The sequence below is a fragment of the Zea mays genome, chromosome 1, assembly GCF_902167145.1.
Source record: "Zea mays cultivar B73 chromosome 1, Zm-B73-REFERENCE-NAM-5.0, whole genome shotgun sequence".
Taxonomy (NCBI): Eukaryota; Viridiplantae; Streptophyta; class Magnoliopsida; order Poales; family Poaceae; genus Zea; species Zea mays.
Window position 1 is genome coordinate 238,387,276 of NC_050096.1, and position 70,834 is coordinate 238,458,109.

Sequence of the window (70,834 nt, forward strand, 5' to 3'; positions counted from 1 at the left end):
GGCGAGCTCGCGCCGGCCCCGCCCCGACCCCGGCCTCGGCCGCCCTGCCCCGCCTTGGCCACGCCCGGCCCCGGCGCGCCTCGCTCCGGCGAGCCCGCCCCTCGCCGCGCCCCGGCTGCCCCGGCCCGGCCGCCCCGTGCCCCGGCTCGGCCGTCCCCGCCGCGCCCGCGCCCGGCTCGGCCGTGCCCGCCTCGGCCCCGTGCCGTCCCGGCCCCGCCCGTGCTTCGCCCCGCCCGTGCGCCGTGCTCGCCCGCTCGCCCGCTCGCCCCGCCATGCCTTGCTCGCGTCGTGACGGCCCCGGCGTGGCCTCCAGCTCAGCCCAGCGTGCCTTTAGCGCGCGGCTTTGAGCTCGGCTAGCGCTCGGCCCCGACGTGCGCATGGCTAGTTCGTGGCGTGTGCGTGCGGTCTCGCGCGCGTGCTCGCGTAGTGCGCGTGCCTTGGCACGACCCGTTGTGCCCCGTCTACCCCCAGACGCCCCGTCTACCCCCCCCCCCCTCGTGTCCTATGCGCGCTAATCCCGTTGTTCATATTAATAAGATAGGGGTCTCAATTTGGAAATTGGTTACGTCAGTTAATTTGTATAGCTAATCATCTATCTCATTCAATGATAATCTACTAAAATTGGTCACATTTACATTAGTGCATGTAGCTAATTCTTTTGTTAAGACCAATTGGAATTAGAACACGTGACGTCTAGTTATTCATCAACCCATAGTGCGTCTCGGGCTTAAGCTCTAACCCTCGCGAGACCTTTTCTCATTTCTTTCCAATCATGGTAAGTTCATTATCGCATGTAATATTCTATGCATATTTACTTCATTTGTTCTCTTGTATGGTGTACTGTTTGTTCCCTAATTTGAATGGATGGATGTATGTATGCTTGCAATCGCATAGAGAACGATCCGGTCGAAGAGCCCGAGGAACTCGCAGGAGAAGCCCCTGAGCAGCAGTCGGTTGGTGGAGGCAAGTGTCCCTTGACCTATCTCTGTCCTATACATTCTTTAATTCACCTCCCGCATTACACATTTATACTTAAGGATTGACTAGCTTTTGTTATCCATGTCCTTGTTTACCTATTTGGGTTGGATTATTATTGTCTAGCTTTATGCTATTGCTTAACTCTAATCAATGAACATGATGAGATTATCTATGATACGCTGTTTTCCCTTCTCTTATTATGATGTTGTACTTGTGGTCTTCAAGGGGGCTCGAGCGGTTTCTCGAGTGCCTCTCCGTAAGGACCTGTTCTATGGATGACCGCCCGGGAAAACAGTGCAACCATGAGGGTGGAATGGGATGCCCTTAGCTGAATAATTAGAGGATCCGGGGTGTAGTTCACTTAGCCGTCGTGCCGTCAATGGGGCTCGGTGTATGTGGCTCGCTCTGCCAAGTTTGGGTTCGCCCCTTGGGGAGGAGTGCGGTGCATTTAGGAAACCTAACGGGTGGCTACAGCCCCGGGGAATCTTTGTAAAGGCTACGTAGTGATGCCCTGCTAGGCCACCTAGGTAGTGGTCAATGGGGAGTAGCTCTCTCCGGGCAGAATGGGAATCACGGCTTGTGGGTAAAGTGCACAACCTCTGCAGAGTGTTTGAAAACTGATATATCAGCCGTGCTCGCGGTTATGAGCGGCCAAGGGAGCTCCAGTGACTAGTGGTACTTGATCAGAGACATTATGGTACAGGTGGCTATGAGATCGATGGTTTTGATTATGACTATGGTGCTGGTAAGTGGTATTCTTTCCGTTTGGAAAGGGTACATCGGGCTAATAACTTGGGTTAATGCTAAAACCTGGCTTTCTATTAGTAAATAATAATCTGACCAACTAAAAGCAATTGCTTGACTTATCCCCACATAAAGCTAGTCCACTACAGCCAAACATGATACTTGCTGAGTATGTTGATGTGTACTCACCCTTGCTCTACACACCAAACCCCCCCATCCCCAGGTTGTCAGCATTGCAACCACTGCTCGGGCGAAGATGAAGCTGTGGAAGGAGACTTTCAGGAGTTCCAAGACTACGACGAGTTCTAGGTGTGGGTTAGCGGCAACCCCCAGTCGACTGCCTGTGAAGGCCGCGGTTATCTACGTTTCGTTTTCGCACTTTGATTTATTGTAAGGACTATATGGACGTCTCAGACGTATGATGTAATCGACTATTATTTCCCTTTTTAATACTATTTGAGCACTGTGTGATGATGTCCATGTTATGTAACTGCTGTGTACGTGAATAACTGATCCTGACACGTACATGGTTCGCATTCGGTTTGCCTTCTAAAACCGGGTGTGACACCTATTCACCCCCCTCTAGGCGACTTTCAAGTGCTATCATGGCTCTGGCTTTGGTAATTAGCTCTATATGCTTAGTGCCTAGCAACCTTACCTGAAATATGGGCAAGAGGGCGAGCGGTAGGTGCTGGCAGCCCACGTTAACATGGGGTCTTATTCTTGGCTAAGGTACCTCACCCAGGGGGCCACCACCATCGTCTTTAGAAACCTTAGCGGGTTGCTTCGTATTAAGTGTATTTTGTGAAAGCCTCATAATGGATCCCTAGCCATTCACCTCGGCGATGTTTAAGGGTCCGATCAACCCGGGCTAGATGGGATACATGGCTTGTGGGTAAAGTTGTACCACCTCTACAGAGTGTAAAACTGATATATCAGCTGTGCTCCCGGTTATGAGCGACCTGGACTCCTCACATGATAATTGAACTTGAAGATGGAATTAAATTGAGATCCGATGATCTGCTAATAATTTGCTTAAGTGGTTTCACTTAAGTGTTTTTGGTATATTCATATTCCTTTGTTTACATGGGATATTTGGGATTCACACTTATTAGTAAGACAGGTGTTGTTAATAAAATGTTGACCAACTAAAATGCTTACTGCTCAACCTTAGCCTCACCTTGTTATACATGCATTAGTTTTTCCCCCACTTGCTGAGCCCCGACCATAAGTGAGCTCACCCTTGCTAATATTTTGATCAGAGGGTAATGATGGAGACTTTGATGGAGATTTTATCGACGACGATGATTTCTAAGTCTAACGATGCGCCGGTCATCTTCCTGTGGGAGATTGCCCAGTTGTTTATTTCCGCTTTACTTTGATGTGATACTTGTTAAAGATACAATGTTTCAGATGATGTAATAAAGTATTATACTCTCTTTACGCCTTTATTGCATTGTCTTTTGATATATTACACTTGTGACGTCAACATATGTGTGGAAATGGACCCTGACACACATATGGTATGCGCTCGGTTCTACCCCCTGGAACCGGGTGTGACAGAAGTGGTATCAAAGCTATGCTGACCCTAGGTCGTTAGAATAGTTAGAAATGGAAAGCCTAGTTGTTCAAAACTTGCTAATTTCATTCCTATAAATTCCTTTATCAGTCTTACCTCTTTGAAATTCAACTGAGTTGACACTTCTCTTGTAGATGGTTCACACTCTCCAAACTACCCGCATCAACACCAGCTACGCCCCTCAGCCCCGGCAGATCCCGGTCTACCCAGTGGTAGTCGAGGAAGTTCCGACGGATCTCCCTCCCATTCGAGTGGAGAATGTAGTCATCCTGGAGGACAGCTCAGAGGAACAGCTGCCGACGCCCACCCCGTTGGCAGAATCCCTGGCCTTCGCAGCTGGGTCATCGATGTCAGCACCGTCTGCACCCGCCTTCCAAGCACTTGCACCCTGAGGCGACGATCCCGACGACTCCAGAGACGACGATGACAAGGATGACGACGACAAAGAAGGTGGAGACGAACACGTCAACGAGGAAGCTAACTACGCCCAGCAGGACAACTTCATGGGGTTTGGTCCTGTTGTCGAACATTACACATCAATGTTCGAGACGGGGCACTTCCCCAACCTGCTGCAAGAGGTGCTGCACGCGCTAGGCACCTATGTCCGCCCTCTGTACGAGACGAGGCAAGTGAGCGAGCCTCCCCGGGCTTGCTATTACATCACTCGCATCCACGTTAGGGTGATGGATGCAGGTGACAGGGGATTCAGGACTCTGTCTGCTCACGAGTCCCTGACACCACTGTCCACCTACGCTGCCTCGGTCAGCGATGCTGCCCGTCGGACCCTGTGGTCGCTCAGCCACACCTACCGGCAGCAGCTGCAGAACACGAGGTTCAGGCATCTTCCTCAACGTCTGAGTGGAGGAAGCCAGACCAACATCGTCCCAGGAGAAGCTGGTGAGGATCGCCTCAACACCCTAGCTGGTGTAGTGGCCGGTCTCAACACCGACCTAGACAGTGCCACCCTGGATCTCTACAGGGTGCACTTGGAGCTGGAGAATGCCCACGCCAGGATTGCAGCCCTGGAAGCCCAACTGCAAGGACTGGATCCGCCCGAAGCACAGGACCCCGCCATGGCGTTGTCTCCTCCCCGTAAGAGGCTGCGCTATGGAGAGCCCGGATCCATCACTAGGCTGCTTTAGGAGTTTGAGTCATGATGTAATAAGTTATACTTCACGTTAGACGATGATACTCTCTTTAAGTTATCATATTAATAAATACCAACCATGTGATGGTGATTGATTGAAATGTTTGATTTGGATCTTTGGTTGAGTGCAATGGTCTTATGGAATGATGGCCATAAGAACATATAAAAATTTTAAAACTTAAGTCATTTCCCCTCTAGAATCTTTCTACTCTTCTCTTCTCTAAGATGTTCACTCTCTAACCAATCAGATGGTGAACCCACGTCAAGGACCTAACAACCAGAACCAGCGTGGTCAACAAGTACCACCACCACCACCGAATCCCAACATGGAGCAGTTCATTACCGCCTAGATGTAGATTCTGCAAGGAATCACTGCGGCTGTTCAACAAATTCAGCAGAACCAGCAGAATCAGCAACATCAGCAGCAACAACAGTATGCACCCCCGGCCAGAGATAAGCACCGGGATTTCATGAGTCATCACCCGCCGACATTTTCTCATGCGGTTGATCCTCTGGATGCCGATGACTGGCTAAAGGTCATTGGAAAGAAGCTGGACATCACCCAGTGCAACAACCGGGAGAAGGTCTTGTACGCCTCGGGAAGACTTGAGGGAGCTGCGTCCGACTGGTGGGAGGCCTTCACAGCGGCACATCCCAACGCAGATACCATAACCTGGCAGGAGTTCCAAGAGAACTTCCGCGCTCATCACATTCCATCGGGAATCATGAAGTTGAAAAAGAAGGAGTTCCTTTCCCTTACTCAAGGGAATATGTCTGTCAGCGAGTATCGTGATCGCTTCACTCAGCTTTCACGTTATGCCCCTGAAGAAGTGGACACTGATGAGAAGCGCCAAGAGCGTTTCCTGGAAGGACTAATTGGACCTCTGAACTATCAACTTCAGAGTCACACTTTTCCCAACTTCCAGACACTGCTGAACAAGGCAATTGGCCTTGAGAGTAAAAGAAAGGAGCTATCTGACCACAAAAGGAAGTTTCAAGGTCAGTCAAGCAGGAACACTCGCCCTAATAACGCTCAAGGTTTGCAGTTTTGCTCTGGAAATCAAGGCGGAAGCAATTATCAAGTGCAACGCTTTGGACAGCAAGGCCAGAGAAATAATCAGAGTCAAAACCAGCAAAGGAGCAACTCTCAGACCAACCAGAGGTCTGGTGGAAATTCACAAAACCGTCAAGGTGGCGCCAGTAACACGCAGGCCAGAAACAACGCACCTGTCCAACCCAATGGATGTTTCAAGTGCGGTGAGCTAGGCCACTATGCCAACAACTGCCCAAGGCGCAACCAGCAGACACCCCAGAAAAGCAATAATCAGAGGAATGACCAGAACACCCCCGCTCGTGGATCTGCTCGGAACAAGACTCCTCAGAACCAGAGTAGAGGACGGGTCAATCATGTCACCGCAGAATCAGTGCCTGAGGATGCCGACATAGTGTATGGTATGTTCCTTGTTAACTCCATACCTGCATCAGTTTTATTTGACTCTGGAGCATCTCATTCGTTTATAACTGAGTCATTTGTGGAAAAACATAACATACCCAAGTACCCTCTTAAGAAGATATTACACATTAGTTCATCGGGAGGTGACATGAAGGCCACACACTCATGCCCCCATGTTAATATCAAGATTCAAGGAATAAATTTTTCAGTCAACCCAGTGGTCCTAGGATCCAACGGTATTGATGTGATTCTTGGATGCAACTGGTTGAAAAGTTGTGATGGAGTGATACAGTGTGCCAATGGAACAATTACGTTGACAAGTCCTCAAGGTGAAAGAATCCAAGTTAACATGGACAAGTCAATAGATGAAAAAGGGAAAACAGTGATCAATCACTTGGAAGAAAATCCCTTGGAAAATATTAAAGTAGTGTGCGAATACCCAGACGTATTTCCGGAGGAATTACCAGGTATGCCACCTAACCGTGATATAAAGTTTTCTATTGAATTATTACCCGGAACCGCACCTATCTCGAAAAGACCATATAGAATGAATGTCAAAGATTTAGTAGAACTGAAGAAACAAATAGAAGAATTACTAGAAAAAGGTTTCATTCGCCCAAGTTCATCCCCTTGGGGAGCCCCAATGCTATTTGTGAACAAGAAGGATGGTTCGAGGAGAATGTGCGTTGATTATAGAAGTTTGAATGAAGTAACCATCAAGAATAAATACCCATTACCTCGGATTGAAGATTTATTTGATCAAATGAAGGGAGCTAAGATATTCTCGAAGATAGATCTGAAATCGGGATATCATCAGTTAAAGATTCGAGCAGAAGATGTACCGAAGACAGCCTTCACGACGAGATATGGATTATATGAGTTTTTGGTCATGTCGTTTGGACTGACTAATGCACCAGCATACTTTATGAACTTGATGAATAAAGTATTCATGGAATATCTGGATCAGTTTGTGGTCGTATTCATTGACGACATACTGATATATTCTTCGAATGAAGAAACACACGAAGATCATCTAAGGCTAGTCCTACAAAAGCTTCGTGACAACCAGCTATACGCAAAGTTCTCGAAGTGTGATTTTTGGTTGAAGGAAGTTGCTTTCTTAGGGCATATCGTTACCGATGGTGGAATTAAAGTGGACCCAGGAAAGATAAGTGAGATACTGGATTGGAAGCAACCAAAGGATGCGTCCAAGATCAGAAGTTTTCTTGGATTGGCAGGATACTATAGAAGATTTATTGAAGGTTTTTCCAAGTTAGTGAAACCTCTTACCTCTCTACTCGAGAAAGGTAAAGAGTTCAAATGGGATGAAGCTTGCTAGAATTGTTTTGAAGAACTCAAGAAGAGGTTAACCACTGCACCAATGTTGGTAATGCCAGACATCCACAAGGGATTTGATGTGTATTGCGATGCATCACACCTTGGACTTGGATGTGTGCTAATGCAAGAAGGAAAGGTGATTGCTTATGCTTCAAGACAGCTGAGAAAGCATGAGAAGAATTATCCTACGCATGATTTGGAACTAGCTGCCGTAGTGCATGCTTTGAAGATTTGGAGGCACTATATGATTGGAAACAAGTGCAAAATCTTCACGGATCACAAAAGCTTGAAATACATATTCACTCAGAAAGAACTCAACCTCAGACAGAGAAGATGGCTTGAGTTGATTAAGGACTATGATTTGGAAATACAATATCACCCCGGAAAAGCAAATGTAGTAGCTGATGCTTTGAGCCGTAAGGGTCAAGTGAACAACATCACTACTCATTTGATGTCACAAGAATTGTGTTGGGAAATGGAACAACTTAACCTTGGTATGCTTTATAATGTAGAAGCAACGGTGATGGAAGTTGAATCTACTTTGGAAGAGGAGATTCGTAAAGGACAAGAGTCTGATGAGAAAATTAAGGAAATTAAGACACAAATTAGTTTGGGTAAAGCCCCAGATTTCATAGAAGATGATCAAGGCACAGTATGGTTTAAGAAGAGAATCTGTGTACCCGAAATCGAACACCTGCACCAACTTATTTTGAGAGAAGCCCATGATTCAGCTTACTCTATTCACCCTGGTAGTACAAAGATGTACCAGGATCTTAAGGAAAAGTATTGGTGGTACGGATTGAAAAGAGATGTTGCTACTCATGTTGCATTATGTGACGTGTGTCAGCGAGTTAAAGCCGAACACCAAAGACCAGCAGGATTGCTACAACCTCTCAAGGTACCGGAATGGAAATGGGAAGAAATCAGTATGGATTTCATAGTTGGACTACCCCGTACTCGGGATGGCTATGATTCAATATGGGTCATAGTAGACAGGTTAACTAAAGTAGCACACTTTATACCTGTGAAGACAACTTACTCGGGAGCCCAGTTAGCAGAGTTATACATGTCGAGGATTGTTTGTCTGCATGGGGTACCGAAGAAGATCGTATCAGATCGAGGAACCCAATTTACCTCATGCTTTTGGAAAAGACTTCATGAGTCCATGGATACCAAGCTAAATTTTAGTTCAGCTTATCATCCGCAGACGGATGGGCAAACAGAAAGGACAAACCAAGTGTTAGAAGATATGCTAAGAGCTTGCGCTCTAAAGCATGGTAGAAGCTGGGATAAAAGTTTGCCTTATGCAGAATTCTCGTATAACAACAGTTATCAGGCAAGTCTAAAAATGGCACCATTTGAAGCACTATATGGACGGAAGTGTAGAACACCGCTTTATTGGAATCAGACTTGTCGGCGTTTCGAACCCGGGGGGTCCCTGGACCGACGAGTAAATTGTCGTCGTGTGCCCCAGCCCAGATGGGTCGACGCGAGACGAAGCGCGAAGGGGGGAAGAAGCCGGAGGGAGACAGGCGTAAAAGGGGTAACCCACGGCCTTCGTGTTTGTCCCGCGCCCAGGTCGGGTGCGCTTGCAGTAGGGGGTTACAAGCGTCCACGCGGGAGAGAGCGAGAGGCTTACGCGAGCGCCGTCTTGTCCTTCCCCGCGCGGCCAACCCTCTCTAAGAGGGCCCTGGACCTTCCTTTTATAGGCGTAAGGAGAGGGTCCAGGTGTACAATGGGGGGTGTAGGAGTGTGCTAACGTGTCTAGCAGAGAAGAGCTAGCGCCCTAAGTACATGCCGTCGTGGCAGTCGGAGAGGTCTTGGCGCCCTGTTCGTGTGATGTCGTGGCAGTCGGAGCAGCGCTGGAGCCTGGCGGAAGGACAGCTGTCGGGGCTGTCGAGTCCTTGCTGACGTCTCCTTGCTTCCGTAAGGGGACTGAGAGCCGCCGTCGTCATGGGGCATGCGGGGCGCCATCATTACTTGTTTACCGGGGCGAGCCAGATGGGACGCCGGTCTTGTTCCCCGTAGCCAGAGTTAGCTAGGGGTAGGGTAATGATGGCTCCTCCTGTGGCGTGGTCGGTTGGAGCCCTGGGTAGGGCGAGGCGGAGGCTCCTCCGAGGTCGAGGTTGAGTCTGTCTTCCGAGGTCGAGGTCGAGTCCGAGCCCTGGGTCGGGCGAGGCGGAGTTCATCGTCTTCCAGGGCTGAGCCCGAGTCCGAGCCCTGATTCGGGCGAGGCGGAGTTCGTCGTCTTCCGGGGCTGAGCTCGAGTCCGAGCCCTGGGTCGGGCGAGGCGGAGTACGTCGTCTTCCGGGGCTGAGCCCGAGTCCGAGCCCTGGGTTGGGCGAGGCGGAGTCCGTCGTCTTCCGGGGCTAAGCCCGAGTCCGAGCCCTGGGTCGGGCGAGGCGGAGTCCGTCGTCTTCCGGGGCTGAGCCCGAGTCCGAGCCCTGGGTCGGGCGAGGCGGAGCTTCCTATGGCGCTCGAGGCCGGACTTGGCTGCTGTCAGCCTCACTCTGTCGAGTGGCACAGCAGTCGGAGCGGCGCAGGCGGCGCTGTCCTTTTGTCAGGCCGATCAGTGGAGCGGCGAAGTGACTGCGGTCACTTCGGCTCTGTTGACTGAAGGGCGCGCATCAGGATAAAGGTGTCAGGCCACCTTTGCATTAAATGCTCCTGCGATACGGTCGGTCGGCGTGGCGATCGGGCCAAGGTTGCTTCTTGGCGAAGACTGGGCCTCGGGCGAGCCGAAGGTGTGTCCATTGCTTGAGGGGGCCCTCGGGCAAGACGTGAATCCTCCGGAGTCGGCTGCCCTTGCCCGAGGCTGGGCTCGGGCGAGGCGAGATCGTGTCCCTTGAGTGGACCGAACCTTGGCTTAATTGTACCCCGTCAGGCCTTTGCAGCTTTGTGCTGACGAGGGTTACCAGCTGAGATTAGGAGTCTTGGGGGTACCCCTAATTATGGTCCCCGACAGTAGCCCCCGAGCCTCGAAGGGAGTGTTAATACTCGCTTGGAGGCTTTTGTCGCACTTTTTTGCAAGGGGACCGGCTTTTCTCGGTTGCGTTTTGTTCCAGTGGGTGCACGCGAGCGCACCCACTGGGTGTAGCCCCTGAGGCCTCGGAGGAGTGGTTTGACTCCTTCGAGGTCTTAATGTGTTTCGCGATGCTTCGGCCGGTCTGGTTGTTCCCTCATGCGAGCTGTCCGTAGCCCGGGTGCACGGTCGGGTCCCAAGTTCTCGGGCTGGTATGTTGACGCTGTCAACGGTTTGGCCGGAGCTGGGTTTGCGAGAGCAGCCCCCGAGCCTCCGCACAGAGCGAGAGGATGGTCAAGGACAAACTCGACTTCTTTACATACGCCCCTGCGTCGCCTTTCCGCAAGGAGGAGGGGGGAGAAGCGCCATGTTGCCCTTGGAGGGCGCCGAACATGGTGTCTCCAGTGAGCTGCTGACGGGTAATCCGAGTGGACGCCCGTGCCCCATTTGTTAGGGGTCGGCTAGAGGCCCGGAGGCGCGCTCCAAAAGTACCTGCGGGTGATCTGTCGGACCCGGTCCCCTTTTGACGGGGTCCGAGGGCTCGATGCCTCCCTCTGATGGGATTCCGTTACAAGATCGTTCCCGCTGGTCTCGGAAATGTCCTAGGGTACCTCGGGAGCGTAGCCTGAGCCTTGGTTATGTATCGAACGTACCCAGGGTCATCCCTCGCTCGGCGTCTGAGGCGGCTGTGAACCCTTCGAGGGCCAGCCTACGAACCCCTGATCAGTAGTGGGCGCGGAGCCCGAGTGGCCTGAGGCGGCCGTTGAACCCTTCCGAGGGGCCGGCCTTCGAACCTCTGACCAGTAGTGGGCGCGGAGCCTGAGCGCTCTGAGGCGGCTGTTGAACCCCTCCGAGGGGCCAGCCTCCGGACCTCTGATCAGTAAGGGGGGCTCGGGGCCCGTTTCCTTCGCGGAGAAGGATCCCTTTCGGGGTATCCCCCTTTCCTGGTCCCTGTTGTAAGAGAGAGAAAGAGGAAAAGGAAAAGGATACGAAATCGAATGACGTGGCGCACCTTTTTTGACGCGGTCATTATGGCGAAGGCGAAGCGTTGCCCGCTTCTCTCGCCAAAGGTGCCGCCTGTCCTACCGCAGAGTTAATGCGACGGGACGAGTGGTTCACGGGGCAGCCGTTGCGCGCGTGCGAGCCGTTCGAGGAACGGAACACGGGCGCGCCGTCTTCACGCCGTGAGAGAGGGTTCCCTTGCTGTCCCTAGATGGGACGTGAGCTTGGCTGACGACATGACCGCTGCTTCCGCCCGCCTGCCACCGCCATTACTGCCGGCCCATTTTTGGCCGTATCGATCGTCGCGCCTCCTCCCGCGGCTGACTGACCCGTGATCGATGCGCCTGACTGGCACTATTGGGTCATACGCAGGGTTGCCTCGAGTCGTGGTACTGGTTCCGCAGTCGAGGAGGCACGGTAGTGGCGCGAGTGGCGGTGCAGTTGCTCGCACGTAGCAACCGGCGCGCCGGTTGCATGACGTGTGGGCCTGGGCCTCCATGCTGGGTGCGTTGGAGTCGAAGGGGTGCGCCCACTTGGCGCGGTTGCATGCCGCCTGCATGGCTGTCCGCCCTTTCACCCGCTGGTCTGGGCGAAAGTGGAGGAATGCTTGTAACCGCTAGGTAGTTGCGCGCACCGCGCGCAGCGGTTTGGCTTCTTCTGCCCTGGGCCAGCTTGCATGACGCGTGGGACCCAGCCCCGTGTCGTAGGGGGAGGACCTTGGAGCGTGTTGGAGAAGACTCAGCCCGCGATGGCTGAGGACGCAAGTGGGGAGAGTTGCCTTTAAAAGGAGGGTGACCCCCTTGAAAGGCAACCATGTCTTCGTGCTTCCTTATGCATCGCGTCTTTCCACCTTCCGAGCCCCCGGATGGGGAACACTCGCAATCCTTCCGCCTTGTCATTGGAGGAACGCAACTTTGCGGAAGTTGGTACCTTTCAGCCATCGTTCGGCTTCAAGGATTTTCATCAGGCAGCCCGGCCGCATCCCCTCGCCGGTGGTCACCCAAGACGGTGACCACCAGCCCCTAGGTGGGGAGAAGCAAGCCAGGCTGCGACCTCTGCCCCTCCCTCAGCTTCAAGGATGTTCATCATCAGTGCTGGGGAGGGGAGTGCGCCGAGTTGGGGCCGGTCTCCGCGCGAGCAGCGGCCCGCTCCTTCCCTCAGCGATCGGGGGGAAGGGCGTTCGTCGTTCGTGGCGCTGGCAGCTGCCGCGTGTCCGGCTCTCCGGCCCGAGCGGCTTCGGCGCCGCTTCCGGTGCCACCTTCCGCCGCGGTAGCCGGAAGAGGTTTCTTCACCGACGAGATAGTCGGTGCCGCCCGCGGACTGACCTCCAACTCTACAGCCTTCTGCTCATCCTCGCCTCTCGAGTGAGGACGTGGGCGAGGGCCTTATGGCAGCAGCATCCGCCCTGAGGTCATCGCTGCTACTGTTCGGCTCCTCGGAGCAGAAGTCGTCGTCGCCGCTGTTGGAGCGGGCGGCGGCGAGCCATCCGTCGGCCTTCTGTTGCTCCGCAGGCCCTCCAATCGTGTGGGGTTGTTCGTACCTGCGGAGGCAGAACCGGAGTTCCGTTTGTAATGGCACCTTGAGTGCTGGTGTCTGTTCATTGTGGCTGTCGGGGCCTGAACATGTATGTATTTTTGGCACGGAGCCGTGTTTTTTCCTCATTTCGAGCACTAAGACTCGCCTGTCGGCTATCTGAACCGCTTCACCAAGTGTGAGTTGCCTCGTGCAAAGGTGACGAGTGAGGTATCCGTATCCCGGAGGCGTAGGAATCCCTCGGCTCGGTCGGCCTTGCCGCCCGAGGCTTCTCTTGCTTAGTTAAAGGAACCCCTCGGCCGCCCTTCGATGAGCCGAAGCCGGAGGTAGCGGTGTCAGCATGGACAGAGGCAGAGTTGGCTCGAAAAGAAGTTTTGGTCGGCCGGAGCCTGGCCGGGTCGTCCGCTGGCGGGACCGACGCCGGAGTTGAGTTGCCGAGGCCACGAGCCGGGTTGATGTCCTCGGGGGACAGCTGGCTGAGATTTCGAGGTGGCCGGCCGAGCCGTCTGCTCGAGCCGGATTCCTGGAGAAGACCCTGGCGGCGATGGCCCGGGCATGGTGCTGATGTCGTCCTTCGGAGTGGAGATCCCCCGACCGCGTCGTCGTCCGAGGCTAGGTCGGACCTCGCCGAAGGTGTAGTTGACGCTGAGGGTGCTACTGCTCCCTTCAACTGTCAAGGTCCGAGCCTGCAGGATCGGGTTATCTTGTAGTGTGCGTATGTTTTCTGCGGCCACCGAGGCCCAAACATACTGTCGTCGTGTTGTAAAGCTGCGTTTCTTTTCCTCTTGTTTCGAGTATCTGGACTTATTTGTCGGTAACAGAATTGTTTGTGTGAGCGAGAGTTACTTTTCACGGAAGGTGATGAGTGAGGTATCCGTATCCCGGAGGCGTAGGAATCCCTCGGCTTGGTCAGCCTTGCCGCTTACGTGTACTCTTACTCGTCCGTAGGATTCTGCTATCGATGTAGCCGAGAAGGCCCGAAAAATCATTTCGGCAGAGGAGTTTTCGAGCGTGAAGACTTGTTCGGTCCGCGGAATCACTTATTCGATCGTGAGTTACTTATCGCAGAAGGTGATGAGTGAGGTATCCGTATCCCGGAGGCGTAGGAATCCCTCGGCTCGGTCAGCCTTGACTGCTTACGTGTACTCCGTCGTTTTCGGGATCCTGCTTTCAAAGTAGTCGAAAAGCACGAAAGACATTCTGGCAGAAAAGATCTTTTTCCGAGGAAAATTTTGACGCAGAGGGGGTTTCCCCCTTCTAGCCCCCGAGGGAGGGTCGGGCTTTGCCGAGGCAAGGCTGACCCTTCCTTGATGACTAGACTTTGTGTGTGAGCGAGGTGTTTGAACGACTTGAAAGCATCTTAAGGGTAGAAGCGATGTAGCTATCGGATGTTCCAAGCGTTGCTGTAGACCTCGCCCTGACTGTTGGCCAGCTTGTACGTTCCGGGCTTCAGAACCTTGGCGACGATGAACGGCCCTTCCCAGGGGGGTGTGAGCTTGTGCCGCCCTCGGGTGTCTTGTCGCAGCCGAAGCACCAGGTCGCCCACCTGGAGGTCTCGGGATCGAACCTCTCGGGCGTGGTAGCGTCACAGGGACTGCTGGTACCGCGCCAAGTGTAGTAAGGCCATGTCCCGAGCCTCTTCCAGCTGGTCCAGCAAGTCTTCTCGGTTAGCTCAATTGCTTTGGTCGTCGTAGGCCCTCGTCCTCGGGGAACCATATTCTAAGTCTGTGGGCAGGATGGCCTCGGCCCCATAGACTAGAAAAAACGGTGTGAAGCCCGTGTCCAGACCACCGAGGGGAGTTCCTTCATCCATCGCTTGTCGAACTTGTTGAGGTCGTTGTAGATCCGAGGCTTGAGCCCTTGTAGAATCATGCCGTTGGCACGCTCTACTTGCCCATTCGTCATGGGGTGAGCCACGGCGGCCCAGTCCACCCGGATGTGGTGATCCTCGTAGAAGTCTAGGAACTTTCTGCCGGTGAACTGGGTGCCGTTGTCGGTGATGATGGAGTTCGGGACCCCAAAGCGATGGATGATGTTGGTGAAGAACGCCACCGCCTGTTCGGACCTGATGTTGTTTAGGGGTCGGACCTCGATCCACTTGGAGAATTTGTCGATGGCGACCAGCAGGTGCGTGTAGCCCCCGGGTGCCTTCTGCAAGGGGCCGACGAGGTCCAGACCCCACACAGCAAACGGCCAGGTGATGGGTATGGTCTGCAGAGCCTGTGCGGGCAAGTGTGTCTGCCTCGCATAGAACTGACACCCTTCGCAGGTGCGGACAATTCTAGTGGCGTCGGCCACCGCTGTCGGCCAGTAGAAACCTTGTCGGAAAGCGTTTCAAACAAGGGCTCGAGGCGCTGCGTGATGACCGCAAGCCCCCGAGTGTATTTCTTGCAAGAGCTCCTGGCCTTCGACGATGGATATGCATCGCTGGAGGATGCCTGAGGGGCTGCGGTGGTAGAGCTCCTTCCCGTCCCCCAGCAACACGAACGACTTGGCGCGCCGCGCCAACCGCCGAGCTTCGGCTCGGTCGAGGGGTAGCTCTCCTCGGTGGAGATATTGCAGGTACAGGGTCTGCCAGTTTCGATTGGGCGTGACCCCGCTCCGCTCCTCCTCGACGCGCAGTGCCTCACCTTCGGGGGCCGAGGGTGCCTCGAGCTGAGCCGAGGGTGCCTCGGGCTAGGCCGAGGGTGCCTCGGGCTCGGGCGCGTCGTCGGTCTTGACAGAGGGTTGATGCAGGTCTCGGGAGAAGACGTCTGGGGGAACCGTTGTTCGCCCCGAAGCTATCTTAGCTAGCTCGTCCGCAGTCTCGTTGTAGCGTCGGGCGATGTGGTTGAGCTCGAGCCCGTAGAACTTGTCTTCCAGGCGCCAAACCTCATCGCAGTAGGCTTCCATCTTCAGGTCGCGGCAGTGGGAGTTCTTCATGACTTGGTCGATGACGAGCTGCGAGTCACCGCGAGCGTCGAGGCGTCGGACCCCCAGCTCGATGGCGATGCGCAATCCGTTGACCAGAGCCTCGTACTCGGCCACATTGTTGGACGCCGGGAAGTGGAGGCGTAGCACGTAGTGTAGGTGCTTCCCGAGGGGCGAGATGAAGAGCAGGCCCGCGCCTGCCCCTGTCTTCATCAGCGACCCGTCGAAAAACATGGTCCAGAGTTCCGGTTGGATCGGAACTGTTGGGAGTTGGGTATCGACCCATTCGGCCACAAAGTCCGCCAAGACTTGGGACTTGATGGCCTTCCGAGGGGCGAACGAGATTGTCTCGCCCATGATTTCCACCGCCCACTTTGCAATCCTACCCGAGGCCTCTCGGCATTGGATGATCTCCCCTAGGGGGAAGGATGACACCACAGTCACCAGATGAGACTCAAAGTAGTGTCGCAACTTCCGCCGCGTCAGGATCACCGCGTACAGCAGCTTCTGAATTTGTGGGTAGCAGATCTTGGTCTCGGACAGTACCTCACTGATGAAGTAGACTGGCCTCTGGACGGGCAATGCATGCCCCTCTTCTCGTCTCTCAACCACGATCGCGGCGCTAACCACCTGAGTGGTAGCGGTGACGTAGATTAAGAGGGCTTCTCCGGCAACGGGGGGCACCAAGATGGGCACGTTCGTAAGGAGCGCTTTCAGGTTCCCGAGGGCCTCCTCGGCCTCCGGGGTCCATGTGAAGCACTCGACCTTTCTTAAGAGGCGGTACAGAGGCAGGCCTCTTTCGCCGAGGCGCGATATGAAACGGCTCAGAGCCGCAAGGCATCCCGTGACCCTCTGTACGCCTTTCAAGTCCTTGATGGGCCCCATGCTGGTGATGGCCGCGATCTTCTCCAGGTTGGCCTCGATGCCCCGCTCGGAGACGATGAACCCCAAGAGCATGCCTCGGGGGACCCCGAAGACACACTTCTCGGGATTGAGCTTTACGCCTTTCGCCTTGAGACACCGGAATGTCATTTCAAGGTCAGAAAGGAGGTCAGAGGCTTTCCTCGTCTTGACTACGATGTCATCGACGTAGGCCTCGACCGTTCGACCAATGTGTTCGCCGAACACGTGGTTCATGCACCTTTGGTATGTCGCAAACGCATTCCTCAAACCGAACGGCATGGTAACATAGCAATACATGCCGAAGGGTGTGATGAACGAAGTTGCGAGCTGGTCAGACTCTTTCATCCTGATTTGGTGATACCCTGAGTAGGCATCGAGGAAAGACAGGGTTTCGCACCCAGCAGTGGAATCCACGATTTGATCGATGCGAGGTAGAGGGTAGGGAACTTTCGGACATGCTTTGTTTAGACCAGTGTAGTCTACACACATCCGCCATTTCCCTCCTTTCTTTCTCACAAGCACAGGGTTGGCAAGCCATTCGGGATGGAATACCTCTTTGATGAACCCTGCCGCCATTAGCTTGTGGATCTCCTCGCCTATGGCTCTGCACTTTTCTTCGTCGAATCGGCGTAGAGGCTACTTCACGGGTCGGGCTCTAGCTCGGATATCCAGCGAGTGCTCGGCGACATCCCTCGGTATGCCGGGCATGTCCGAGGGACTCCACGCGAAAACGTTGGCGTTTGCGCGGAGAAAGTCGACGAGCACTGCTTCCTATTTGGGATCGAGCTCAAAGCCGATCCGGATCTGCTTGGAGGCGTCGTTGCTGGGGTCGAGAGGGACGGATTTAACCGTCTCTACTGGCTCGAAGTTGCCGGCGTGGCGCTTCACGTCTGGCGCCTCCTTGAAGAGGCTCTCCAGGTCGGTGATGAGGGCCTCGGATTCGGCGAGGGCCTCGGCGTACTCCACGCACTCCACGTCGCATTCGTACGCGTGTCGGTACGTGGGGCCGACGGTGATGACCCCGTTGGGGCCCGACATCTTGAGCTTGAGGTAGGTGTAGTTGGGGATGGCCATGAACTTGGCGTAGCATGGCCTCCCCAGTACTGCGTGGTAGGTTCCTCGAAACCCGACCACCTCGAACGTGAGGGTCTCCCTTCGGAAGTTGGAGGGTGTCCCAAAGCAGACGAGTAGATCGAGTTGTCCGAGGGGTTGGACACGCTTCCCGGGGATGATCCCGTGAAAAGGCGCAGCGCCTGCCCGGACCGAGGACAGATCGATCCGCAGGAGCTCGAGGGTCTCGGCGTAGATGATGTTGAGTCTGCTGCCTCCGTCCATGAGGACCTTGGTGAGCCTGACATTGCCGATGACGGGGTCGACAACGAGCGGGTATTTCCCCGGGCTCGACACGCGGTCGGGGTGGTCGTCCTAGTCGAAGGTGATGGGCTTATCAGACCAGTCTAGGTAGACTGGCGCCGCCACCTTTACCGAGCAGACCTCCCGACGCTCTTGCTTGTGGTGCCGAGCCAAGGCGTTCGCCACTCACCCACCGTAGATCATGTAGCAGTCGTGGACCTCGGGGAACTCTCCTGCCTTGTGATCTTCCTTCTTATCGTCGTCGTGAGCCCTGCCACCCTCCGCGGGTGGCCCGGCCTTGTGAAAGTGGCGCCGAAGCATGGCGCACTCCTCAAGGGTGTGCTTGACGGGCCCCTGATGATAGGGGCACGACTCCTTGAGCATCTTGTCGAAGCGATTGGCGCCCCCGGGAGGTTTCCGAGGGTTCTTGTACTCAGCAGCGGCGACAAGGTCCGTGTCGGCGGCGTTGCGTTTCGCTTGCGACTTCTTCTTGCCTTTCTTCTTGGTGCCGCGCTGAGTTGACACCTCGGGGACATCTTCCGGTGGGTGGCCCTGGGGCTGCTTGTCCTTCCGGAAGATGGCATCAACCGCCTCCTGGCCAGAGGCGAACTTGGTGGCGATGTCCATCAGCTCGCTCGCCCTGGTGGGGGTCTTGCGACCCAGCTTGCTCACCAGGTCGCGACAGGTGGTGCCGGCGAGGAACGCGTCGATGACATCCGAGTCGGTGACGTTGGGCAGCTCGGTGCGCTGCTTCGAGAATCGCCGGATGTAGTCCCAGAGAGACTCTCCCGGCTGCTGGCGGCAGCTTTGGAGATCCCAGGAGTTCCCAGGGCGCACGTACGTGCCCTGGAAGTTGCCGGCGAAGGCTTGGACTAGGTCGTCCCAGTTGGAGATCTGCCCCGGAGGCAGGTGCTCCAGCCAGGCTCGAGCAGTATCGGAGAGGAACAGGGGGAGGTTGCGGATGATGAGGTTGTGATCGTCCGTTCCACCCAGGTGGCAGGCCAGCCGGTAGTCCGCGAGCCACAGTTCCGGCCTCGTCTCCCCCGAGTACTTTGTGATAGTAGTCGGGGTTCGGAACTGGGTCGGGAACGGCGCCCGTCGTATGGCCCGGCTGAAAGCCTGCGGATCGAGAGGTTCGGGCGAGGGACTCCAATCCTCCCCGCTGTCGTAGCGTCCCCCACGCCTGGGGTGGTAGCCTCGGCGCACCCTCTCGTCGAGGTGGGTTTGACGGTTGCGGTGAGGGTGTTCGTTGCCGAGGCGACTCGGGGCCGCAGGCGCTGTGTTGCGCGTGCGCCCGGTGTGGACCGAGGCTTCTCGCATGAATCGGGAAGTCGCGACACGATGTTCCGAGGGGTACCCCTGCCTTCGGGAGGCAGAGCTTTCGGCCCGTCGGACCGCGGCATCCTCTAGGAGATTCTTGAGCTCTCCCTGGATACGTCGCCCCTCGGTGTTTGATGGCTCCGGCATCGCGCGGAGAAGTATCGCCGCTGCAGCCAGGTTCTGGCCGACCCCACTGGAAACCGGTGGCGGCCTTACCCTGACATCGTCGGCGATGCGGTGCTTGATGCCCTGGGGTAGATGACGTGCTTCTCCGGCCGGCGGTTGGCCTGCCCATTCCTTCCCGATGTCCCGGCGGAACGGCTCAAGCGTTCCTGCTCCCTCGTCGAGCCTGGCCTGCATCTCGCGGATTTGCTCGAGCTGTGGGTCATGACCCCCCGCCGGGACGGGGACCACAACTAGCTCCCGAAGGATGTCAACGCGAGGCGCAGTCCTAGGGGGATCACCGTTTTCCGGCATACCAATATGGTTGCCTTCGCCGGGACCCCCTAGATCGACGTGGAAACATTCACGACTTGGGCCGCAGTCATCGTCGCCGAAGCTACGGCTACCGTCGGAACAATCGGAGAGGCAGTAGTCGCATGCGGTCATAAAGTCCCGCATGGCACTGGGGTTGCCAAGTCTAGAGAAATCCCAACAAAAGTCGGGCTCGTCATCTTCCTCGGAACCCGAGGGCCCATAGGTCGAGATGGCCGTCAGCCGGTCCCAGGGTGACCGCATACGATACCCCGGAGGGTTTGGACTTGCCTCTATGAAAGCGTCCACCGAAGCGGAGTTGCTTGGTGGGTCGAGGCTGAATCCAAAAGGCACGAGATGGGAATCGGTCGATACCTCTTGGTCGACGGGCGGTGACGAAGTCACGTCAGGGGTAGACTGCACCGTCGTCTCAGGTACGAGGGTGACACCCAGCAAGTCTTTCGCGAGCGTGCTGGCGTCGTCCGTCCGCTTGGAGTTGGCGTGTTGCGGGGAAACGACACTCGTCTTCGTCTCAGACGCGAGGTCGATGCCCGACATGTCCCTCGTCGGGGCGCCGGCGCCGTCGACTCGCTCGACAGCCGACGAGGTGCCGCCTCGTGCTTGGCCTTGGTTGCCCCGCCTCCTCCTCCGTCGGCGGGGGAGGGGACGGGACAAGCCCGGATGTTGTTCTTCTGCTACGTGGGGAAGACGTCGTCGATTCTGCCGCCGGCGGGCGGGTTGTCGGTCGCCATTGTCGCTGTCGCGCGGCGGGGGAAGGAGTATCATGTCGTAGCTGCCGTCGAGGGACATGAACTCAAGACTCTCGAAACGGAGCACCGTCCCGGGCTGGAAAGGTTGCTGGAAACTGCCCATATGGAGCTTGACGGGAAGCTGTTCGTCAACACGCAGCAGGCCCCTACCTGGCACGCCAACTATCGGCGTTTCGAACCCGGGGGGTCCTTGGACCGACGAGTAAATTGTCGCCGCGTGCCCCAGCCCAGATGGGTCGGCGCGAGACGGAGCGCGAAGGGGGGAATAAGCCGGAGGGAGATAGGCATAAAAGGGGAAACCCATGGCCTTCATGTTTGTCCCGCGCCCAGGTCGGGTGCGCTTGCAGTAGGGGGTTACAAGCGTCCACGCGGGAGGAAGCGAGAGGCTTACGCGAGCGCCGTCCCGTCCTTCCCCGCGCGGCCAACCCTCTCTAAGAGGGCCCTGGACCTTCCTTTTATAGGCGTAAGGAGAGGGTCCAGGTGTACAATGGGGGTGTAGCAGTGTGCTAACGTGTCTAGCAGAGAAGAGCTAGCGCCCTAAGTACATGCCGTCGTGGCAGCCGGAGAGGTCTTGGCGCCCTATTCGTGTGATGTCGTGGCAGTCGGAGGAGCGCTGGAGCCTGGCGGAAGGACAACTGTCGGGGCTGTCGAGTCCTTGCTGACGTCTCCTTGCTTCCGTAAGGGGGCTGAGAGCCACCGTCGTCATGGGGCATTCGGGGCGCCATCATTACTTGTTTACCGGGGCGAGCCAGATGGGACGCCGGTCTTGTTCCCCGTAGCCAGAGTTAGCTAGGGGTAGGGTAATGATGGCTCCTCCTGTGGCGTGGTCGGTCCGAGCCCTGGGTAGGGCGAGGTGGAGGCTCCTCCGAGGTCGAGGTTGAGTCTGTCTTCCGAGGTCGAGTCCGAGCCCTGGGTCGGGCGAGGCGGAGTTCGTCGTCTTCTGGGGCTGAGCCCGAGTCCGAGCCCTGGGTCGAACGAGGCGGAGTTCGTCGTCTTCCGGGGCTGAGCCCGAGTCCGAGCCCTTGGTCGGGCGAGGCGGAGTCCGTCGTCTTCCGGGGCTGAGCCTGAGTCCGAGCCCTGGGTCGGGCGAGGCGGAGCTTCCTATGGCGCTCGAGGCCGAACTTGGCTGCTGTCAGCCTCACTCTGTCGAGTGGCACAGCAGTCGAAGCGGCGCAGGCGGCGCTGTCCTTTTGTCAGGCCGGTCAGTGGAGCGGCGAAGTGACTGCGGTCACTTCGGCTCTGTTGACTGAAGGGCGCGCGTCATGATAAAGGTGTCAGGCCACCTTTGCATTAAATGCTCCTGCGATACGGTCGGTCGGCGTGGCGATCGGGCCAAGGTTACTTCTTGGCGAAGACTGGTCCTCGTGCGAGCCGAAAGTGTGTCCGTTGCTTGAGGGGGCCCTCGGGCGAGACGTGAATCCTCCGGGGTCGGCTGCCCTTGCCCGAGGCTGGGCTCGGGCGAGGCGAGATCGTGTCCCTTGAGTGGACCGAACCTTGGCTTAATCGTACCCCATCAGGCCTTTGCAGCTTTGTGCTGACGGGGGGTTACCAGCTGAGATTAGGAGTCTTGGGGGTACCCCTAATTATGGTCCCCGACAAGACTGGAGAAAGTAAAGTATTTGGCCCAGAAATTCTCCAAGAGGCGGAAAAACAAGTGCAGATTATCAGAGAAAACTTGAAGATAGCACAGTCAAGACAGAAAAGCTATGCTGATAATAGAAGAAGAGAGTTGATGTTTGAAGTAGGAGACTTTGTCTACCTTAAAGTTTCACCGATGAGAGGAATGAAAAGGTTTAAGGTTAAGGGAAAATTATCTCCTCGCTATATTGGCCCATTCAAGATTTTGGAAAGAAAAGGTGAAGTAGCCTACCAGTTAGAGCTACCCGATAGATTATCGGATGTGCATGACGTATTTCACGTATCACAACTCAAGAAGTGCTTAAGAGTACCAGAGGAACAGCTACCCATGGAAGAACTGAATGTTAATGAGGATTTGACTTATTCGGAGTATCCAGTTAGAATTTTGGAAACATCTCGTAGGATTACTCGGAGTAAAGTTATTAACATGTGCAAGGTTCAGTGGAGTCATCATTCGGAAGATGAGGCCACTTGGGAAAGAGAAGATGAACTCAGAGCAGAATTTCCCCAGTTATTCTCGGAAGTTTCTTAATCTCGAGGACGAGATTCTTTTTAAGAGGGGTAGGTTTGTAACACCACAAAATCCATCAACTAAAAATAATAAAATTAGTAAAATATGGTAATCATAATTTTACTTTTAAGTGTTTTTTTAGTTATTTGCATGTTGATCATTTTCTTTGTATGGGCTTGATTGATCGGATGATTGTTATTAACTTTCTTTTAAAAAGAAATCCTAGTAATTAAAATAATAATTGAGTAATATAGTAATTATTAGTCCAAAAAAACAAGTATTTTATTTATAAATATTTTTGGTGAATTTTTATGATTTTTCGAGCTCTTTAAAACTGCATCTCAGAATTAGGAAAAAAAACTAAATCCTAACTAGCCGGCCCACTAGGAGCCCATGCCCCAACCCTAACCCTGTAGCCGCGCGCGCTCCCTGGCAGAAGGCAGCAGCCGCCGCCGCTCTCACTCCCTCTCTCCTCTGTCTTCTCTCTCTCTCTCTCCTCTCATCTCCCTCATCTCTCTGCTCTTTCTCTCACGTGCGCGTGCACAGGAGATCGAGCCAGCCGCTGCCGCGACACCGAGCCCGAGCGGCTGAGCGCCCGGCCCCACCCCGCGCATGACCCCAGCTGCTCAGCGGCCGAGCCCGACTGCCGCTGCTCGCCGCGCCGAGCGTGCATCCAGCCGCGCGCGAGCGCCTGCATCCGCCGAGCCGCGCCCTCCAGCCGCGCGAGCGACCCGCCAAGACGTTGCCGAGCCCTACGCCATCCCAACGCCGACGCCGTGTTACTGCCTGCGCGCGTTACTTCCTCGTGTTATGGAGCTTTAATCCCTCCGTTTCTCCTCCCTCATTCCTCACACCATTGATGCCGAGACGAAACTGCAACGCCATCAATGGCCAGTGATGACGCCGATGCCCTCTTTCTCTCCCTGGTAGACTCTTTCTCTCCCTCCTGCTCCCTATAAAAGGCAGCAGAGACCCTCTCCTTTCTCCTGCCTACCCAAGCTCATTCCATCTCTCTAGCTCACCAGTACACTGCTCGACGTTGCCGTTCGTCGCCGGAGCCCGTGGAGTTCGCCGGAGTGTGCCGTTCGTCGCCGGAGTTCGCCGGAGCCACGTATTCGCCGTCCGTAGTCGAGCCCCTGCTTTTCTTCATCCGGCCGAACCCCGTCGATCCATCCCCGTCACACGCGCGAACCTAAGGTTGAAGATGACCCAAATTTATTTTGTGTATTTTATAAAAGTACTTTTTGGTTTGATTCATGAGTTGTATATTTTATTTGTTGTAATATGAACACGTGTGATGCGCAATTTATGTGTATATGCGTTATGAAATTGTTTGGTAGATTCATGCGATTATTAGCACCGTGTTATGTCATGTTAGTCGTGGCGTTGAATTTTGGATTAGAGAAATATGACAACATTTAGTAGTCACACGTTGGCGATAAAAATGCTAGATAGGAATTTTTGTAGTTAAATTTGGTCACGATAAATTTTAGAAACTATTTGGAGAATTATAGGTGCATTTTAAATGGATTTAGAAAATGGTATGGATGACATATGAATAATATAGGATTTTTAGATGATTTATCTAATTATTTTATTAGCATTTTCTTTTTAGAAAGAAAAGAGAAAATATCACCAGTAGTGTGGTAAATAGATTTTTGCTAGTTAAATAATCTTGTTCGCAAATTGAGCACTTAGATTTTTAGAGTAAGCAAAATACTAGTTTATGTCAAAATATCCTGACTTGTGTTATAGAAAGTCCAATTAGCAATTGATGTAGATTTTTAGAATATTAATATTAATAGATTCATTTTTTTAGCCATACTCAATTTGAGTTAGAAATAAAAATGATGAAAGCTATTAATTTATTATTAGTATTAAAGACGATAATTATTTTCATTGATAATGTTAAATTATATTAATATTAGTTAAAATTATATTTATTGCACCCGCTCATAAATTCACCATTAGGACTCACATTAATAGCTATAATTGAATTAATAAGTATTTACGCGATTAGTACGTAATTAAGATGTGATTAGTGCGACGTGTTAATGTGCATGTAATGGTGTATGTTTATGAAATGGTGCATGTTTATTTATTGGTTTATGTTTTATTTTTGTATGTGCGCTATGCGACTCTATTAGAAGTCGATTGTGCGGTAGGCGATTCGAATACGTTCGAGGACGACCCGCAAGACGCTTTTGAGCAAGACAAGTGGATTCTCCCTCTGCATATTCTGTTTGTACCTATTCATTGCATATAATAATGTTTATTTTTTTATATATATTGCATAACTTGATGGGATAGCCTAATTAAGGATTTCCTAGATTTACTACCTGTATTACTTGTTTAACCTGGGGAAATAATTAAGTTGTGCAAGATTTATGCTACCGCTCAACTTAATGGTTCCTAATGTCACTCATTAATTGGTTTTAATGTTCCAAAAATGTTAATTGGCAATTATGACATTAACCCGATGGTTAAGATAACATTATTACAAATTAATTGGAACATGGAGTGACCACCCAGTATAACAGTGCAACCACGAGTGCTATCATGGCTCTGGCTTTGGTAATTAGCTCTATATGCTTAGTGCCTAGCAACCTTACCTGAAATATGGGCAAGAGGGGGAGCGGTAGGTGCTGGCAGCCCACGTTAACATGGGGTCGTATTCTTGGCTAAGGTACCTCACCCAGGGGCCACCACCATCGTCTTTAGAAACCTTAGCGGATTGCTTCGTATTAAGTGTATTTTGTGAAAAGCCTCATAATGGATCCCTAGCCATTCACCTCGGCAGTGTTTAAGGGTCCGATCAACCCGGGCTAGATGGGATACATGGCTTGTGGGTAAAGTTGTACCACCTCTGCAGAGTGTAAAACTGATATATCAGCCGTGCTCCCGGTTATGAGCGACCTGGACTCCTCACATGATAATTGAACTTGAAGATGTAATTAAATTGAGATCTGATGATCTGCTAATAATTTGCTTAAGTGGTTTCACTTAAGTGTTTTTGATATATTCATATTCCTTTGTTTACATGGGATATTTGGGATTCACACTTATTAGTAAGACAGATGTTGTTAATAAAATGTTGACCAACTAAAATGCTTACTGCTCAACCTTAGCCTCACCTTGTTATACCTGTATTAGTTTTTCCCCCACTTGCTGAGCCCCGACCATAAATGAGCTCACCCTTGCTAATATTTTGATCAGAGGGTGATGCTGGAGACTTTGATGGAGATTTTATCGACGACGATGATTTCTAAGTCTAACGATGCGCCGGTCATCTTCCTGTGGAAGATTGTCCAGTTGTTTATTTCCGCTTTACTTTGATGTGATACTTGTTAAAGATACAATGTTTCAGATGATGTAATAAAGTATTATACTCTCTTTACGCCTTTATTACATTGTCTTTTGATATATTACACTTGTGACGTCAACATATGCGTGGAAATGGATCCTGACACACATATGGTATGCGCTCGGTTCTACCCTGAAACCGGGTGTCACAGCCACGCCCTTGCACTTACACGATGACGACCTCTGTAAGTAGGGCGGTGGTGGCCAACCAACCAGTAGTAGGACGAGACGTGCTCTCGAAGCTCTGATTAGACGAGGAGGAGGAGAAGGCGACTTTCACGCTATGCTCAAGAAAAGACGGGCCGGGGTGGGTATGCGCTGATCAGTATCATCCTATTAACGCACTGTGAACCATTTATTAAACTTGATTAAAGGCACCGCTCGGACCGTTACGCGCACCGATACTTGTTTGGCGGGTCTCTAACACACGCCCCGCGTGCATGCCCCCATGTACAATTCTGATTCTATAGAACGGTTTTCTAAATACAAGAGACAGATAAAAGACCGTCGTATAATACAATTCTGAGTCACTAGATAATAAATATAGTCAAAATATAATACATATAGAATATCATGTAAAGACGGACTCTTCCTGAAGAACTAGCTGCCCGAATTTTTTTTTCACCTAACTTGTAGAGACCCCTTAAAAGACCCCACGTTCAATTGGGTTGTACATGCATTATCCAGGGAGATCTCAGATCATGGTGGTCCAGCTGATACCGTGGCCGGCAGACCATAGCACAGTGTGCCGGGGGTGGTGGGGGTGGGGGGGGGGGGGGGGGGGGGGTGGGATGGAGAGCCGATACAAAAGCTAGCGGCCGGTGGTGGTAACGGAGCCACGCACTGTCGCTCTACAGTGCCTGCAACGGCGCCGAACCCAGACCCACGCGCTGTCGTCGCTCACAGCTCTCTCCGGCAATCAACCCAACACGCGCGACCCGCCGGTGGGTTCGTCAGGCACGTACTGGAACGCGCGTACGCACGGCATGAAACAGAACCGACTGGTGACGAACCACGAGGCATATCACATATGCGCATGCCACTGGCAGCCAGGATCGTCGCCTGCCCAGTGCCCACAGCTTCTTGGCCGCGGTTTTTGCCTGTACGTGGCCGCCGTACACTCGCTTTATATTTTACGCACCAGGCCGGCCTGCCGCGCCGTGCGGCCGGCGCGTGTGTCATCCAGAGCCGCAGGGCCGGACGCCCGGCGCCCATGTGCCCACTGCCGTTCATTTACTACTGGCGTTGCGTCTCGCGGCGAGGCCGGCCGCCTGGGCACCAGCCACCAGCTAGCTAGCGCGCTCGTCGGTCGCCGCCGCCGGCCCGCCGTCTGGCGCTGGCGTCTCGAAATGAATTTCGACAACGAAGGATGACACGCCGCCGTGGCCCCACCTCTACCTGCAACGATTTCCTTTTATTTAATATACTCTGTACCACTTTTCACTTTTTCGACACGGCTAGGCTACACGGTGATAAAAAGCACGTTTTGTGGCACAATGAGCATGTTTGTTTCGGCTTCTGTCAGCTTTTGACCACCAAAAGCTACTACGGATTGTCAAACGCTTAGCTTTTCAGCCAGCTTCTATAAAATTCGTTAGGGATAAAAATCATTCAAAATCAACATAAACACATAACCGGTTGAGTCGTTGTAATAGTAGAAATCCGTCACTTTCTAGATCATGAGTCCTATGAATAACTTTATCTTACTCCACACATAATCGTAATGATAGTCAGATTCTCCCCACAGCCAGATTCTACCCACAGCCGGATTTTCAGAAAAGCTGGTCAGAAAAAAGCTGAACCAAACATGCCCACATATTTGTTGGCGCAGCTAGCAAAATCTGCCGTACTTACGTGTTGTAGATGTTGATGACACACAGCTTTCTGGTGTTGATTGGTTTTTCTTTCATTTAAGGACGTTCGAATGCTAAAAAAAGTTACATAAAAATCTCTGGAGTATAATAATCTATACAAAAATATATACATTTTTACATGGTGCTAAATGAATATATTCTTTTTATTAAAGTTATAGGTCTCAATACGATCTACTATCTCCGTTCTCGAATATTTGTCGTCCGCTCGTTTATTTTTAAACTAATAAAACACGACAAAAAAAAAGAGAACGGAGTGAGTACAACTTTATATATTTGAATTCTTATATTTGACAGGGTTTAGATGCTCAAAAAATAGTTTTATGTTTCGACAATATAAGAATCATGTATGTAATAGCGCCTATCGTGTTAGAACAATGTTCTTTTTATAGTGTCAAATAAAGATATCTTTCATTAAAGCTATAACTACTAATGAGATCTACAACTTTATAGTTTTGAGTTTTTTTGTAATTAAGGCAGCTAAGGTGCTAAAAAAGTAATAGAATAGTCATGACTATCTGAAATGAAAGACCTCAAAACTAAAAACGTGTTGATCTTATTAATAGTCATAACTTTGTTATAAAAAAATTCATTTGACATTGTATAAGAAAACTATAATTTTCTACACCTTAAATATAACATCTTAAAACTATAAACTTGTACTAGACCTTATCAAGCTATAACTTTGATAAAAAAGTATCTTAATTTAATACAATACAAAAATATTATTTCATAATGTGATGAGCGCTAGTACATATTTGGTATAAAAAGTGAAAGGGAATTAGGCTTACACCTAGTTCCCAAATAATTTTGGTGGTTGAATTGCCCAACACAAATAATCGGACTAACTAGTTTGCCCCAGTGTATAGAGTATACAGGTGTAAAGGTTCACATTCAGTCAATAAAAAAGACCAAGTGTTGGATTCAACAAAGGAGCAATGAGGCAACCGAGGGCACCTCTGGCTGGAGGCACCGGACTGTCCGGTGTGCACCGGACAATGTCCGGTGTGCCCAGAGGACACCAACTCAAACTCTTCGCCCTCGGGAATTCTCGGAAGCCGGCGCGCTATAATTCACCGGACTGTCCGGTGTGCACCGGACATGTCCGGTGCTCCAAGGAAGCGCGGTCTCCAGAACTCGCCAGCCTCGGGTTCGCGCGGCAGCCGCTCCGCTAAAATTCACCGGACTGTCCGGTGTGCACCGGACTGTCCGGTGTGCCAGCGGAGCAACGGCTCCCTGCGGCGCCAACGGCTCCCTGCGGTGTATTTAATGCGCGCGCAGCGCGCGCAGACGTCAGGCACGCCCATACCGGTGCACCGGACATCAAACAGTACATGTCCGGTGTGCACCGGACACCCAGGAGGGCCCACAAGTCAGAAGCTCCAACAGCTAGAATCCAACGGCAGTGATGACGTGGCAGGGGCACCGGACTGTCCGGTGTGCACCGGACTGTCCGGTGCGCCATCGAACAGACAGGTTCCCAACGGCCACATTTGGTGGTTGGGGCTATAAATACCCCAACCACCCCACCATTCATTGCATCCAAGTTTTTCCACTTCCCAACTACTATAAGAGCTAGGCATTCAATTCTAGACACATTCAAAGAGATCAAATCCTCTCCAATTCCACATAAAACCCTAGTGACTAGTGAGAGTGATTTGCCGTGTTCATTTGAGCTCTTGCGCTTGGATTGCTTCTTTTCTTTCTCACTTGTTCTTGTGATCAAAACTCCATTGTAATCAAGGCAAGAGGCACCAATTGTGTGGTGGCCCTTGCGGGGAAGTTTTGTTCCCGGCTTTGATTTGAGAAGAGAAGCTCACTCGGTCTGAGGGACCGTTTGAGAGAGGGAAGGGTTGAAAGAGACCCGGCCTTTGTGGCCTCCTCAACGGGGAGTAGGTTTGAGAGAACCGAACCTCGGTAAAACAAATCCGTGTGTCACACTTCATTATTTGCTCGCGATTTGTTTTGCGCCCTCTCTTGCGAACTCGTTTATATTTCTAACGCTAACCCGGCTTGTAGTTGTGTTTATATTTGTAAATTTCAGTTTCGCCCTATTCACCCCCCCTCTAGGCGACTATCAATTGGTATCAGAGCCCGGTGCTTCATTAGAGCCTAACCGCTCGAAGTGATGTCGGGAGATCACGCCAAGAAGGAGATGGAGACCGGCGAAAAGCCCACTACAAGCCACGGGAGCACTTCATCGGAAGAGTCCCGCACCAAAAGGAGGGAGAAGAAGAAGGGCTCCTCCAACAAAGGGAAGGAGAAGAAATCTTCTTCTCACCACAAAGAGAAGAAGGAAAAATCTTCTTCCCACAAGCCGCATCGGAAAGGCGACAAGCACAAGAGGATGAGGAAGGTGGTCTACTACGAGACCGACACTTCATCAACATCGACCTCCGACTCCGATGCGCCCTCCGTCACTTCTAAGCGCCAAGAGCGCAAGAAGTATAGTAAGATCCCCCTACGTTACCCTCGCATTTCCAAACATACACCTTTACTTTCCGTCCCATTAGGCAAACCACCAACGTTTGATGGTGAAGATTACGCTAGGTGGAGCGATTTAATGCGATTTCATCTAACCTCGCTCCACAAAAGCATATGGGATGTTGTTGAGTTTGGCGCGCAGGTACCATCCGTAGGGGATGAGGACTATGATGAGGATGAGGTGGCCCAAATCGAGCACTTCAACTCTCAAGCAACAACAATACTCCTCGCCTCTATAAGTAGAGAGGAGTATAACAAAGTACAAGGGTTGAAGAGCGCCAAGGAGATTTGGGATGTACTCAAAACTGCGCACGAGGGAGACGAGCTCACCAAGATCACCAAGCGGGAAACGATCGAGGGGGAGCTCGGTCGGTTCCGGCTTCACAAAGGAGAGGAGCCACAACACATGTACAACCGGCTCAAGACTTTGGTGAACCAAGTTCGCAACCTCGGGAGCAAGAAGTGGGACGATCACGAAGTGGTAAATGTTATTTTAAGATCTCTCATTTTTCTTAATCCCACTCAAGTTCAATTGATTCGTGGTAATCCTAGATATACTAAAATGACCCCCGAGGAAGTTATCGGGCATTTTGTAAGTTTTGAGTGCATGATAGAAGGCTCGAGGAAGATCAACGAGCTTGGCGACTCATCCGAAGCCCAACCCGTTGCATTCAAGGCAACGGAGGAGAAGAAGGAGGAGTCTACACCAAGTCGACAACCAATAGACGCCTCCAAGCTTGACAATGAGGAGATGGCGCTCGTCATCAAGAGCTTCCGCCAAATCCTCAAACAAAGGAGGGGGAAAGACTACAAGTCCCGCTCCAAGAAGGTTTGCTACAAGTGTGGTAAGCCCGGTCATTTTATTGCTAAATGTCCTATATCTAGTGACAGTGACCGAGGTGACGACAAGAAGGGGAGGCGAAAGGAGAAGAAAAGATACTACAAGAAGAAGGGCAGCGATGCCCATGTTTGTCGGGAATGGGACTCCGACGAAAGCTCAAGCGACTCCTCCGACGACGAGGACGCCGCCAACATCGCCGTCACCAAGGGACTCCTCTTCCCCAACGTCGGCCACAAGTGCCTCATGGCAAAGGACGGCAAAAAGAAGGTTAAATCTAAATCCTCCACTAAATATGAATCCTCTAGTGATGACAATGCTAGTGATGAGGAAGATAATTTGCGTTCCCTTTTTGCCAACCTTAACATAGCTCAAAAGGAAAAATTAAATGAATTGGTTAGTGCTATTCATGAAAAGGATGACCTTTTGGATTCCCAAGAGGATTGTCTAATTAAAGAAAACAAAAAACATGTTAAGGTTAAAAAGGCTTATGCTCTAGAAGTAGAAAAATGTGAAAAATTATCTAGTGAGCTAAGCACTTGCCGTGAAATGATTGACAACCTTAGACATGAAAATGCTAGTTTAAATGCTAAGGTTGATTCTCATGTTTGTAATGTTTCAATTTCCACTCCTAGAGATAATAATGATGATTTGCTTGCTAGGATTGAAGAATTGAACATTTCTCTTGCTAGCCTTAGATTAGAGAGTGAAAATTTGATTGCTAAGGCCCAAGATTTTGATGTTTGCAAAGATACAATTGCCGATCTTAGAGATAAGAATGATATACTTCGTGCTAAGATTGTTGAACTTAATTCTTGCAAAACATCTACATCTACCATTGAACATGTCACTATTTGTACTAGGTGTAGAAATGTTGATATTGATGCTATTCATGATCACATGATTTTAATTAAGCAACAAAATGATCATATAGCTAAACTAGATGCTAAAATTGCCGAGCATAACTTAGAAAATGAGAAATTTAAATTTGCTCGTAGCATGCTTTATAATGGGAGACGCCCTGGCATCAAGGATGGCATTGGCTTCCAAAGGGGAGACAATGTCAAACTTAATGCCCCTCCTAAGAACTTGTCTAACTTTGTTAAGGGCAAAGCTCCCATGCCTCAGGATAACGAGGGTTACATTTTATACCCTGCCGGCTATCCTGAGAGCAAAATTAGGAAGATTCATTCTAGGAAGTCTCACTCTGGCCCTAATCATGCTTTTATGTATAAGGGTGAGACATCTAGTTCTAGGCAACCAACCCATGCTAAGTTGCCTAAGAAGAAAATTCCTAATGCATCAAATGATCATGCCATTTCATTTAAAACTTTTGATGCATCTTATGTGCTTACTAGCAAATCCGGCAAGGTAGTTGCCAAATTTGTTGGGGGCAAACACAAGGGCTCCAAGACTTGTGTTTGGGTACCCAAAGTTCTTGTTTCTAATGCCAAAGGACCCAAAACCGTTTGGGTACCTAAAGTCAAGAACTAAAATTGTTTTGTAGGTTTATGCATCCGGGGGCTCAAGTTGGATACTCGACAGCGGGTGCACAAACCACATGACAGGGGAGAAAAGAATGTTCTCCTCATATGAGAAAAACCAAGATCCCCAACGAGCTATCACATTCGGGGATGGAAATCAAGGTTTGGTCAAAGGACTTGGTAAAATTGCTATATCTCCTGACCATTCTATTTCCAATGTTTTTCTTGTTGATTCTTTAGATTACAACTTGCTTTCTGTTTCCCAATTATGTCAAATGGGCTACAACTGTCTTTTTACTGATGTAGGTGTCACTGTCTTTAGAAGAAGTGATGATTCAATAGCATTTAAGGGTGTGTTAGAGGGTCAGCTATACTTAGTAGATTTTGATAGAGCTGAACTTGACACATGCTTAATTGCTAAGACTAACATGGGTTGGCTCTGGCACCGCCGACTAGCCCATGTTGGAATGAAGAATCTTCATAAGCTTCTAAAGGGAGAGCACATTTTAGGATTAACAAATGTTCATTTTGAGAAAGACAGGATTTGTAGCGCATGCCAGGCAGGGAAGCAAGTTGGAGTCCATCATCCACACAAGAACATCATGACGACCGACAGGCCGCTTGAGCTACTCCACATGGATCTATTCGGCCCGATTGCTTACATAAGCATCGGCGGGAGTAAGTATTGTCTTGTTATTGTGGATGATTATTCTCGCTTCACTTGGGTATTCTTCTTACAGGAAAAATCTCAAACCCAAGAGACCTTAAAGGGATTCTTGAGACGGGCTCAAAATGAGTTCGGCTTAAGGATCAAGAAGATAAGAAGCGACAACGGGACGGAGTTCAAGAACTCACAAATTGAAGGCTTCCTTGAGGAGGAGGGCATCAAGCATGAGTTCTCCTCTCCCTACACGCCACAACAAAATGGTGTAGTGGAGAGAAAGAATCGAACTCTATTGGACATGGCAAGAACCATGCTTGATGAGTACAAGACACCGGACCGGTTTTGGGCCGAAGCAGTCAACACCGCCTGCTACGCCATCAACCGGTTATATCTTCACCGAATCCTCAAGAAGACATCATATGAACTCCTAACCGGTAAAAAGCCCAACATTTCATACTTTAAAGTTTTTGGTAGCAAATGCTTTATTCTTGTTAAAAGAGGTAGAAAATCTAAATTTGCACCTAAAACTGTAGAAGGCTTTTTACTAGGATATGACTCAAACACAAGGGCATATAGAGTCTTTAACAAGTCCACTGGACTAGTTGAAGTCTCATGTGACGTTGTGTTTGATGAAACTAACGGCTCTCAAGTAGAGCAAGTTGATCTTGATGAGATAGGTGAAGAAGAGGCTCCATGCATCGCGCTAAGGAACATGTCCGTTGGGGATGTGTGTCCTAAGGAATCCGAAGAGCCTCCAAATGCACAAGATCAACCATCCTCCTCCACGCTAGCATCTCCACCGACTCAAAATGAGGATGAAGCTCAAGTTGATGAAGTAGAAGATCAAGCAAATGAGCCATCTCAAGATGACGGCAATGATCAAGGGGGAGATGCAAATGATCAAGAAAAGGAGGACGAGGAAGAACTAAGACCGCCACACCCAAGAGTCCACCAAGCAATCCAACGAGATCACCCCGTCGACACTATCCTCGGAGACATTCATAAGGGGGTAACTACTAGATCTCGGGTTGCTCATTTTTGTGAACATTACTCTTTTGTTTCCTCTATTGAGCCACACAGGGTAGAGGAAGCTCTCCAAGATTCGGATTGGGTGGTGGCGATGCAAGAGGAGCTCAACAATTTCACAAGGAACGAGGTATGGCATTTAGTTCCACGTCCTAACCAAAATGTTGTAGGAACCAAATGGGTCTTCCGCAACAAGCAAGATGAGCATGGTGTGGTGACAAGGAACAAAGCACGACTTGTAGCCAAAGGGTATTCACAAGTCGAAGGTTTGGATTTCGGTGAAACCTATGCACCCGTAGCTAGGCTTGAGTCAATTCGCATATTATTGGCCTATGCTACTTACCATGGCTTTAAGCTTTATCAAATGGACGTGAAAAGTGCCTTCCTCAATGGACCAATCAAGGAAGAGGTCTATGTTGAGCAACCTCCCGGCTTTGAAGACAGTGAGTATCCTAACCATGTTTATAGGCTCTCTAAGGCGCTTTATGGGCTCAAGCAAGCCCCAAGAGCATGGTATGAATGCCTAAGAGATTTCCTTATTGCTAATGGCTTCAAAGTCGGCAAGGCCGATCCTACACTCTTTACTAAAACTCTTGAAAATGACTTGTTTGTATGCCAAATTTATGTTGATGATATTATATTTGGGTCTACTAACGAGTCTACATGTGAAGAGTTTAGTAGGATCATGACACAGAAATTCGAGATGTCTATGATGGGGGAGTTGAAGTATTTTCTAGGATTTCAAGTAAAGCAACTCCAAGAGGGCACCTTCATCAGCCAAACGAAGTACACTCAAGACATCCTAAGCAAGTTTGGAATGAAGGATGCCAAGCCCATCAAAACACCCATGGGAACAAATGGGCATCTCGACCTCGACACGGGAGGTAAGTCCGTGGATCAAAAGGTATACCGGTCGATGATTGGTTCATTGCTTTATTTATGTGCATCTCGACCGGACATTATGCTTTCCGTTTGCATGTGTGCAAGATTCCAATCCGACCCTAAGGAATCCCACCTTACGGCCGTAAAACGAATCTTGAGATATTTGGCTTATACACCTAAGTTTGGGCTTTGGTACCCTCGGGGATCCACATTTGATTTGATTGGTTATTCGGATGCCGATTGGGCGGGGTGTAAAATTAATAGGAAGAGCACATCGGGGACTTGCCAGTTCTTGGGAAGATCCTTGGTGTCTTGGGCTTCAAAGAAGCAAAATTCGGTCGCTCTTTCCACCGCCGAAGCCGAGTATATTGCCGCAGGACATTGTTGCGCGCAATTGCTTTGGATGAGTCAAACCCTGCGGGACTACGGTTACAAATTAACCAAAGTCCCTTTGCTATGTGATAATGAGAGTGCAATCAAAATGGCCGACAATCCCGTCGAGCATAGCCGCACTAAGCACATAGCCATTCGGTATCATTTTCTTAGGGATCACCAACAAAAGGGGGATATCGAGATTTCTTACATTAATACTAAAGATCAATTAGCCGATATCTTTACCAAGCCACTTGATGAACAATCTTTTACCAGACTTAGGCATGAGCTCAATATTCTTGATTCTAGAAATTTCTTTTGCTAGCTTGCACACATAGCTCATTTAACTACCTTTGATCATATCTCTTTTATATGCTATGACTAATGTGTTCTCAAGTCTATTTCAAACCAAGTCATAGGTATATTGAAAGGGAATTGGAGTCTTCGGCGAAGACAAAGGCTTCCACTCCGTAACTCATCCTTCGCCATCACTCCAACCATCTCTCTATTCTTTGGGGGAGAAATGAGCATCATGAAAAGGACTTCGTCTTTGGTATAATCTTAACTCATTTACTTATGACCAAAGGGGAAGAAATTACTTCGAGGGCTCTAATGATTCCGTTTTTGGCGATTTATGCCAAAAGGGGGAGAAATGAGCCCAAAGCAAAAGGACCGCACCACCACCAATTTCAAAAACTTAGTGCTTTCCAAAAGTATTTATCAATGGGTATCCTATTGTGTTCAAAAGGGGGAGAAAGTAGTATTTCAAAAATGGTATATCAAAACCCTCTTGAACACTAAGAGGTGGATCTCTTTTAGGGGGAGTTTTGTTTAGTCAAAGGAAAAGCATTTAAAACAGGGGGAGAAAATTTCAAATCTTGAAAATGCTTTTGCAAACTCTCATTCATTTACCTTTGACTATTTGCAAAAGATCTTTGAAATGGATTTACAAAAGGATTTGCAAAAACAAAACATGTGGTGCAAACGTGGTCCAAAATGCTAAATAAGAAAGAAACATTCCATGCATATCTTGTAAGTAGTTTTATTGGCTCAATTCCAAGCAACCTTTACACTTACATTATGCAAATTAGTTCAATTATGCACTTCTATATTTGCTTTGGTTTGTGTTGGCATCAATCACCAAAAAGGGGGAGATTGAAAGGGAATTAGGCTTACACCTAGTTCCCAAATAATTTTGGTGGTTGAATTGCCCAACACAAATAATCGGACTAACTAGTTTGCCCCAGTGTATAGAGTATACAGGTGTAAAGGTTCACATTCAGTCAATAAAAAAGACCAAGTGTTGGATTCAACAAAGGAGCAATGAGGCAACCGAGGGCACCTCTGGCTGGAGGCACCGGACTGTCCGGTGTGCACCGGACAGTGTCCGGTGTGCCCAGAGGACACCAACTCAAACTCTTCGCCCTCGGGAATTCTCGGAAGCCGGCGCGCTATAATTCACCGGACTGTCCGGTGTGCACCGGACATGTCCGGTGCTCCAAGGAAGCGCGGTCTCCAGAACTCGCCAGCCTCGGGTTCGCGCGGCAGCCGCTCCGCTAAAATTCACCGGACTGTCCGGTGTGCACCGGACTGTCCGGTGTGCCAGCGGAGCAACGGCTCCCTGCGGCGCCAACGGCTCCCTGCGGTGTATTTAATGCGCGCGCAGCGCGCGCAGACGTCAGGCACGCCCATACCGGTGCACCGGACATCAAACAGTACATGTCCGGTGTGCACCGGACACCCAGGAGGGCCCACAAGTCAGAAGCTCCAACGGCTAGAATCCAACGGCAGTGATGACGTGGCAGGGGCACCGGACTGTCCGGTGTGCACCGGACTGTCCGGTGCGCCATCGAACAGACAGGTTCCCAACGGCCACATTTGGTGGTTGGGGCTATAAATACCCCAACCACCCCACCATTCATTGCATCCAAGTTTTTCCACTTCCCAACTACTACAAGAGCTAGGCATTCAATTCTAGACACATTCAAAGAGATCAAATCCTCTCCAATTCCACATAAAACCCTAGTGACTAGTGAGAGTGATTTGCCGTGTTCATTTGAGCTCTTGCGCTTGGATTGCTTCTTTTCTTTCTCACTTGTTCTTGTGATCAAAACTCCATTGTAATCAAGGCAAGAGGCACCAATTGTGTGGTGGCCCTTGCGGGGAAGTTTTGTTCCCGGCTTTGATTTGAGAAGAGAAGCTCACTCGGTCTGAGGGACCGTTTGAGAGAGGGAAGGGTTGAAAGAGACCCGGCCTTTGTGGCCTCCTCAACGGGGAGTAGGTTTGAGAGAACCGAACCTCGGTAAAACAAATCCGTGTGTCACACTTCATTATTTGCTCGCGATTTGTTTTGCGCCCTCTCTTGCGAACTCGTTTATATTTCTAACGCTAACCCGGCTTGTAGTTGTGTTTATATTTGTAAATTTCAGTTTCGCCCTATTCACCCCCCCTCTAGGCGACTATCAAAAAGTAACTTAATTTAATACGGTATAAATGTATTTTTTTCTAATGCAACAAGCGCTGGTACTTGGTTAATATATATATATATATATATATATATATATATATATATATATATATATATATATATATATATATATATATATATATAGGGTGTTGGTAATGGAAGCCCTGGGCTTCATATAGGTGCGCGGAGCCCCAGCCAGACGAGCCGAACGTGGTCGAACCGAATGGATCGATCCAGGCGGCCCGTTTTAATGCACTACAGTTATGCAAGTATAATAGCTTGTACAAATATGCGTAAACCAACGTGGGCCACGTGTTCGTACGTGGATCGGTGACGTGTAACCCGTAAAAGGGGGAAGCGCATTTAAACAGACAGTTACGACACCGTAAAGGTATGTATAAAATTGCATAGATGACTGTTACTCCCCCGATCAGAGCGCCCACGATCAGCGCGGCCACGATCCTAAAATTCAGCGAGTAATGGATATGCGCCGTGAAATATGCGTCCACGATATTGGATATACGCTTGGTACAGGGAAAAAAATCATAATCTTCCAGAAAAGTGGAGAGTACGCATCATTTGATAGTCCGCTGCTAGGTGAAGGGCGTATTTGCTCTGGAAGATGGCGGCGCCGTGGGGAAACAAGACCATAAGTGAGTATGCGACGCCGACGTCTGTTCATCGACAAAATCAATGCTTGGATATCGTAACAATGGTGCAGGAAGAAGAACAAGGAGGGTACCAGTTAGCGTCAGATGGAATTACGCATACAGAATCAGCTACTGCTGTAGACGCAATTACTCCACCAGCAGCTCTGAGGGCCCCAGGGGTTGATGAACAGACCATAATTGAGGCATCAAGGATGACAGTAAATCAAGGAGGACATCACCTTAATACTATGCATACTATTGGTGATCATGAACAGGACACACCAGTGATTCTGCAGAGACATGTAAGTAATATTGAACTGATTTGAATTTTCAGTATTGTACGTTGAATTGTATACAGTATAAGGCAGCTAGAGATGGTGTGACATTCAGTATTTATATTGTGCATACACTGTGAAACTTTTGCCTGAAGTTTGTTATGATCTACATACAACATAAAAATATGTAGGGTACCATAGATGATACAATTTATATTTTTTGCACAGGAAGTTACAATTGATCCGAGATTAGTACCTAAAGTTGGTATGACATTCAGTGGGGTGGATGAAGCATATAAATTTTATAGTAGGTATGCATATGAAGTTGGATTTCCATTGAAAAAGTATAGGGAACGGAAAAATTGTAAGTGGTTGAATTGCTCGATGGAAGGCAAAAGATCAGTAAGGGGAATATCAAACCCAAAGGTACGTAGTACCAGTTCGAAACGGACACAATGCAAGGCCGGTATGAAACTTTAAAAAATTTTATGATGATGCAAAAGAGACAGTTATATCAGTGCGTATTGATCTGTTGCACTTGGATCATAATCATGAATTTTTTAAAAAGGATACCGAAAAGAATCAATTACAATGCAACAAGACGCATGATCCTGAATACATGGAGTTCATAAGTTCAATGCAAGAGAGTCGAATCCCGTAACATTGTATTATGGATTATGTATCAGAAATGCACGGTGGTCCTGAGAGTGTGCCTGTAACAGCACAGGACATGTATAATCTGTAAGTTTATGATATGTTCCGATTGATATACATAATTGATATTTGCTGATTGTTGTTTCCGCCTAATGCTAAATTTTCACAATAATTTCAGGAAAAAGGCAAAGCAACGAGAAAGAAATGCAAATGATGTGGCAAAGCTACTATCCTTTTTTGCATCCTGCAAAAAGGATAATCCACAATTTTTCTCTGACTTCCAATTGGATAAAGAAGGCAAGATTTTAAGCATATTTTGGTCACATGCAAGCCAGCAAGGGGATTACATTGATTTTGGTGATGCGGTTACATTTAACACAACACATAAGACTAATCTGTATGAAAAACCACTAGGTATGTTTGTTGGTTCAAATCACCACCTACATTGCACTATATTTGCTTTCGCATTGTTGGGGGATGAAACTGTTGATACATTTGAATGGGTATTCAACGCCTTCAAAACATGCATGGGAACCGAAGGGCCACGAGTGATGCTGACAGGTACGACTGATAATAATGAATTAAATGTATATACATCAAATATGGCTTAAATTAGATATTATTTTCTTTATATAACATGGAATAAGATTTGTACAATTTTGTCATATATGTTTGCAGATCAAGATCCTGCAATGCCAGTAGCCCTCGAGAGGGTTTTCCCACACACAATACATCGTTTATGTCTATGGCATGTGCAAAATAGGTATATGCCTTTTCTAAACGAGTTGTATGCAAGATTTGAGGAAATGGACTTTAAGACACGGTTTCAATCTATAATACATCATCCTTTGACTGAGTTGGAGTTTGAAACTGCATGGTCAATGCTACTTGAAGATTTTGATCTGCACGATAACAGTACTCTGGATAAGCTGTATGGAATACGTAAGGATTGGGTGCCTGCTTTTTTTAAAAATCATTATTGTGGTCTAATGTTGTCTACACAGCGTAGCGAAAGCATGAACAGGCTTGTCAAAAGTGCACATGTTGATGCAAATACTCCGCTTCATCAATTCGCCAAGCAAATGATGAAACTTCTACACAGTAGAAAGATGAAAGAGTCAAAAGAAGCAGTGGGAAGCATGGTGAGCATAAAATTGTTATGTCGTATATTGATACTTTAATATAAGTGTAAACTAATTTGCATTATATATGCCACAGGGTCAAAAGGAAACGAACACGCTATACATGTTTGAGATAAGGGTTGCAAGAGCATACACAAGGGCTGTGATGTGTAGATTCCAGGAATCTTTGAAATATGCAACCGCATTCAAGATAATGCACGACGAAGAAGGGGGTGCAAATGATTGGGTGGTGCAACATACAACTAGATCGAATAAAATTGTTTGGGGACAACACCAATTCAAAGTCACAGCTGATGAAGATGCAGGAAAGTATACTTGTGAATGCAAACATTGGGAACATACAGGTATGGAGTACTAAATAGTAAATATATACATTGAAAACATATGAACAAAATCTTAAGATCGTTATTGTTTTATAGGGCTATTCTGTGTACATGTACTACGCGCGTTTATGCATCTTCAGATTGACCGGATACCGAAAGAATATATTTTACAAAGATACACCACCTCTGCAAGGCAAGATGTTCCGTTTTCAAGAGATGATAGGAATTTGAAGGGGAAGGATGGAGAAACTAAGTCATATAGACATAAGATGTTGCTTAAAAAGGCAATGAAAGTAGTGCATCATGCTAGTTTATCCAAAGCAGGAAATGATAGAGCCCTAACAGTAATGGATGAGCTTCTCGAAGTACTTTCGCGTTTGGAAACAGATATAGACGTTGAGGAAACTTGTGGAACTAGTGGAGGAGATGGTATACAGGTATGTAATGTTTTAATATGTATGTTGTAACATATTATTAATCATATTATATTGATGAGGTGTGAAATCTCAGGACGATGATGAAGCCAATAGAGACAACGAAAAGGATGATGAATTTGACGAAAGGAATAACAAGGTTTGGATCGTAATGTTGTGAATGTTTATTTGTAAATGATGTATAATGATCTTTCATCCAAATTTTCAGGAAATTCAAGACGTATCTAATATACTTGAACAAGATGTGGCCAATGATCAAATACATATACCAATACATCCATTAGAAGAGGTAATATCTTTAACAACTTTACTGATTTGCAGTTATACATATACATGATTTATACGTTTGAGTTATTGGGTTATGATTGAGCTTAACAAAATGTGTTGTCAATTACAGGTTAATTTGCATGATCACGCAATAATGAATGTTAGTGGTGTCAGTGAACAAAATGATAATGCCAGAAAGGTAATAATGGTATAAATACTGTATGTTGGACTACATAATATTATATGCTGAGAAGTATTTACTTTTGAATTGCAGAAACTGGAATTTGCAGTCGATGGGATAAGCTTGGCAAGACCAAATAACTCAAGACCCAAAGGAAGAACAATAAAGGGGAGTGAAGAAAGGGTTATTAAATTGGGAGCAAAAGGTACAAAGAAAATGACCAGGAAATGTCAGAAGTGTGGAATTGCTGATGGTCACAACAGTAGGACATGTTTGTCAATGGAGGAAAATAGACAAAGGTTGGCAAGCCTTGCTGGACGTAAGAGAGGACGACCTCCAGGATCTAGGAACAAGGGTGGCAGTAAAGCTCCTGATTGGAATGAGACAACAACATCAAAAAAACACGCAAATGATTTCGATAGTAGTGAGTCCGACAGTGATTAGACTGTTGTATGAGATACGATTAATTTGTTTTTTTACAATAAACATTGCTTGTTTGGCAACTGATTTATATAGAGGTGGATATTGAAATCTAATAAATGGTGCGTATATTGCTTAATAATGTTGCGTAACTGGAACTACAAAACATCGTAGATAACTTGTGGGATGATCGTATAATTTGTAAACTATATACCAGTACTGTTGATAACGACAGCAGTGAGTCAGGCGCGCGAGTAGTCTGTTGTATCTGATACGAATAATCTAAGATATAAAGTTGTTGAAATCTGATAAATAGAGCGTATATTGCTTACTAATGTTGCATAATTTGAAGTAGGAAACATCGTATATAGCCTGGATGATACTCGCATATAAACAGATGGTAATATTAAGGAATGAGGTATACATATAACATCTTCATAACATAAAAAAAGATCATATTTAAAGCACACAGAAGTGAAAACATCTGATGTTCTCATATTCGCAACATAACCATAAGTATCCAGCCAACTAAAGTTCACAGAAAGAACCTGGGTAACACCCCTAAGACAAAGTAGCATGACAATTGTTCTGAAAACAGCACATATAAGGAAGCTTCCTACATTTGTTAACTGACAATAATGGCCAAAATACCACAGAACGGTACATTGCCCACACCATTGCTTAGTTCTGACATAGTTCACTAATTGCGCGCAAACATAAATCTCTGGATATCTAATGGAAGTGGCAACGCCTTGTTGATGCGATGGAATGTGAGTTGATGAAGGGCATGAGCACGAAGGTCTCGGGAATTGTCCTGCAATAAAAGCATAGCGTGCATTAGACACGTCTATAGCTAACATGTACAACTGATGGCAACCGGATTATAGAAACAGTTAGCACAGTCACTTACTGGTTGATTGAAAGAAGATATGACACCTGCATTGTGATCATAAGACTTCATGTAACTCATCACAAAAAATCCACAGTCATTTGACCCTGTCCTCATTGTTGGGCAGTTAGATGGCATATCCAATGGAAAATTACCAAACTTAGGAAATTCTGCGTTGGGGCAAACGTGTTGTAACGCTTTGCTCAGCCTACTCATTATCACCCTAGCCCATGGGAATTTCCTGCCACCTAAATAAATTGGATCATAATGATAGTCCTTCCATTCGGTGCCACCAAGTTGTATACCATAGGGATTCGAATCTAAAATGTGTATAACCCGGTGGTGTAGATTGATCACATACAGTGTCCAATGACCCCTGCTAAGCATAGGTACCATTATCTGTTGATGAGAAAAGTAAATATAGGTTACATGTTGCTGTTGTAAAGTCATGATAATTAAAATGTACAGTTAATGAGCTGATGAAACTGGGAACAAAATGTTAATGGGACTTACCGACTTGCATTTATCCAGATTCACCAAAGCAGGCAATGTGTTGTGCAAGCAATTCTGTAGGACATTTTGATCAAACGGCTGAGGATTCTTGCTGTGACGTTCCTGTTCTTCAAAATTTAACAGAGCCTATAAAAAATATAGAGTGTGTAAGTATATTATGTGTATAGTTACAATAACTGTGAAGAAGAACCTACCCCAACGTTGACATCAAGTATTAATCTGTTAGATGTCAGAGTTCGACGATGATTTTTAGAATCATCACGAACACACTCAATGAAACACTGCATGAAGACATTCTCAAGACATTTGCCCTCCGCGAAAGATTCATAAATATCCATACAGTTTGCACTGTATTCACCGTAATCAATAACAACCCTGTATGATGAACAAAGTTATAGATTCTTATTTCATAAATGAACCAAACTTATAAATACGTTATTCGTAATTTGGGTAACATGTACCTGCTTTGGTCAATGTCCTTGGAACAAATTAAATCCCACAGAGAACGAATACACTCTTGCTCTATAAGGGGTGGATCAGATCCAGAGTTTGTAGTACCTTTGAGTGTATCATCCTGAAATGCAACATGGTTGTAAGTGGTTGAACATTAAAAAAATCAGTTTAATATCATAAAAAGCATTATGTAATATGTATGTTATCATACTGACATGAGGAGTTGGGGTCTGGTCAAAAACTGGCCCACTGTCATTGTGTTCCATTTCCTCTGTTGCCATTGCACCTCTCTACACAAAGGTATATGATTAGTATAACTGTGTTGTATGTATAGTAAAATGTAATTATAACATGAGACATGGACTGCTAACAAACATTTTTTTCCGGTGTCACGTCAAATTTGGGCAAGCAGGTGCAAGCTGATGTGGTTTGAGGTGTGATATTTGTGTTCCTCAAACTTATGTTTCGAACATCAAAACAGAAATCCTGTTGACAAAAAAAGTATGGTTCACATACTGCTAGAAAGAAGTATGCATACATGTACGTATAATGAGTAAAAATAGTATTGTCGTTGGACAAATTACCTGTTGATCTGAAACCACATCCAATTCGTCGGGAAAGGTCTCAAGGACTCTATGGATATGCTGTTGTCTTTCGTGAATTTCTTCAAACTGAGTACCACCCAGTTGGGTCTCAAGCTGCGAAGCTTGGGATGGCATATCGGGTGTGGGCTGGGTGGCATCAACAGTGTGTCCTTGTACACAATTATATTGAAAATAATATATGTCAAAACTTGAACTATAAATCAAATGTTGCTGTGTATACTTGGCAAAAACATAAGCTGTTAACTGTACTTATAAAAAAAACGTATGCACATGTCAAAAGATAAAATGTTCTGAATAAGGAATACCTGCTGAATCAGCCGAATTCCCCGGTTGCTGTGGCTCATCAGTCTCGTTTTCCAAATTTTCAGACTCGACACGTAGTACCTCGTCTATCAATTCTATAAACTTGTCTGCTATGTCGTATTGCTTCTCAATAATTTTGTCAATGCTGTCTTTTATGGCTACGCATGACTTGTCAACCTCCAAGTCATATGCAGCAAGAATATCTGTGAATTTAGATCGATGACGATGTGGGAGATCGTTGATCTTACTTGACATCATCTCTTTGATAGATGGAAGTTTGATGTTAAAAGTTGGCCGAGGCATGGGGCCAGGGCGCGGTGCATCAAAAATATTGGTCCTGCACTCCGGCTGGTTGTTCAGCAAAAATTAATAAGAATCCATGTCCACCTTCGTATTATATTTGTTCCATAAATAATCATAAACAATGTATATAATACATCATAAACTTGCCTCAGATTGGCGATCGATCTTAGGTCCAACTGCATAGCATGTCTCCGTCGAGCTTCAGAACTAGAAATAAAATTGTAGTGACTGTGAGTAACCAACTGTGTAACTGTGCATAACCAACTGTGAAAATATGTATAACTTACTTCACAGTGTCCGAAAGATTCAGCCCCATGGCGAACCTTCCTCTTGTCAGCTTTGGTCAAAGCTTTTATGCTATTCTTATCAAAAAATTTAATGCGAGGTGTGCCACTCTTATTATGGGGGGCAGCGGCTGTATGCAGGTGATCCAAGTAATACAACTACATAAAAAAGAATTACAATGTTCAATAGCAATGTAAGTAGACATAACCAACATCGTAAAACATGTTACATAACTACCAAAAGTTAGCAACCAAAAATGAAATAAATGTGCATACGGAAAAACCCTATACTTACAAGGACAACAATGGAGCATCCATATATAGTCGTGGAGACATTTGTGGTGATCCGGTTGTGCCACTTCTTGGCAGCTTCACATAGATCATTAAAAATCAACTGGCACCAGTCGATCTCATGGAAACGGTGCATTTCTTCTGTGAGAAGCACCTCATGATATGTGATGCCCCAGCTAGCAGTTGGAAACAGCAAACGGTTGAATAGAATGAGGAAGAAACATCTGATTGAAAGGTCATCATCCTCGCCTTTCCTTAAACGATCCTGTAGAAATGCCACATTGAACTCATCTTTGGCCACACCAAGCTCTGCCCTCAAGTTGCTTGCTGCAACTGCTTCATCAATACCCAAAGGTTTATCACCTCCATGATTTGGCACGCCAAGAATAAGATGAACAATGTCCTTTGTAATCTTGAGTTCCTTTCCTGGACCAGGACGTATTGTCATATCCTTGGGGTCTAGCTTGTCCATCAACCATTGGAGGTGTGATCTACTGCACAGCGCATCTACTGTCATATCAAGAATGGAAGAGAAACCTTTACGTCTTATAGCCTCACGTTGTCTTTCATTCAAAATGTTAATGCTTGCAATGACATCTTGAGGGTTGCACCTCACATTAAGCCTCTGTTAAACAATATACAACATGAAATAATTTTGTTATTATGAAAAAAATAATCAGAACATTACAAATATGAAATTGTTTGTTGGGTATGCATAACATTAACCTGTCGGGGTAGCTCCTCATGTTTAATCCTCTTTGTCACGACTTTTCTTAACACTCTTGTGTGGCTTTCAGAAACATTACGCTTCTTCAGAGCTGGCATGAAGTCATCTTCATCAGAATCAATCTGAACTGTTTCATTGGTCACATTTTGACTGTCAGCATTTGGAGGATTTTCAACTTCTGGACATGGATTAGGCTGTTCTGCAGAGGGAATGTCAACACTGAAGCACTCCTGGCTTGACTGGATTGTTATACGCTTGGGGTTATTTGGGGACGGTCGACTTGCTTCATTTTTTTAAATTAAAAGCTGCATACATAATATACAATGTTGTAAAAAATAAAATGTTATATATGCATATGTATTTATGGTGTGGTATGATTGAATCAATGAACCTAATTGTTTTAAATACCAAACTTAAAACATCTGAATATACTGTTCTCTATTTACATTTGCATACACATACTGAACTGTTTCAATTATTAGGAAAAACTGAATATGTTTCAATAAAAACAGCCCTTGCTGTGACCAAATAATGTGTTAGCTGTAATGCTCTGAAATACATTAATGTATGCACTAAACAGATATGAAATTTTAAATAAAAAATATACTCTACGAATAACAACTAGTTGACTGCTCATTTACTAAACACATTTGCATAAAAAATCTGAATATGTTTGAGCAAAACAAAACTTGCTATAACCAAGCTGTATTGTCTGTGACCTAGTGTAATAAATAATGTCTGTTTTGTAATAATACAAAACTGTATATGATTCAATAAAACATGTACTGAACTGTTCAAAAATAAGTGAATAACAGACCTTGCTGTAACCAAATAATGTATTAGCTGTAATCATCTGAAAATACATAAATGTATGCACTAAACAGAAATGAAATTTTATATAAAACATATACTCTATGAAAAACAACTAGTTGGCTGAACATTTACTAAACACAGATGCATACATATTCTGACCTGATACCAGCATAACAAACTGAATATGTTGCATACAGATGCATACATGAAACACATTAACATATATGTTCTGTCCTGTTATACATTCATAAAAATCTGAATATGTTGCATACCATTGCATACAGTTGCAAACATAAAACACAATTTGCCTGCAACCTGATATGTTTGAGCAAAACAAAAATTACTATAAACAATCTGTATTAACTGTGAACTAGTTTAATAAATAATGTCTGTTTTAAAATAATAAAAAATTGGATATGATCCAATAAAACAATACATGCTGTCACACAATGTATTAACTATAACAATAATGGAATAAATAAGTGTATGCAGTCACAAAAACAACTAGATGACCACCCAATTACCAATTGAACATAATATGATGCAAAAAACTTTAACTAATGTGCATAAACATGTAACCTAATGTGCATAACCAACTGTGTACATGAGCGTAACCGACTGTGTAAGTGTGCGTAACCAACTGTGTAAATGTGCATAAATGTAATACATCAACTGCATAACTAATGTCAACCCTAGCCGTGATCCACACAATGCAAAATGAACAAAAAACAACTAGTTTGTTGACAGTCAAACTCGATACAATGAAATGCGCGCGAGCTAGGGTTGGGAAGTACACACCGAAAATGTTTGGGGATGGACTACCAATTGGAGCGGTACCCGTTGACGACGGCGAATGTTGAGGATGGCGGAGAACGTGGAAGCAGTCGGGTCGGCGGAGAGCGAAGGAGCAGAAGCGTCGCCGGAGAAGGTAGGGTTTTCTCCGGTCGCCGGACGCAGCGGCGCGAATATTGGAGCGAGGATTGGGGACACCGAGGGCGCGCCGCTCAAATGCCGCTTGCGACTGGATCGACAGCGAGCGGCGAGGGGTTGGAAGAGTCGTCGGAAAGGGGAGCGGAGTCGCCGGGATGGAAGAATCGGCGGAGATTCCTGGAGTCGTGCCGGGGTTGGGGTTTTGCGGTTATGGAAACTGAGCCGGGAGCAAAGGAGCTAATCGCAGGATCACGTAGGTATTTATATGGAAACCGAAAGGTCAGTCGGCTGTGAATGCACGTGCGTTCATATTTGGCTGGGGCTTCCTCTAGCTAAATAGAGCCCATGGCTCTAAATACATATAGTATATATATATATATATATATATTATTTTAAACATTTTCATAGCCCCAAATATAAAAAAACATAAAAGTAAATCTTATTAAAATTTATTATAAATAGTACCTTCGTTTGACACCATGCAAAAAAATATTTTTTTTCTAATGCAACAAGTGCAAGCACGCGATTATTATGTTCCTAAAACTGTATATTACTTTTCAATATCTTAAACACCTCAAATAAAAAATTCTCTTACTGAGATCTACATTTTTTATATAAAAATTATCTTACTCGACGTCATATCGAAAATTTATGATTTTTAAGGTTGACTTTATCATGTCACCATTGTTAGCGCAATAAAACAATCTTCTCAAGCTAACCAAAGTGGCATGACAAGTTTTTTCTGTCGAAAATACGATATATTCACGTAAGCGTATATAGCATGATAGTACTCTCCCTCCGTCTCAACACATAGTTCTTTTTAACCCATTCTTTTGTTCACATTTATTCAAATGATAATATGTATATATATATATATATATATATATAAACTACATTTATATATTATTTAATGAATATATAATTAATCTAAAACGAATTATATTTTGGGACTGAGAGAATATGCATGATTTTGTGTGACAGCTGCACTGGCACCATCGAAAGAATTTGATGCATGCGTAAAATGTTTTTAGGAAAAAAAGAACAAAAATAATATCTACCATGTAGCAAAGTCTTTATGCCAATCTGACCGTGGGCCCATGCATGCATGCCGCATGGATCTATCATGCACGCACGCGGGAGAGCTACACCGCCTACACGGATGCATGCGGCGTAGAACCTAGCTATGTCTATATATACTAGTGTATTGCGCGCGCCTATGCGCGCGTGATAAATAGTAATAGTATGAATTGTAAGAGGGAGTTCAATTTTGTGTCTATTCGCGTATGTAGGAAAAATGAATGCAAAACATTGTTTGTTATTTTTTTTCCCTTTGTATACTCCTTTCCAGGGCTGCTTGTTGCACAAGGACATACTTTTTGGATGGTGAGGGCAGTCCGTCCTTATCATGTTGACATACCGAGAGTTCATGATCCTGTGATTAAGTGGAAGAAGGGTTCTTTACATGTATCAAGGGATAATAGGTTCTAATTTCTTTCATAGCAGCAATAGCACATACACACATAGTTACGTAATCTATAAAATGTGAAGCTAAATTTATTGTTGTATCAAATTTGAGTTTGGAAGGTTAGGATTTCCTCCATGACTACTCAGTAGCAGAAAATTGTTATTTGTCCATCATTTATTATGCAAATTTATTTTCTTGTTTTATAAATTACATTGTAATATATATTTGAAAAGTGTTCTATGTGGTACATGCAACTAAACATCTTTTTTTCTACAAATGGGATCCCAGTATATGAATGATACTGTGTCATACGTTATTGGTAGGATACATTTTTTATATATGTAACCCTTTCAAATTTTGTGATGAATGACACAGTTGGACTTGAACAGAACAAACTTTATCATCGGTGACAGAAAAAATATCCCTTTTTATTTGTAGGCTTGTCATGGCTACGCATGGATGTGGGTCCTAGATAAAGTGATGTTGTCTAGTAAGATTTAATAGGTGACATTTTTCTGGCTTCCTTATTGAAAGCATCTAGAGCTAATTATCATAAAAAATGAAATGTCACTAAAGCCCCAAAACCACTTGCATGAGATTAGGCCATAAACTATGCATAGATTCAACCATTAAACTTGTAGCCCGACCCCGAAGGCTAGCACAGGTTGAACGAATCAAAACGTGGGCTTTAGGACTAATGTCAAGTCATAAGTACATACTGGTATTGCAACATCAACGCTAATATATAGGTACAAAAACTGCCTTACAAAAAATACGGTAAAAAAATATTACCGGTGTTTACTGTCGCCTGTGTGTTTTGTAGTATGATTTTTTTGGATGACCTTGTGTCATTTTTCACAATTTCCCGACATATCATGGGGCAGAACATTGCAATCTCCTCCACCTGCTACATGGAACCATCAAAGCACTGAAGCCAAAATATTAGTCTTCAACGCCTGTTATAGTTCACCACCAATGAAGTCACTAATAAACTCAACATATGATGAATTGACAGAGGGGAAAGGTTGCAACTAAGAGAGGTGCGGAGAATTGTACTTGTAACATATGATATGTATGCTAACCTTAGAAGTCCATGTATAAAACAGAAAACACAGTAAGCACATTCAGACTGATTGAGCCAATTGCCAGTAGGACTTATGCATGACTCAAAAATGTATGGGAATGCCATTGTTGGTGAATTAATTAAATGCACTAGAAGCTTCAAGACAGACCTTCCTTTTTACGGGATGACTCAACTGCAGCATAATAGCGCAGAACAGTAGCTTGAGACAACTTACCTGAAAAACACCCATCTTTAATTAAATGCTCACTTCAGTCTAACGGAATGGATGAAGATGTAATATTAACCTTCAGCCGATGTCTGACGAAAAGGAATTTGCAATGGTCCCAAGCGTTCGGGCAACTTGCAATATTAGGAACAAACAGATTAGCAAGTGCCTATTAATATACGTAAACATTTTTTTATATTATACGTCCACACATGTGCATTTATGAAATTATCTATGATGCCATATTTGATATAGCCAATTATGTATTAATAGATTTATATATCACATCAGAGCAAATATAATATCTAATCATGTATGATGCTACATTTGGTATAGCGAGTTAAACATTAATAGATTTATATATCACATCAGAGTAAATATAATATCTAACCATTCAGTTTTATTAGTTGGTCTGTGTGCATATGTTTAATTATTATATATAACAACATATTGTATATTGCGTTCCAAATATGTGCATGCACCAGCACACTCTCAACTCCAATCCACCAGCTCAATAAAAAAAGGAAAGGTGCCATGAATTCCGCCTAGAGAAAGGAATACATCAAGGAGACATGGTCGCAAGCATAGCAGAGAAAAGACAGAGAAGTTGGACTGCAACTAGATAGTGGGGTAGGCGGGTTGGGTTTGGGGAGAGGAGCAGAAAATTAAAGGGTGAATCCCCTTTTGCATTGCTGGATTGCATCTAAAAATGGGAGGGGAGCGGCCTTTCGTCGTCTTCTATGGAGGAACTTGGGGGCGTCCATCATCAGCAGGGCCTGCAACCTAAGTACGAAGAATCATGAGGGAGAGGGCACAGGAGAGGGACGGAAAACAACCCCCATGGCAGATGTCCTCATCACACGTTGCAACTCCAATCCGTAACTGAGGCCCCCACGGTCCTAATCGCATCGGCGCACATGAACTGGCAGGAAAGGAGCAAACCTAACAGCAAGGAATTTGATATTCGAGAAAAAATGCAGAGGAAGAGGATGGTCGTACCTATGCGGAAACAGGAAGATGAAGTTTGTGGATCACGCACATGAAGAGGGGTCACGGAGGGCTGACTTTTCCCCACTATTGTTGTTTCCGACCTTGACCGCGCCGTCTCTCCCGACGTCAGGAACACGCGTGTAAAGAGGAAGAGAAGGCTGCCGCAACAGCTACCGCTTCTGATTCGTGCCCGCTCGCCATTCTCCTCCACGCGACGCTTGATGCGGACGCACTGGCCCTCGGCGGTGGTGGCCCATCCACCGGCAGCCTGATGGTGGACCATCCTCAAGCGCGCCAGGTGGGCCGTCTTACTCCACGCGAGCAACCGCCGGCTTTTGCTATTGGGGTGCGCAGGGCGTGCAGCCGAGCTGCCATCGCTGCGGTTATCTACTTGTGTGGGGTGGCGGAGAGGACAGAGAGGACAAAACGGCGGAGAGAGCGAGGACGAAGAGGACTTGCAGCGCGGGAGCAAAAGGAGGCAATGAAGGAGAAAGTACCGACAAGAAGGTTCGAGGGGCGTCGAGAACCAAAGAGGTTCGCGATGCGTGAAAAGATGATCATGACGTAGTGTTGTGGTCGTTGATAGGAAATCCATTGCCTGAGAATTTTTGAGCCGACGTGGACACGCGAGAACAGCCGTTTTGGACCGGCTTTCATATATAGGAAATAAGTTTGTTGTTTGTATGAACATACTTGAATACGTTATTATAGCTAGGTTGGTTGTAGGTTGTGCACACTCTGTCATGAATATGCTTGCGCTGGATGGCCATTTATAATTGCGTATATTATGCATGGTGCCACGACGTACAGTTACTATATAGTGTTAAGTACTCTAGATCAGTGCCAAAATTAATGGTCACGGTTTGTGAGTGGCTACGACTAGATGGACATGTAAATTGATTCTTTGGATTAATGCAATAAAATGTCAACTTATCAATAGATATAGTATAGGACGAGAAGTTATAATAGATGTTTTGATTTTAAGATTGGCTAGAATCTAGTCATCAACAAAAAGATGTTCTAATAGATGTTCATGCTAAAAGATGTTCTGTACGTTCTCAAATCCATGAAAAATGTATCTCTAGTCATCAACTTAATTACATCTAATAATACAATCCTTATTAAACTACATTCTAATTTCTTTCTCACTAAGAATAAAAAATTAAGACAATTCTGCTTAGAGGGAAATGCATAGGAGGGCTATATCCACTTCCAATATCAATAATAAATGAAGTTTGTAGTGCTAGAGATTATCAATAAACACATGACATAGTTGTCTTGGCCGTCCATCTTTTAGTATTGTTGACTTGTTGACCAAGTTGTTAGCAATATCAATTTATTATGTTCACAAGAGTTTGTGAGTGAGTTAGTTTGCAAAGCTTGCTAACAATCTAAGTAATTAGTTCCCATATCCCAAGTCTACTACCGTGTCTAAATTTCCGTTACAGCTTGTCCAATGCTGATGTTTGGGGCGCAACACCAGAATTAGTAGGTTGAAAAAAATACTATGTAAACTTTATTGGTGATTATAGTAAATTTACATGAATTCATCTCACAAAGTTTAAATCAGAAGCTTTTCAGAAATTTCAAGAGTTTTAGATTCTTGTAGAGCAACAACTTAATCATAAGATTGTTGTCGTACAATCAGATTAGGGTGGTAAAAATCAAAATCTTAACTCGTTCTATTCAAGAAAGAAGAAGAATGCTTGAGATTGATTTTGTTTCTTCAAATGATTAGGTGTCTAGCTCATTTACTAAATCTTTATCTATAAGATTATTAGAGAATTTTAAGTATAATCTAAATCGTAAAAAAGTCAAAATTAAAGAAGATTATTAAGAGATACTCCTTCCATCCCATAAAATCACAACCGGAATTCGGCTCTTTGCCGAGTGCCAAATGTTTTGCCTAGTGCCAAGCAAAAAACCTTTGATAAAAGAAAACACTCGTCAAAAAGCTCTTTACCTAGCGTTTTATTTTTGACACTCGACAAAGAGTTTCTTTGCCGAGTGTGTTTTTAAAATGTTTAAAAACCCTAAAAAACAGCAAAACATTTTGAAATTATTTGATATCATCCAATAATTTTAAAATGTTTTGCTGTTTTTTTCGGTCTTTATTTTGCCGAGAGTCAAGAAAAAGTACTCGACAAATAACCATTTGTCGATAAAATGTTTGCCGAGTGCCTTAGACACTCAGCAAAGAACACGATTCCGGTAGTGAATAAGGCGTACATGTTTTTAGAGAAGTCAATGTTTTAAAACTTTGACCATCAATTCAGCAAAGAAACATATATTTTAATATGTACATGTTATGTACTTGAACTTGTATTCAAAAATATTTTAATATAATGATCAATTTGGATAGATTCTAATGGAGTTGTGTTTGGATAGAAGTGTTTGGAAAGAAGCTATCTACGTGCCTAAACCGTGATTAGGTCTTTTTCTTTTTAGTGCTCTCAAAAGCTTTTCTCTCCCCCTTTTCTCTCGTTCTCGTTTTGGTGACATCTTGTTGAGTTTCAACTCTAGCCTACCTTAACTTGCTTGGGACTAAAAGGTTATGTTGTTGATGTTGATCAATTTGTATGTGTCGATTTCATATTTTAAAATAAATTAATGGTTAAAGTTTTACTTTAAATACTTTACCAAAAAAATATACGTACGCCTAGCTTATTTTATGGGATGGAGTGAGTATTAGGCTGGCTCCAACAAGACCCTCTAAAGGGTTATGTACCCTAAATTTAGAGGACGAGGACGTCTCCCTCCAGCAACGTCCTCTAAACGGTTCTCTAAATTTAGAGAACGCTGCTGGATCCTCTATATGTAGAGTTTCTCTAAACGGTTCTCTATCTATTTGAATACTTTAAACAACCGGTTTAATAAAACTAAAATATGTACAATACATTTGAGAGTATGACAAATACGTATGTACAAAAATTAAAAAAATAAAAATGTCTTTAATATAGGTATTTACATATAGAGGACGTGATTTAGAGAACGTTGTTGGAGAGAAAGTAGATATAGGAGATGAAATCTTTTAGAGAAGACTGTAAAAGACGAATATAGAGGATGTATATAGAGGACGTTGCTGGAGACAGTCTTATATATATAGGATGAGTAGTTGCAATCGGATAAATATTGTATTTCTAAGATAAACTAGAATGTAGTTTAAATTTGTATTGTATTTATTTAGAAATCGAAGAACCGACTTCTACGTATGTACATCGCCATGAGGGCTGATGAATACTATGCCGCAGTGGACTTTCAGATCATAAAACATGCATCTTTGGAGTGAGAGTATGCTCTTTATTACAGCAACATTTACCATTACACAATAAATAATAAATAACTTAGTTTAAAAAATGATTGCACCATAATCATTTGATATAGTAAATAGGAACAGGACGACACTGACTGATTGACTGACGACATGGGGCATCTAAATTGACACACACGAAATGACAGAACTGAAGAAAGAACAAAGAGCGAAGCCATATCCGTTGCTACGTAAAAGTCGATCTTCCCGCCATCACCAAAAGAATCATAAGCTACTATGAATCCTCAGCTAGCATTGTTGTGCTCACCTTAATTAACTAGTAGTTGCTCAATACTAGAACAGAGTAGTACTAACATGACAATGAATACAATAATAATGGTGTAAATAAAAAGTATGTGCGTTGGTGGGGTTGAGACGTTGAGTTGAGCAGCTAGGGGGCGATCACAAGTCTATGAGGTCCTTGACGAATCCGTACTTGTCCATGAATGGGTTGGAGACGTCCTTGAGCGGGTAGTGGTGGATGCGGTCCTTCCAGACGCCGGCGTCGGTGGCGGGCCTCTCGACGGTCCAGACGCAGCTGTTGCACTTGAATCCGGCGCCGAAGGTGAGCATGAGGACGCGGTCGCCCTGGCGCAGGCGGCCCTTGGCCTCCATGTAGGCGAGCACGTACCAGACGCTGCTGGCGGAGGTGTTGCCGAAGCGGTGCAGCGTCATGCGGGAGGGCTCCAGGTCGTGCTCCGTGAGCGTGAGTCCCTTGCCGACGCCGTCGATGACGGCGGCGCCGCCCGTGTGCACGCAGAAGTGGTCGACGCCGGCCTTCATGCGGATGGTGAGGTGGCCGTGGCCATGGCCCGCGCCGCGCTGCCGCTTCTTGCGCGCCAGGCGCGCCGAGAGGGTGGCGCAGGCGAGGCGGAGCAGCTCCGGGAGCGGCAGCACGCGGGGCGCCAGCACGCGGAGGTTGTGCACGAAGGCGTGCACCGCGGCGCGCGGCAGCTCCTTGCCCAGGTGGAACCCCGGGCGGCCGGCCTCGTCCTCCATCTGGAGCGCGCAGTTGTAGGCCTCGTCGGAGGCGCCCGTGTGGGTGCGCACCACGTGGCGGAGACGGAGCTTGGCGTGCGGCCGGAGCCGCGGGTCGTTGGTCAGGAAGTAGGCGCAGCCGCCGGAGCGGAACAGGCAGTTGCCCAGCATGAAGGTGCGCTTGTTGCCCGCGTACCAGTTGGGCGCGATCGACTCCGACGTCATCACCAGAGCCACCTGCCCGGCGTGCGTCCTGCAAGCAACCAACCACACGTAATCCAGCATCCATGACTGACAAACAAGTTCATTAAGATTTCAAGTATGCTATGCACACGCCAGCCATTTTCAAGTATGCTATGTTGGTCGTTGCCTGTGCGGCTGTGCCACCGCCGACTTTCTCGTCGGCCTGGGATAGATGGAGATCTGCCTGAACCAGACAGTTCAGCCCAATGGACAAGCATGTCTACTAACTACAAGCGGAGCCGGTCAGGTCCAGGTCCAGCCATGCCGTGCCTGCCTGAGCGGCTGAGCCATTCATGCCCATCTAAAGGCAAACCAAACTTGGTGAGCAGGCATTAAAGGAGGACAGTCCAGACTCCAGAGTAGGCCGTAGCCGTAGCTGGCTCACATGCAGCAGTCACAGCACAGCATTCATGCCATTGCTGGCCCCGGCCACATTTACTCCCGTGTTCATGGGGGATGCGGCTACTGCCATCTCGGGATGGATCTTCTTGCAGCAAGTTTAATAATAGAGTCAATCACTTACTATATGGATCTTTATAGTGGTTAACTCTTCAATATTAATGTAGGACCTAAGCTTATAATGGTTACGCTGCTTAATGCTTTATTTACAAGACCTTCCACCATATATTTGTTTCCTAGTTTATCTTGCTGAAAAAAGAGAGAACAAAACTACCATAGGTTCATAACAAAAAAATCCTTGTGATTGTGTTCATTATTATGGTGAGCACAAGTACCAAACGAGTACTACCACTCTTAAAAATGAGCTACTACTACGTTGCTAGCTAGTAGGTAGAGCACGTACGGTACATGTTCCGATTGATAGGCATTAATTTACAAGTAGTAGGAGGGGAGTACTGAACATTTATCTGGTCTCAGTAGCTACACAGACGATGGATTCAATGGCGTGCAACCAAACAAGATGCCTCACAGCTGGGTGTGTATCCATCCATGCCCTTAATTACCAGAGCAGCTAGCTAGGGCCCATCAGGCATAAATTTTTGCCCAGCTTTGGGCTTTTTTTTTACCTGTGCAACATATATACATTTTCAGCTCTAGCCCCCTTTTTTGTTTTTTTTTGTTTTTGCCTTTTCGTAACAAAACAGCTTTAGACTTTGTGAGTTATAGAATTCTTTATTACAATTTTTTTCCTAAACTTGTGATTAAATATTTATTTGGCCAGAGAGACGATAGACTTGGCTGCGGTCAATAATCTATTGTCAGTTTGTCAAACTCAGACGTCTATTTACAGGAGCACACCATGCGTGAACGAGACCTTTATCTCTTCATGACAACGAGTAGTAATTAATTACTAGCAAGAATTAACGAGCTAGGTCGAGCACGCACCTGAAGTAGCCGTTGACGAGGTCGAGCGCGATGAGCGTGGCGCTGCAGCCCATGCCCGTGAGGTTGTACACCTTGGCGTCCTCGCGGAGGCCGTAGCGCCGCACGACGCGCGCCGACAGGGACGGCGCCGGCGAGAACATGGACACGTTGACGACGAGCACGTCGACGTCGGCGGGGCGGATGCCGACGCCGCCGGGCGCCGCCGACCGGGCGAAGAGCTCGTCGAGGACGGCGTGGAAGGTCTCGTCCATCTCCTCCATGCCCTCGCGGAGGCGGTCCGGCCGGGCCTCCCCGCCCTCGATCATGTTGCGCGGGCCGTACGTCTCCTCGCCGATGCCCGAGTTCACGATCACCTTCAGCAGGAACTTGTACTCCTCCAGCCCCAGCAGCTTGTTCCGCTGGATGATCTCGCCGCACAGGTCCGTCGGCAGCTTCCGGTCGTCCGTCGCCTTGTAGCACACGTAGTCCAGCAGGTAGCACCGACGCCGCTGCGCGCGCGCCACCAGAAGCCGCGCCAGCATCGCCGCCGAGTACGCCAGCAGCGTCAGCGTCACCATAGTCACCAGCTCCATCGCAAGCTAGTATAAGTAACACTCACCAAGCACGTACGCACTTCTTGCTCAGTAGCTCCTGCTCTTGTTGTTGCCAAAAAAATCAATGGATCTAGCTGTAACTACAAGTGCAGCAAGGAAGACGGCAATGTGTGGCTGCTCAGCTGCTGCTCATGGAGGGGAACCCAAGGAGCTGAGTGCTGAGATGTGTGTGACAATGCCAGTTCGATCTTGCTCAGCTAAACCGCTCCCAACCAAATAGCTCTAATAGTGACTAGCTAGCTTGCTTTCGTGTGTGCGGCCGGTGCCACCAGGGTTGGGTTGGTGGGGACTTGAGGGTTGGGAGCGAGAGAGATGGGAGGAAGATTTATTAGAGCGGGGTTCAGAGGTTGGGGAAAGGGAGGAGGGTGGAGGGTGGTTTTATAGCACGCAGAAGGGGATACCACATCATGGACATGGGTCATCATGCATGCATGCATGGCTCATGAGAACCTTCCCTCATCTACTATTTCTTGCATGGCCCATTTTTTTACTTTAGCATTAACAGTGCTGGTTGGATCCTCAATCAAACCGTAACCACGTGAACCAGCAACGTTGGTTTGATGTTTCATCTGATTCTAATAACTGTGCATTGGATGACTTCACTGCCGCTGGAGGAGGAGGCTCATTAAGCATCTATACTTCAGGACGACGACTAAAAATAAGCATATATTTAGTTTTGTACAAATCGTCTTACTTTCTTGACCATAAATGTTGTCCTCTTTTTTGTCCTTTGCTATATACTATTCGAGTAACATGCGTGCTAGGACTACCAGCAATGCATTTAGGGCAACACGGAATTGTACTTCGTTACAAAAAATTGTAATGAACCCAACAATGAAAAAAGTTCTTACAAAACTATCTGGATCTCAAGTAGCTACTAAACTTTAGCCCCTAAAAACAAAATAGAAATGCTAACAAGTCAACTGAAGTTTAGTCAAAGTTCTAGGGCCGTCTGCAGCAGTCTATCCATAGTTTTCCCAAAAACACTGTTTTGCACTGTTCTACATTGTAGACTGTACTGTTCGCACAGTGGAGTTTGAATATGGGTATGGGGATAGGTAAACTGCTGGAGATAGTCTAACTAGTTCGTCAAACCTAGCTGGCACATGCTAAAGTTCTACCCGATTAGAAAAAGTCATATGTATTGTAAGCATACGAAGATTTATAAAGTACATAATGTCCTTTAGGACATCAACACGAGAATACGTACTCATAGAAGGCCCGACTCAGCACCAACATGGCATTTCTAAGGGCCCTGCACATCAAGACCATAGGTCCACGACGGCTATGCCATAGGGCCCCATGATTTGGTGGCCATACTCGGAATCTTCAGTTCTCTCAAGACGCCCTAAGGATAGAACGACCTTGAGTGGCATGACATCACGTATGCCTCTGAGCAAGATGACCGCACATGTTACCGAGCAGTTAAGATAGGATCTCCATTCGTCGTATTTATTGAGAGAGGCCATGTAGTGGTCAAATAACATCGATGTAGCCACGCATCATACCATCGGTGTATCCACGAGCACTATGCAGTACGTGTCCATTCAACAGCTATCAACTATGTCGTGCTCGATTGTGTGGGAGCCATACCTACCAATGTGGCATGTCATACTTAGCGCTCTAGCACGTCGAAGAAGTGTTGTGTATACTGTGGGGGACAGATATCCCCCGGGTCCACTGGAAGGCTAGAAGACCTCGCGAAAGACCTTGGGCCCAATATTTCGCAAGGCCATCCCTTCGTGGGCCTGGGGAGGAACGTCTAGCAAAGTGGATTGACGTAAGATTGGATCAACCCAAGCTCGGACGGCCCAATGGATTTGAACGACGTCCACAGCAGCGACACGACTTTCCCGCGCGGCATCCTCTGGCGCCGGAACTGAATGACGATAAGTCGATGGAATTATAGGAAGATAAGCTCAGTCGGTTTACAATTACTTAGGCACACGTTGTTATCACATCCGCATGTAACGCCCCACGGTCGAGTATATAAGGCCTAGGGGACATCCCTCAAAAACATCTCACTACTTAGCCATCTACTCAGCTCTCTAGCATCTCTCATACTAGAGAACCCCCTTGTAACCCACCACACAAAAGATCCACATCAGGACGTAGGGTGTTACACATCTCAAAGCGGCCCGAACCTATACAAGATTGTCTACTGTCTCTCGTGCATCTGGCACGAACCATCGAGCTACAGTCGGTAACACCGTCCTACTCCAAAAAAGCACCTCAAGGGACAACCCTGGGTGACGGTCGGACCCAAAACACCGACAGCTGGCACGCCAGGTAGGGGGTGTGTCACTGATCCAAGCTAGCTCAATGGCCATCACTTTCCAGCACAAGATCATCCTCCGCCCCGAGTGTGTGTTCTGCTTCGGAACCATTTCATCCGTAGCAGACGAAGAGGGAACTCTACATCGCATCACGGATCCGCCGTAGAGAAAGCCTTCCTCAACAATCTCGGGGAAAGCCGGAGCGAAGAAGGAAAAAGCGCAACCTCCAGCGCTCCGAGCGAAGACTACCTACTGCAAGCCAGGAGCAGAGGATCCATCTACCCGGAGAACTCCGATGTCGACCTCTTCTACGGAAAAATGGACACGAATCACAAGGAAAAAGGAAGCAAACGAGGTAAAGGCTTGTCAAGCTGCTCTCCTGGTACCTCCACCCTCAAAGGAGAACAGAAAGAAGCTTGTCACTACGACGGTTCCATTCTACCCCGACGTCCTCTTCATCGGAGGAAGAGTGGAATCAACCCCCGTCTCCGACGATGAACCAACCGCGCCGGGAGAAGAACCTCTTCAGCGGGAATCTCGCCGACGAAGGAACCGACACCGAAATATCCGGCGACATCATGAAGCCGGAGAGCGGGACCCAGCGTAGCCTGTGTCACGAGATGAGATCTTGGAGATGGGAGAAACTCCAGAAGAACGGGTCTTCAGGGAAAGGAGGAATTCCCGACGACGTGATCGCTGGCAAGCTCAAGAACAGCCCGAACAGGAGGCGAGACAACACCGAGAGAACCCTCTTCTCGGACGGAACTTGAACCTCGACTTTGCCCGAGCCATGAACACACCGAGTGAGGCCGATAGAGTGTTGGCTCAGATAGCCGATGGCCTCCCCCAGACCCCGAATGCCGAGGGCTATCGGCGGCTGCTCACTCGGGCATCTAATCATCTTCTACCTCTCGCCCATCCACCGAGTGATCTACGACAGGCCATCAACAGTCGGCGGGATGCACGAAGCTCCATCAACGCTTCGCGCGAACGACGACATGAGAATGAGATTCGGCGCCAAGAAGAATATGATCAGGATCACGACATCCCTGCGCGAAGTCAGGCCACCAGAGTTGAGTTGGCAACGGCTTTGACCGGCGGCATGACCCGAGGACGGTCGAAGCACCACGTCAACAACTTCCCTCCCTGGGACCGACATCATCATCGTCGACATGAGGACACATGTGGGGTATCGGCGCTCACTCCACGTCTCAGGGCCATTCAATGGCCCCCTAACTTCAAAGTCTCCAACATCGACAAGTACGAGCCTAAGCAGGACCCGGGAGGCTGGTTGGCTGTCTACACCACCGCTGCCTGAGCCGCTGGGGCAATTGAAGATGTGATGACCGCGTACTTGCCCATCGTCCTCGGGCAGGATGCGCTGCAATGGCTACAACACCTACCCCGACACTGCATCGATGACTGAAGCGATTTCAGTCGGCGCTTCATCGCCAACTTCCAATCCCTCTCCGACAAACTGGCGCAGCCATGGGACCTCAAATCCATCAAGCGCCGAGGGGATGAGACTCTCCGGTCGTACCTCAAAAGATTTCAGACCATGAGAAATCGTATCCCCGAGGTTGCAGAAGCAGCAGTAATCGAGGACTTCTACCGGGGATCTAATGACTCGGCCTTTGTCCGAGCCATACTGCAAAAGGCGCCGACTACCTCCGAGCAGCTATTTCGGGAAGCGGACCTCTACATCACCGCCGATGAATGAGCTCAGGACCTCATTAGGATCAGCTCCAGTAAAGAGTTCCACCGGTACTTCTTCAGCAGTAGGAGCAGAAGGGCCAACATCCTGGTCCAAACACGACACTCGCCGAAGCCGTCTCTTTTTCTTTTTCTTCCCCTCGACAGGTGTAGTTGGATGACTAGCCTGGCGGAGGCGTTTCGGGCGAGTACCATCAAGCTTTTGAGTGTTCACAGTTCTTTCAGGCTCTAGGATAGTCGCAACAGCCATTGTTTCAACAGGGACCGAGGTAGATGAATCCTCAGCCAACATGTCCAGCATAGCACTTATCTCTGCATCACCTGGACTCATAGGCATCTCAAAGTGAACCTGGTTTTCATCATTGGGAAGATCACCAAGTGAAGCAACCAGAACCTCAACTTCTTCGAGAGAGGGTCGCACTCTAAGACCCAAACCACTGTCACCAGTAGGAGGATTGGACACAAAATCGAAAAAGGACTTAGAAGGTGGCAGATTCCAAGCAGAATATGCAACAGGAGCACCAATATTTGATACTTTGCCTCTAAGGATCATTTCTAGTCGGCTCACCAAATCCACAGCAGGAATCCTCTTGTTGGTAACCCGGGTTGAGTCGGTGACACCACTATACAAATAAGCCGGGTACGCTCTGTCCTTCAGTGGCTGAATATTCTTAAAAACAAAGTCTGCAACCATAGCTTCAGCAGTCAGACCTCTCTCCTTCCACAAACAAATCTCAGCAAGCAGAACCTTGGCTTCTGTTATCTCCACGTCTGTGGGGGACTCAATCCAACTTGGAGCACGAACATCTGGTTGTCTCCCTGACCGAGGGGGGAGGGACTTGCCATGGTTTTCCACAATGAACCACTCTAAACGCCATCCTTTAATGCTATCTTTGAGTGGGATGTCAAGGTATTTCGTTTTCCTCCCACTGCGCATCTCCAGACTTGCACCACCCACGAGCTGGTGCTGCCCCAGCCATCCCAGGACGACAATGATACAAGTACTTCCACAAACCGAAGTGAGGGATAATTCCAAGGTAGGCTTCGCACAGGTGAACAAAGACAGAAATTTGCAGAATAGAGTTGGGATTCAGGTGAGTCAGATTTAGATGGAAGTCAAGGAGACCGCGAAAGAAGGGAGAAATGGGAAGAGCAAGGTCGCGGATAAGAAAAGGGATGTAAACAACGGACTCGTGGGTATCCTCTATCGGGACAGTAACCCCACGACAAATCCGCCAAGAGCAAAGCTCCTTCGGAGGAAGAACTCCGACAGAGACAAGATGGAGAAGATCCGACTCGGAAACAACAGACATATGATTACATGTGAAAGGCAATTGGCTATTGGGATTGATGGGAGGAATAACCGCAACAGCAGAATTATGACTCTTCCGCTTGGGCACCATCACAATCTCGTCGGCGGACTGAGCGGAAGCGAAATCAAAGGAAAACAGAGGAGGTTCGGAGGCAAAAAGTGAGGCTAGGGCTGAGAATGCAGAGGCGTGCGGCGATGTGATACAAATGGGGTTTTCCCGGGTCAGACACCATTTCTAAAATGTGCTTAGTCATCACTCGGCCGTTATTTCTAAAACGCCGACGTGGCCTAATACGACTCGGTTGTTACTTCTAAAACACTGACGTTGCCATTCATCACTCGATCGTTATTTCTAAAACGCTGACATGGCCTAATATGACTCGGATGTTACTTCTAAAACGCTGACGTCACCATTCATCACTCGGCCATTATTTCTAAAACGCCGACGTGGCTCAGCAGAACTCGGCTGTTACAATCTAAAACGCCGACGTTCACCAAGAACCATTCGGCTGTTACCTCTGAAGACACCGACAGTAACTCAGCCGTCCTTTCTCTACGTAAATGCAGGCGGAATTAAAATACGACACAACAATTACAAGTCGTTACTCGAGCGTTATCTCTGAGAACAACGGCTGCATTGGGCACAAATACAAGCTGTCAATCGACTATAAAGGAACGATGGAAAGGCAAGAAATGTGCACAGAACAAGCTGAAGTTTTCTTCATTATATAAAAAGGGGAAGTCCTTCCACAAACTTAAAAACTGACTCATTATGAGACGGTCTTCTTCCCACTTTTCGATACATTACATTACTACATTACATTTCACTACGCTATACTACTAACTACTACTACATTATTCCACTAATACTACTTCTACTACTATTTATCTATACTAACATCTAAGCCAGTGGCGCTTAACCACTGGCCTTGCTGCTGCCGCTGCCGCCTTTGCTGTCGCCCTTGCCGTCGTCGCCGTCGCCCTCCTCGCCGTCGTCACCGCCGCTCCCCTCCTCGGACGAGTCAGAGGAGTTCTCCTCGTCCAAGGAGACCTCCGACTCATCCGAGCCCTCGAGCCCGGAGCGCTCGACGACCCGGATATATGTCCACACCTCGGCGACGATCCCCTGAGAATCGTCCGAGTCATCAGACGATGCCGGGGGAGAGGCGTGGACTGGCGACCCCTCGGACTCGGAGGAGAACTCCTCCTCTGAGTACTCGGAATCGTCGAAGTCCTCCGAGGGAGGGGTCGCCTCACGCTTGAAAGTCGCCTAGAGGGGGGTGAATAGGGCGAAACTGAAATTTACAAAGTTAATCACAACTACAAGTCAGGTTAGTGTTAGAAATATAATCACGTCCGCGAGAGAGGGTGCAAAACAAATCGCAGGCAAATAAAGAAGTGAGACACAAGGATTTGTTTTACCGAGGTTCGGTTCTTTCAAACCTACTCCCCGTTGAGAAGGCCACAAAGGCCGGGTCTTTTTCAACCCCTTCCCTCTCTCAAACGGTCCCCCGGACCGAGTGAGCTTTCTCTTCTCAAATCAACCGGGAACAAAACTTCCCCGCAAGGATCACCACACAATTGGTGTCTCTTGCCTTGGTTACAATTGAGTTTTGATCACAAGCAAAGAATGAGAAAGAAGAAAGCAATCCAAGCGCAAGAGCTCAAAAGAACACAACAAATCACTCTCTCTTAACACTAAAGCTTTTGTGGAATTGAGAGAGGATTTGATCACTTGGGTGTGTGTTGTATTGAATGCCTAGCTCTTGTAAGTGGTTGGAAGTGTGAAAACTTGGATCATTTGAATGTGGGGTGGTTGGGGGTATTTATAACCCCAACCACCAAACTAGCCGTTTGGTGGAGGCTGCTGTCGCATGGCGCACCGGACAGTCCGGTGCGCCACCGGACACTGTCCGGTGCGCCAGCCACGTCACCAGGTCGTTGGGTTCCGACCGTTGGAGCTCTGACATGTGGGCCCGCCGGGCTGTCCGGTGGTGCACCGGACAAGTCCTGTAGACTGTCCGGTGTGTCACCCGCGCGTGCTCTGCTCCTCTACACGCGCTGGCGCGCATTTAATGCGTTGCAGTCGACCGTTGGCGCGAAGTAGTCGTTGCTCCGCTGGCTCACCGGACAGTCCGGTGTGCACCGGACATGTCCGGTGAATTATAGCGGAGCGGATTCCCGAAGCTGGCGAGTTCAGAGTCGCTCTCCTCTGGAGCACCGGACACTGTCCGGTGTGCACCGGACATGTCCGGTGAATTATAGCGAAGCGCCTCTGAAAATTCCCGAAGGTGCGAAGTTTGGCTTGGAGTCCCCTGGTGCACCGGACACTGTTCGGTGGCACACCGGACAGTCCGGTGCGCCAGACCAGGGCAGCCTTCGGTTATCCCTTGCTCTTTTTGTTGAACCCAATTCTTGGTCTTTTTATTGGCTAAGTGTGAACCTTTGGCACCTGTATAACTTATACACTAGAGCAAACTAGTTAGTCCAATTATTTGTGTTGGGCAATTCAACCACCAAAATCAATTAGGAAAATAGGTGTAAGCCTAATTCCCTTTCAATCTCCCCCTTTTTGGTGATTGATGCCAACACAAACCAAAGCAAATATAGAGGTGCATAATTGAACTAGTTTACATAATGTAAGTGCAAAGGTTGCTTGGAATTGAGCCAATATAAATACTTATAGAATATGCATGGATTGTTTCTTTTATTTTTAACATTTTGGACCACGCTTGCACCACTTGTTTTATTTTTGCAAATTCTTTTGTAGATCCTTTCAAAGTCCTTTTGCAAATAGTTAGAGGTAAATAAATAAGATTTTGCGAAGCATTTTCAAGATTTGAAATTTTCTCCCCCTGTTTCAAATGCTTTTCCTTTGACTAAACAAAACTCCCCCTTAATGAAATCTCCTCTTAGTGTTCAAGAGGGTTTTAAGATATTGATTTTGAAAATACTACTCTCTCCCCCTTTTGAACACAATGAGATACCAATTTGAAAATCATACCATTTGAAAAACTCTTTCTAAAATTAGTACCAATTGAAAACCAAAATTTTTAAATGGGTGGTGGTGCAGTCCTTTTGCTTTGGGCTCATGCTCTCTCCCCCTTTGGTATAAATCGCCAAAAATGGAATCATTAGATCCCTTTTAACTACTTTCTTCCCTTTGGCAAATAAAATACGAGTGAAGATTATACCAATGTTGGAGAAATGGCTCGGAGCGACGGCAAAGGATGAGTTATGGAGTTGAGTGGAAGCCTTTGTCTTCGCCGAAGACTCTAATTCCCTTTCAATACACCTATGACTTGGTTTGAAATTTACTTGAAAACATATTAGTCATAGTACATGAAAGAGACATGATCAAAGGTATATGAATGAGCAATTTGTGCAAATCAACAAAAGAAGTTCCTAGAATCAAGAATATTTAGCTCATGCCTAAGTTTGTTAAAGGTTTGTTCATCAAGTGGCTTGGTAAAGATATCGGCTAATTGATCTTTAGTATTAATGTATGAAATCTCGATATCTCTCTTTTGTTGGTGATCTCTTAAAAAGTGATACCGAATGGCTATGTGCTTAGTGCGGCTATGCTCAACGGGATTATCCGCCATGCGGATTGCACTCTCATTATCACATAGAATAGGAACTTTGGTTAATTTGTAACCGTAGTCCCTAAGGGTTTGCCTCATCCAAAGCAATTGTGCGCAACAATGGCCTGCGGCAATATACTCGGCTTCGGCGGTAGAAAGAGCTACGGAATTTTGCTTCTTTGAAGCCCAAGACACCAAGGATCTTCCCAAGAACTGGCAAGTCCCCGATGTGCTCTTTCTATTAATTTTACACCCCGCCCAATCGGCATCCGAATAACCAGTTAAATCAAAAGTGGATCCCCTAGGATACCAAAGCCCAAACTTAGGAGTATAAACTAAATATCTCAAGATTCATTTTACGGCCGTAAGGTGAGCTTCCTTAGGGTCGGCTTGGAATCTTGCACACATGCAAACGGAAAGCATAATATCCGGTCGAGATGCACATAAATAGAGTAAAGATCCTATCATCGACCGGTATACCTTTTGATCCACGGACTTACCTTCCGTGTCGAGGTCGAGATGCCCATTGGTTCCCATGGGTGTCTTGATGGGTTTGGCATCCTTCATCCCAAACTTGTTTAGAATATCTTGAGTATACTTCGTTTGGCTTAGGAAGGTGCCCTCTTGGAGTTGCTTCACTTGAAATCCCAAGAAGTACTTCAACTCCCCCATCATAGACATCTCGAATTTTTGTGTCATGATCCTACTAAATTCTTCACATGTAGACTCGTTAGTAGACCCAAATATAATATCATCAACATAAATTTGGCATACAAACAAGTCATTTTCAAGAGTTTTAGTGAATAAAGTAGGATCGGCCTTTCCGACTTTGAATCCATTAGTGATAAGGAAATCTCTAAGGCATTCATACCATGCTCTTGGGGCTTGCTTGAGCCCATAAAGCGCCTTAGAGAGTTTATACACATGGTCAGGATACTCACTATCTTCAAAGCCGGGAGGTTGCTCAACATAGACCTCTTCCTTGATTGGTCCATTGAGGAAGGCACTTTTCACGTCCATTTGATAAAGCTTGAAGCCATGGTAAGTAGCATAGGCTAATAATATACGAATTGACTCAAGCCTAGCTACAGGTGCATAGGTTTCACCGAAATCCAAACCTTCGACTTAGGAGTATCCCTTGGCCACAAGTCGGGCTTTGTTCCTTGTCACCACACCATGCTCGTCTTGCTTGTTGCGGAACACCCATTTGGTTCCTGCAACATTTTGATTAGGACGTGGAACTAAATGCCATACCTCATTCCTCGTGAAGTTGTTGAGCTCCTCTAGCATCGCCACCACCCAATCCGAATCTTGTAGTGCTTCCTCTACCCTATGTGGCTCAATAGAGGAAACAAAAGAGTAATGCTCACAAAAATGTGCAACACGAGATCTAGTAGTACCCCCTTATGAATGTCGCCGAGGATGGTGTCGATGGGGTGATCTCGTTGGATTGCTTGGTGGACTCTTGGGTGTGGCGGTCTTGGTTCTTCATCCTCCTTGTCTTGATCATTTGCATCTCCCCCTTGATCATTGTCGTCATCTTGAGGTGGCTCATTTGCTTGATCTTCTCCTTCATCAACTTGAGCCTTATCCTCATTTTGAGTTGGTGGAGATGCTTGCGTGGAGGAGGATGGTTGATCTTGTGCATTTGGAGGCTCTTCGGATTCCTTAGGACACACATCCCCAATGGACATGTTCCTTAGCGCGATGCACGGAGCCTCTTCATCACCTATCTCATCAAGATCAACTTGCTCTACTTGAGAGCCATTAGTCTCATCAAACACAACATCACAATAAACTTCAACTTGTCCATAGGACTTGTTAAAGACTCTATATGCCCTTGTGTTTGAATCATATCCTAGTAAAAAGCCTTCTACAGTCTTAGAAGCAAATTTAGATTTTCTACCTCTTTTAACAAGTATAAAGCATTTGCTACCAAAGACTCTAAAATATGAAATATTGGGCTTTTTACCGGTTAGGAGTTCATATGATGTCTTCTTGAGGATTCGGTGTAGATATAATCGGTTGATGGCGTAGCAAGCGGTGTTGTCCGCCTCGGCCCAAAACCGATCCGAAGTCTTGTACTCATCAAGCATGGTTCTTGCCATGTCCAATAGAGTTTGATTCTTCCTCTCCACTACACCATTTTGTTGTGGCGTGTAGGGAGAAGAGAACTCATGCTTGATGCCCTCCTCCTCAAGGAAGCCTTCTATTTATGAGTTCTTGAACTCCGTCACGTTGTCGCTTCTAATTTTCTTAATCCTTAAGCCGAACTCATTTTGAGCCCGTCTCAAGAATCCCTTTAAGATCTCTTGGGTATGAGGTTTTTTTAGCAAAAAGAACACCCAAGTGAAGCGAGAATAATCATCCACAATAACTAGACAGTACTTACTTCCGCCGATGCTTATATAAGCTATCGGGCCGAATAGATCCATGTGTAGGAGCTCTAGTGGCCTGTCGGTTGTCATGATGTTCTTGTGTGGATGGTGAGCACCAACTTGCTTCCCTGCTTGGCATGCGCTACAAATCTTGTCTTTCTCAAAATGAACATTTGTTAATCCTAAAATGTGTTCTCCCTTTAGAAGCTTATGAAGATTCTTCATCCCAACATGGGCTAGTCGGCGGTGCCAGAGCCAACCCATGTTAGTCTTAGCAATTAAGCATGTGTCGAGTTTAGCTCTATCAAAATCTACCAAGTATAGCTGACCCTCTAACACACCCTTAAATGCTATTGAATCATCACTTCTTCTAAAGACAGTGACACCTACATCAGTAAAAAGACAGTTGTAGCCCATTTGACATAATTGAGATACGGAAAGCAAATTGTAATCTAATGAATCAACAAGAAAACATTGGAAATGGAATGGTCAGGTGATATAGCAATTTTACCCAATCCTTTGACCAAACCTTGGTTTCCATCCTCGAATGTGATAGCTCGTTAGGGATCTTGGTTTTTCTCGTAGGAGGAGAACATCTTCTTCTCCCCTGTCATGTGGTTTGTGCACCCGCTATCGATGATCCAACTTGAGCCCCCGGATGCATAAACCTACAAAACAATTTTAGTTCTTGACTTTAGGTACCCAAATGGTTTTGGGTCCTTTGGCATTAGACACAAGAACTTTGGGTACCCAAACACAAGTCTTTGACCCCTTGT

The 70,834-nt window shown here is 47.1% G+C and overlaps 4 protein-coding genes and 1 long non-coding RNA gene across 6 annotated transcripts; 2 read left to right on the forward strand and 3 right to left on the reverse strand.

Annotated features, from left to right (window-relative positions):
* Positions 1–40,929: 40,929 nt before the first annotated feature.
* On the forward strand, positions 40,930–41,973 carry LOC118473183 (protein FAR1-RELATED SEQUENCE 5-like). Its single transcript, XM_035961941.1, has 4 exons — positions 40,930–41,191; positions 41,267–41,607; positions 41,681–41,743; positions 41,926–41,973. Exons 1-4 carry the CDS (start codon positions 40,951–40,953, stop codon positions 41,971–41,973), a joined length of 693 nt encoding a protein of 230 aa, XP_035817834.1. The 5' UTR covers positions 40,930–40,950.
* A 26-nt stretch (positions 41,974–41,999) lies between these two features.
* Positions 42,000–42,446, forward strand: LOC103643465 (uncharacterized). Its single transcript, XR_561022.2, has 2 exons — positions 42,000–42,070; positions 42,146–42,446. It is a non-coding gene; the product is annotated as an uncharacterized lncRNA (long non-coding RNA).
* Positions 42,447–42,968: 522 nt separating this feature from the next.
* On the reverse strand, positions 42,969–45,579 carry LOC103643466 (uncharacterized). Its single transcript, XM_020547252.1, has 8 exons — positions 45,238–45,579; positions 44,912–45,081; positions 44,543–44,617; positions 44,336–44,448; positions 44,069–44,249; positions 43,875–44,000; positions 43,383–43,760; positions 42,969–43,286 (listed from the first exon to the last, which is right to left on the reverse strand). The coding sequence occupies exons 1-8, from the start codon at positions 45,536–45,538 to the stop codon at positions 43,173–43,175; spliced, it is 1,458 nt and encodes a 485-aa protein (XP_020402841.1). The 5' UTR covers positions 45,539–45,579; the 3' UTR covers positions 42,969–43,172.
* A 160-nt stretch (positions 45,580–45,739) lies between these two features.
* On the reverse strand, positions 45,740–47,139 carry LOC103643467 (uncharacterized). Its single transcript, XM_020543607.1, has 4 exons — positions 46,840–47,139; positions 46,118–46,738; positions 45,862–45,981; positions 45,740–45,745 (listed from the first exon to the last, which is right to left on the reverse strand). Exons 1-4 carry the CDS (start codon positions 46,936–46,938, stop codon positions 45,740–45,742), a joined length of 846 nt encoding a protein of 281 aa, XP_020399196.1. The 5' UTR covers positions 46,939–47,139.
* Positions 47,140–55,609: 8,470 nt separating this feature from the next.
* LOC100281789 (acyltransferase) lies at positions 55,610–59,144 on the reverse strand. Of its 2 annotated transcripts, NM_001365291.1 has the most exons (3): positions 58,801–59,099; positions 58,203–58,690; positions 55,610–56,868 (listed from the first exon to the last, which is right to left on the reverse strand). In NM_001365291.1, exons 2-3 carry the CDS (start codon positions 58,505–58,507, stop codon positions 56,040–56,042), a joined length of 1,134 nt encoding a protein of 377 aa, NP_001352220.1. In that variant the 5' UTR covers positions 58,508–58,690; positions 58,801–59,099; the 3' UTR covers positions 55,610–56,039. The 2 variants fall into 2 exon arrangements, with proteins under 2 accessions (NP_001352220.1, NP_001152441.1); NM_001158969.2 differs by having other exon boundaries at positions 55,805–56,868; positions 58,203–59,144.
* Between the last annotated feature and the right edge of the window lie 11,690 nt (positions 59,145–70,834).

Bases quoted from the DNA above. Each gene is read 5' to 3' on its own strand.
- LOC118473183 (XM_035961941.1), top strand. From the start codon at position 40,951: ATGTTTGAGATAAGGGTTGCAAGAGCATACACAAGGGCTGTGATGTGT. The intron at 41,608-41,680 runs GTATGTAATGTT...GTGAAATCTCAG, and splicing joins GTGGAGGAGATGGTATACAG to GACGATGATGAAGCCAATAG. The intron at 41,744-41,925 runs GTTTGGATCGTA...ACTGATTTGCAG, and splicing joins TTGACGAAAGGAATAACAAG to TTATACATATACATGATTTA.
- LOC103643466 (XM_020547252.1), bottom strand. From the start codon at position 45,538: ATGCCTCGGCCAACTTTTAACATCAAACTTCCATCTATCAAAGAGATG. The intron at 44,250-44,335 runs GTACATGTTACC...TTCATCATACAG, and splicing joins AAGGACATTGACCAAAGCAG to GGTTGTTATTGATTACGGTG. The intron at 43,761-43,874 runs GTAAGTCCCATT...TCTCATCAACAG, and splicing joins ATCTGGATAAATGCAAGTCG to ATAATGGTACCTATGCTTAG.
- LOC103643467 (XM_020543607.1), bottom strand. From the start codon at position 46,938: ATGCCAGCTCTGAAGAAGCGTAATGTTTCTGAAAGCCACACAAGAGTG. The intron at 46,739-46,839 runs GTTAATGTTATG...ATTGTTTAACAG, and splicing joins ATGAGGAGCTACCCCGACAG to AGGCTTAATGTGAGGTGCAA. The intron at 45,982-46,117 runs GTAAGTATAGGG...TTTTTTATGTAG, and splicing joins GATGCTCCATTGTTGTCCTT to TTGTATTACTTGGATCACCT.
- LOC100281789 (NM_001158969.2), bottom strand. From the start codon at position 58,774: ATGGAGCTGGTGACTATGGTGACGCTGACGCTGCTGGCGTACTCGGCG. The intron at 56,869-58,202 runs GTGCGTGCTCGA...GGTTGCTTGCAG, and splicing joins CTCGTCAACGGCTACTTCAG to GACGCACGCCGGGCAGGTGG.